This window comes from Nicotiana sylvestris, chromosome 5 (assembly GCF_000393655.2).
Source record: "Nicotiana sylvestris chromosome 5, ASM39365v2, whole genome shotgun sequence".
Taxonomy (NCBI): domain Eukaryota; kingdom Viridiplantae; phylum Streptophyta; class Magnoliopsida; order Solanales; family Solanaceae; genus Nicotiana; species Nicotiana sylvestris.
This window is the reverse complement of record NC_091061.1, coordinates 158,715,604-158,787,692: the sequence shown is the minus strand read 5'-3', so window position 1 is coordinate 158,787,692 and position 72,089 is coordinate 158,715,604. Positions and strand designations below refer to the sequence as shown.

Genomic DNA, 72,089 nt, shown 5'->3' with positions numbered 1-72,089 from the left:
TTTCACCTAAAAGTAATTCACAAACAAATTAGAAAATCAGAAGGAAAGAAAAACAAAACACATAAATACTCGGAGATATAGTTAAAACCGTTTAACTGCCCGGCAACGGTGACAAAAACTGATCGGGTCCAAGCCTGCACTACTATTGAGTAGCGAGGATGGTCGATGCAGTTTTACCCAACAAAGGCCGGGATCGAATCCACAGGGAGTTAATTAGTTTGGAGTTATGTTTATATCCGAGTAGAGATGCGGGTTTTGCCCTTAATTGCACTTCCACAAATAACCGGTTGGTTTTGTCTTCTACTTCTCCTTCTATACTATAGCATGCAATAGTTAAACTAAGTACAATACTTTTGTTGGTTGTTTTTAATGATTAGAAAGGACTAGGGTAGTGACTTCTCCCTAGGTGGATATCTAACGGGTATCGAGAATTCAGGGCAAGCTTGTTATGATTGGGTCGTGAGATAACCATCACACATAAGTTCTCACTCTATACCTCTCAGTAGTTTAAGTGACTTTGCCCAATTTGGCTTTCTCAAGTCCAAATGGGTGTTCATACATAACAAATGACATTGGCTCAAGTCGGGTATTACTATCTCTAGGTTTAACCCTTTAATTAGGGCTATCAATTTCTTTAATTCACCTAAATTCTTTATTAGCCTAATTTTTCTAGACTTAGTCCCTCTTTTTCAAGAATATTCTAAGTCATAAAGGCATGAATTAGTATTTGCAACCATCAATTCTACAATTAAAGCATGAATTAAGCTAAATATCACTAACTCATAAACAATTAAGCCCTAAAATTCAAGACTCATTAAATATCCACACTAGGGTTGGGTCACAACCCTAACTAATGAGTTTAGCTACTCATAATAACAATAGAAATCAAAGATGAAAATGAAATATAAGCCATAAGATTCAAATACAAGATGAAAATCTAAATATTGAAGGTAAATCTACTCTAAAATTACTTAAAAAGGTAAAAACCAGCCGTACACGTGTTCAGCAAAACACAACTTCACCTAAAAATGTGAAAACAACTATTTATACACAGCTAAAAATTCCTAACAAAAATGCCCCTGCGTAGAATTCGGGGAGGCGTAAAAGTGAGTGCGTCCGCGCTTGGACTTTCGCGACCGCGCAATAGCGAGCGCGGTCCGCGTTTCTTCAATTCTGGGATTGGGTTGGACTTGGTTTTGCGGATAGAGTATTTTCATCCATGTCCGCATGTGCTTTCATGGTGTCCGCATAATTTGGACGCGAACCTCATTCTTCTATTAAGCATGACTTGCAGGGTCTCTGAACTTTAATCACTGCTCTCAGCGAAAATGCCACCGCGGCCACGTCAGACATTCCGCGGCCGCGCGTTTCCATCGCAGTCAGTGGTAGGATTTGTGCTCAAATTTGCCTCTCTGAACTTTATTTTTGCGGGCCGTGTATTTGTGGATGCCTCGGCGGTGGTCCTCACGCGGCCGCATTTTTCCATTGCGGTCAGCGGTTTAGTCCCAGCCTTGGATTTGTACAAGATTGACTCTTTCATGAGTTGATTATGGCTTCTATGCCTCATTTTGACCAAACTCTACAAACAAGCACATTAAGTCAGTTTTCGAAAATCCTTTACGCATTTTCGACCCAAAACCTAAGCAAAAGAGAGCAAATAATAGGCTAAAATCACTAGTTATCAATGCACAATACTGGAATGTGAAAGCTCAAAGATGTAAACTGATTGTCCCATCAGGGGGAGTTAATACACGTTGTACTCTTTTTCCCTTGCAAGGTTTTGTCCCACTGGATTTCCTTGCAATATTTTTAACGAGGCAGCCAAAAGGCGTATTTCTAAACATGTGTACTCTTTTTCCTTCTCTAGAATTTTTTTCCACTGAATTTTATTTTAGTTAAGATTTCAATGAGGCACATTATCTTGTGAATAGCCATTCAAAGGGGATTGTTATAAATAGTATTTTATTTATGGTGAATGTTTATATTTTAGACAGATTTTAGGGTTTGTTACTTTGTGGCTAAGTCACTTTTCCCTATAAATAGAGGGGTTATATTCCATTGTAATTCATCCTAAATCAATAAGAATTCCCTCTCTCTACTTTTCTCTATAATACTCTTCTTCTTCTTTTATTGTTTTATAACCAAAGAAGAGTATTGCAGAGAAAAGTAGAGACAGAGACTTCTTATTGATTTTGGGATGATTTACAATGGAATAAAACATCTCTATTTATAGGGAAAATGTGACTTAGCCACCAATTAATAAATCCTAAAATCTCTTTAAAATATAGACATTCACCTTGAATATAATTATATTTATAACACTCCCCCTTGAATGTCTATTCAATAGATAATGTGTGTAATGACCCGGCCGGTTGTTTCGAGATTTATAGCCCCGTTTCCCTATTTCCTGCTTCTTTTGTGTTTATCAGCTATATTATGATATACCGGGTTAATTGGTTCGGGTCCAGAGTGGTTTTTGGAGTAAATTGAGACACATAGTCTCTTAATTGAAAGCTTAAGTTGGAAAAGTTGACCGGATATCGACTTATGTGTAAACGACCTTGAATTTGAATTTTGATGGTTCCGTTAGCTCCGTAGGGTGAGTTTTGACTTAGGAGCACGTCCGGAATGAGATTTAGAGGTCCGTAGTAGAATTAGGCTTGAATTGCCAAAAGTTGGAATATTAGCACTTTTGGCTGGCAGTGGAAATTTTGATATCGGGGTTAGATTTGATTTACGGAAGTTGGAGTAGGTTCGTAGTGTCATTTATGACTTGGGTGAAAAATTTGAGGTCAATGGGACGTGGTTTGGTAGGTTTCGGTGTCGTTTGTGGAATTAGAAGTCTAAAAATTCTTTAGGTTTGAATCGAGGTATAATTTGGTGTTTTGATGTTATTTTGAGTGATTCAAAGGTTTGGCTAAGTTTGCATGGGGTTATATGACTTGTTGGCATGTTTGGTTGAGGTCCGGGGGGCCTGAGGTGGAATTCGAGAGGTTTTAGACTTGGTTTTGGAATTGAATGAGCGGCTGCAGTGCTGTTGTTGCTGGTGTAATCGTACCTACAGAGTAGGAACCGCAAGTGAGAGTCCGCAGAAGCAAAAAAGTAGCCGCAGATGCAGCCAAGAAGGAGTTGGGCAGAAGTCGCAGGTGCGAAGATTTTCCCGCACCTGCGAGGGTCGCAAATGCGGGTAGCTGAGCGCAGGTGCATTGGAAGGCCACATGTGTGATGGATTCCCGCACCTGCGATAGACACAGATGCGTTCATGAAGCCACATGAGCGAAGTCAGGGATTTTAAGTGAAATCCGCACCTGTGATGGAATTTCCATAGGTGCAGCGTCGCAGAAGAGACAAAAGGTCCGCAGGTGCGGTATGTCTAGGCAGAAAAACATCAGCTCGAGGGTTGGACTTCATTTTCGATTTTTGAACTTGAGAAGCTCGGGAGAGAGGCGATGTTTTAAGGGATTTTCAAGGAAAACGTTGGGGTAAGTGATTCTAACCCGGGTTGGTCTAAATTTCGTGAGTCTATGGCTTTCTTCCTCATCTAATTAGGGATTTGAGTTGGAAATTTGGGAGATTAGGGCTTGAGTATTGGAGAGTGAATTTTGGGGATTTAGAGGGGAAAATGATGTCGCATTTTGATGAATTTAGTATGGTTAAACTCGTGAGTGAATGGGCTTTGGCGTTTGTGACTTTTGTCGGATTTCAAGACGTGGGCCCGAGGGCCGGGTGATTCGATTTCGGATTTTGGCTGTAATTTGGTAAATTTCTGGTGGAATTGATCCCTTTAGCATATATTGATTGTAATGTGTTACTTGTTGCTAGATTCGGGATGTTTGGAGGCCAATTTGAGAGGCAAGGGCATTGCGGAGTAGGATTTTGCTCGGTTCGAGGAAAATAATGCTTTCAAACTTGGTTATGAGGGTTCGAAACCCCAAATTATGTGTTATGTGATTGGTATTGAGGTAACACACATGACAAGTGATGGGCGTGCGGGTGTGCACCGTGAGAATTGTGACCTAGGTGATCCATGGCACCGTTTAGTGACTCTATCCTGTTGATATCTATGTTTTCATCATGTGATAAAGTATTGAGCTGTAAATCATACTAGATATCCTATTTAGTCTTTATGGTGGTATTGTTGGGGCCCTTAGTGGTCGTTTTATGCTGTCATCTCACTATTTTCATTGATATTCCATACTCAGTCATGTTCATGCATTTTTATATCATATCTTAGTCTCAGTTATTTATTGATTCATCATATCATTGTTCCGGGTTAGTTTCATGACATTGTGAGCCCGTAGTTGAGACTGGAGAGATTGAGGACTGAGTGAGGCGGAGAGCCTAATTATGAGTGACAGTTATGGGATCGGGCTGCATGCCGTCGCAGTTATATTGATTTATGATAGAGCTTGGGCTGTAGGACCCCCTCCGGTGTCTGTAACACACCCCCCAGTGAGCGCGGAAAATATTATTGAGGAATGGATCTTCCCTGGACATGGATCTTGCCTGAAGTACTTGATACCTGGAGATGGATCTTCTCTGCAGGGTTGGATTGCCCTTTTCCTCGGTACTGGATGACATTTAGTCACTGTTGTATATGGTCCGGGATGGATCTTTCCTGGGCCTAGATGGTCATATACAGTACCAAGTGGTTGAGCACTTGAGAGTGGGAGCACATGGTGCATTTCATACAGTATGTGCATTGGCATGTAGAGATAGTTGAGTTATATACCTTACACTGTTCAGATCTGTATTTACCTTGTTGCTTTGACCTGTCTATTTAACTTGAAAGCATGCCTACATTTTTGCACATTTATTTCTATTATATTTGCTGCGGTTAAGTTCGTCACTACCTTTCAGTCCAAAGTTTGGACTTGTTACTTACCGAGTTGGTATACTTACGTTACTCTATGCACCTCGTGTGCAGATCTATGAGACTTTATTCACAGCGGCAGTTGCTGATTGAGGCCCCAGAGTTTGGAGACTATCAAGGTAGCTACACAGCGTTCGCACGCCTTGACTCTCCCTCTTTATCATTTGATGTATTTTCAGTTATTTTCTTTAGACACTGTAGTGGATTATATTCCGAATAGATGCTCATGCAATTAGTGACACCCCTGTTTTGGGCTGGATTATATCGCAATTTGGGATTTATTATGTTTTCAAAAGGGGTTACATTAATGTTCATTGTTTCCATCATTGCTTTACATCTATTTTTATTGTGTTGGGTTGCCAAGTGGAGGATGGCTAGTTCCACGATAGGCACCATCACGATGGTTGATTTTGGGTCGTGATAAGTTGGTATCAGAGACTAGGTTATATGGGTCTCACGAGTCATGAGCGAGTTTAGTAGAGTCTCGCGGATCGGTACGGAGACGTCTAATCTTATCTTCGAGAGGTTGCAGAACTCTTAGGAAACTTTACATTCTTGAATTCTTATCGTGCGAATCTATTGATACTGGTAGCTAAACTTCTGTTATTCTATTCTCTCATAGATGGTGAGGACACGTGCTACTGGGCAGGACAGATAACCACCAATGCCACCATTCGGGGCCACGAGAGGTTGGGGTCGCGGTAGAGGCCGTGGTAGGGGCAGAGGTATAGCTCACCCACAACAGTTAGGGCATCACTTGCAGGTCCACCAGTTGCCCTAGTTCAGGATCAGATCACAATTGTAGATGTACCAGCGGGACCAGCTCAGGCACCAGATGTGCCCATCGTGATCCCAGGCCTTCAGGAGGCCTTAGCTCAGATTCTGACAGTGTACACCAGTCTTGCTCAGGCAGTCTCTATTTCTACTATAGTAACCACTTCCCAGGGAGGAGGTACTCAGACTCCCACCGCCCGCACACCAGAGCAGGTGGCGCAGGGACTCCAGACACCGGGGGCACCACCAACCTAGCCGGTTGGAGCTGCTCAGGATTATGTGGTCCCCGCCATGCCTGATGATGAGCAGTGTAGATTGGAGAGGTTTGGAAGACTCCAGCCCCCATCTTTCAGCGATGCAGAGGGAGAGGACGCATAGGGTTTCTTGGATAAGTGGGAGAGGATTCTCCGTACAGGAGGTATTCTAGAGACCAATAGGGTCTCGTTCACTACTTTTCAGTTTAGTTCTCAGCAGGGCCACTCATATCTCAGTGCCCTTCCATCTTAGAGTTTGTCTCAGGCACTATCAGCTCAGGGTTCATCTATGTCGGGGCCTTCTAGCGGGTATCTTGGGGGTTGGGGCACCCTTCAGTCCCCATCACCATTCGTTAGTAGAGGTTGATTTGAGTGTGGAGATTTGGGTCATATCAAGAGGTACTGTCCCTGCCTCATGGGAGGTTCATCTTAGCAGAGGAGTCAGCCTTTGACTTCAACACTAGTTACTTTATCACCCGCCCAACCAGCTTGGGGTGGAGCTCAGTCAGCTAGGGGTCGCCCTAGAGAGGGAGGCCAATTAGGTAGCGGTTTGGCCCATTTATATGCATTCCCTGCCAGACCAGATGTCATTGCTTTAGACATAGTGATCATAGGTATTATCTCTGTATATCATCAAGATGTTTCTGTATTATTTGACCCTAGTTCCTCCTATTCATATGTGTCATGATACATTGCTCATTATCTGGACATGCCCCGTAAGTCTCTAGTTTCATTTGTTCGAGTATCTACACCGGTTGGCGATACTATTATTGTGGACCGTGTATACCGGTCGTGTGTAGTAACTATTGAGGGATTAGAAACTAGAGTTGATCTGTTTCTGCTTAGTATGGTTGACTTTGATGTGATATTTGTCATGGATTGGTTATCTTTGTGTCATGCTATTCTGGACTGTCACGCTAAGACGATGACGTTGTCTATGCCGGGGTTGTCACGGATTAAGTGGCGAGGTTCATTAGATTATGTTCCTAGTAGAGTGATTTCATTCTTGAAGGCCCAACAAATGGTTGGGAAGGGTTGTCTTTTGTGAGGGATGTTAGTGCAGAGACTCCTACCATTGATTCTGTCCCGGTAGTGCGAGATTTTTCGGATGTGTTTCCTGCAGACCTACCGGGCATGCCGCCCGACAGGGATATTGACTTTGGTATTGATTTGGTGTCGGACACTCATCACATTTCTATTCCACCGTATCGTATGATACCGACAGAGTTAAAGGAATTGAAGGAGCTACTTCAGGATCTCCTTGATAAGGGGTTTATTTGGCCTAGTGTGTCACCTTGGGATGCACCAGTTCTATTTGTGAAGAAGAATGATGGCACTATGAGAATGTGCATTGATTATAAGCAGTTGAACAAAGTCACAATCAAGAACAAGTATCATTTGCCTCATATTGATGACTTATTTGACCAGTTTTAGGGAGCGAGGGTGTTCTCCAAGATTGATTTGAGGTCAGGGTATCACCAATTGAAGATTAGGGACTCGGACATTCTTAAGACATCTTTCTGGACCCGATATGGTCATTATGAGTTCCTGGTGATGTCTTTTGGGCTGACCAATGCCCCAGCAACGTTCATGCATTTGATGAACAACGTGTTTTGGCCTTATCTCGACTCGTTTGTTATTGTGTTCATTGATGATATTTTGGTGTACTCTCGTAGCCAGGAGGAGCACGCCCAGCATTTGAGGGTTGTACTGCAGCGGTTGAGGGAGGAGAGACTTTATGCTAAGTTCTCCAAATGTGAGTTTTGGCTCAATTCAATGGCGTTCTTGGGGCACGTGGTGTCCAGTGAGGGTATTCAGGTGGACCCAAAGAAGATAAAGGCAGTTTAGAGTTGGCCCAAACCATCCTCGGCTACAGAGATTCAGAGCTTTCTAGGTTTGGCTGGTTATTACCGTCGGTTCATGTAGGGTTTCTCGTCTATTGCATCGCCTTTGACCAAACTGACCCAAAAGGGTGCTCCTTTCAGGTGGTCAGATGAGTGTGAGGTGAGCTTTCAAAATCTCAAGACTGCCTTGACCACAACTCCCGTTCTAGTTCTACCATCAACTTCTGGTTCTTATACCATATATTGTGATGCTTCTCGGATAAGTATTGAGTGTGTTCTAATTTAGGAGGATAGAGTGATTGCTTATGCTTCACGTCAGTTGAAGCCCCATAAGAAGAACTACCCCGTTCATGATTTGGAATTGGCTGGCATTGTTCACGCACTGAAGATATGAAGGCACTATTTCTATGGTGTGTTTTGTGAGGTATTTACTGATCATGGCAGCCTCCAACACTTGTTCAAACAGAATGATCTCAATTTAAGGCAGCAGAGATGGTTGAAGCTGCTAAAGGACTATAATATTACTATTTTGTACCATCCAGGAAAGGCCAATGTAGTGGCCGATCTCTTGAGTAGAAAGCCAGTGAGTATGGGTAGTCTTGCATTCCTTTCTATTGGTAAGCGACTTCTTGCCGTCGACGTTCAAGCCTTGACCAACCGGTTCGTGAGGTTGGATATTTCGGAGCCCAGTCGGGTCCTAGCTTGTGTAGTTTCTCGATCTTCATTTTTTGATCGCATCAGAGAGTGCCAGTATTATTATCCTCATTTGCTTGTCCTCAAGGACAAAGTCCAGCACGGTGATGCCAGATATGTGACTATCGGAGATGATGGGGTATCGAGGATGCAGGGCCGAATATGTGTGCCCAATGTAGATGGGCTACGAGAGTTGACTCTTGAGGAGGCCCACAGTTCACGGTATTCCATCCATCCGGGTGCCGCAAAGATGTATCAGGATTTGAGACAACACTACTGGTGGAGAAGGATGAAGAAGGATATAGTTGGGTTTTTAGCTCGGTGTCTTAACTATCAGCAGGTAAAATATGAGTATCAGAGACTGGGTGGCTTGCTTCAGAGGTTAGATATCCTAGAGTGTAAGTGGGAGCGGATCACCATAGATTTCATAGTTGGGCCCCCACGGACTTCAAGGAAGTTCGATACTGTTTGGGTGATTGTGGATCAGCTGACCAAGTCCGTGCACTTCATTCCTGTGAGTACTACTTATTCTTCAGAGCGGTTGGCGGAGATTTACATTAGAGAGGTTGTTCAGTTTCAAGGGGTGCCCATTTCTATTATTTCAGAAAGAGGCATGTAGTTTACATCACAATTTTGGAGAGTCATGCAGCGAGAGTTGGGACTCAAGTTGAGTTGAGCATAACATTTTACCCTCATACGGACTGACAATCCGAGCATACTATTCAGATATTGGAGGACATGCTACGTGCCTATGTCATTGATTTTGGTGGTTCATGGGACCAATTTCTACCATTTGTGGAGTTTGCTTTCAACAACAGTTATCAGTCGAGTATTCAAACGGCTCCGTACAAGGCTATATATGGGAGGCGGTGTAGATCTATGGTGGGTTAGTTTGAGCATGGTGAGGATAGGCTTTTGGGTACAGACTTGGTTTAGGATGCACTGGACAAAGTGAAATTGATTCAGGAGCGGCTTCGCACGGTGCAGTCGAGACAGAAGAGTTATGCTGACAGGAAGGTCCATGATGTGTCTTACATGGTTAGGGAGAAGGTTTTGCTGAAGGTTTCACCTATGAAGGGTGTCATGAGATTTGGGAAGGGCAAGTGGAGCCCTCGGTTTATTAGGCCGTTTGAGGTGCTTCGAAGGATTGGGGAGGTGGCCTTTGAGCTTGCTTTTCCACCTAGCTTATCGAGTGTGCATCTAGTATTTCATGTTTCTATGATTCGGAAGTATATCGACGATCTATCTCATGTTCTGGATTTCAATGCGATTCAGTTGGATAGGGATTTGACTTATGATGTAGAGTCGGTAGCTATTCTGGGGTGTTAGTTCGAAAGATGAGGTCAAAGGATATAGCTTCAGTGAAAGTGCAGTGGAGAGATTAGCCCATAGAGGAGGTTACTTGGGAGAGTGAGCGGGAGATGCGAAGTAGATACTCACACCTATTCGAGGCTCCAAGTATGTTTCGAGACCCGTTCGAGGACGAACGTTTGTTTAAGAGGGGGAGGATGTAACGACCCAACCGGTCGCTTTGAGAGTTATAGCCTCGTTCCCCTATTTCCTGCTTCTTTTGTGTTCTTTAGCTATATTATGATATATTGGGTTAGTTGGTTTGGGTCTGAAGTGGTTTTTGGAGTGGATTGAGACATATAGTCTCTTAATTGAAAGATTAAGTTGGAAAAGTTGACCGGATGTCGATTTCTGTGTAAACGACCTTGGATTTGAATTTTGATGGTTTTGTTGGCTCCGTAGGGTGATTTTGGACTTAGGAGGTCCATAGTAGAATTAGGCTTGAATTGGTGAAAGTTGAAATATTAGCTTTGGCCGGGAGTAGAAATTTTGATACCGGGGTCGGATTTGATTTCTGGAAGTTGGAGTAGGTTCATGGTGTCATTTATGACTTGGGTGCAAAATTTGAGGTCAATGCGACATGGTTTGGTAGGTTTTGGTTTCGTTTGTGGAATTCAAAAGTTTAGAAGTTCTTTAGGTCTGAATCCGGGTGTAATTTCATGTTTTGATGTTGTTTTGAGTGATTCAAAGGTTCGACTAAGTTTGCATAGGGTTATATGACTTGTTGGTATGTTTGATTGAGGTCTTGGGGGCCTCAGGTGGAATTCAGGAGGTTTTGAACTTGGTTTTGGAATTGAACGAGCAGCTGAAGTGCTGCTGTTGCTGGTGGCACCTACAGAGTGGGAACCACAAGTGCGAGTCAGCAGAAGCAAAGAAAGAGCCGCAGATGCGGCCAAGAAGGAGCCGCAGATGTGGCCAAGAAGGAGTTGTACAGAAGAGTGTGAAGATTTTCCCACACCTGTGAGGGTCACAGATGCGGGCAGCTGGGCGTAGGTGCGTTGGAAAGCCGCAAGTGCGATGGATTCCCGCACCTGCGATAGAAGCAGATGCAATCATGAAGACGCAGGAGCGAAGTCAGGGATTTTAAGTGAAATTTGCACCTGCGATGGAACCATCGCAGGCGCGGCATTGCAGAAGAGACAAAAGGTCTACATGTACGGTATGTCTGGGCAGAAAAACATTAGCTCGAGGGTTGGACTTCCAGTTTCAATTTTTGGACTTGAGAAGCTCGGGAGAGAGGCAATTTTTCGAGGATTTTTCAAGGAAAATATTGGGGTAAGTGATTCTAACCCGGATTGGTCTAAATTTCGTGAATCTATGGCTTTCTTCCTCATATAATTAGGGATTTGAGTTGGAAATTTGGGAGATTAGGGTTTGAGTATTGGAGAGTGAATTTTGGGGATTTGGAGTGGCAAATGATGTCAGATTTTGATGAATTTAGTATGGTAAGACTCGTGAGTGAATAGACTTTCGGGTTTTGTGACTTTTGTCAGATTTCAAGACATGGGCCCGAGTGCCAGGTTTGAATCGATTTCAGATTTTGGCTCTAATTTGGTAATTTTCTTGTGAAATTGATCCCTTTAGCCTATATTGATTGTAATGTGTTACTTGTGGCTAGATTCGGGACGTTTGGAGGCAGATTTGAGAGGCAAGGGCATTACAGAGTAGGATTTTGCTCGGTTCGAGGTATGTAACGCTTTCAAACTTGATTCGGAGGGTTCGAAACCCCAAATTATGTGTTATGTGATTGGTATTGAGGTGACGTACATGCCAAGTGACGGGCGTACGGGCGTGAACCGTGAGAATTATGACCTCGGTGATTCCATGCCACCGTTTAATGACTCTATCCTATTGATATCCATGTTTTCATCATGTGATAAAGCAATTGAGTTGTAAATCATGCTAGATATCATATTTAGGCTTTATGCCGGTATTGTTGGGGCCCTTAGTGGTCGTTTCATCCTGTCATTTCATTGATATTCCGTACTCAGTCATGTTCATGCATTTTTATATCATATCTTAGTTTCAGTTATTTATTGATTCAGCATATCATTGTTCCGGGTTAGTTTCATGACATTGTGAGCCCGTGGGTGAGATTGGAGAGATTGATGACTAAGTGAGACCGAGAACCTGATTATGAGCGACAGTTATGGGATCGAGATGCACGCCGCCGCAGTTATATTGATTTGTGATAGTGCTTGGGCTGTAGGAGCCCCTCTGGAGTTTGTAACATACCCCCAGTGAGCACGGATGATATTATTTAGGGATGGATCTTCCCTGGACATGGGTCTTGTCCGAAGTACTTGATACCTGGAGATGGATGATGACGTCCAAATCTACTACTAAAAAGTAAATGGACACGGTCACATGCAATATAATATACCCAACTATGAGTCGGGGTCGAATTCCACAAAGAACAATATGTAGCCGATTAGGAATATAAGAGAATTATCACTTGTTATGCAATGCAAAACACTTAGAATTGATTTGAGAAAAGATTTATACCTAAATGCGTAAATGTAAACTAATCTAGAAAGCGAGTAAAATGATCAATGGCTACGAGTATGGATGCATCGGGAATTACACTCAAGTAACGATCCAATGTATTTCATGATTTTACAAATATGAGCGAGTTTATGTTAATTAGCCACGAATAATAATTCTTAATTAGCTTCTTCCAAAGACTAACAAGACTTCCTAATTGAATTATTCCTAACCCAATTAAGAGGATAAGTACACCCGAATATGGCTACAAGTAGTTCAATCCTATCCCTAGGTAGAATCTATAAAATGAGGGTTAACGCCTCAAGTTCTTGTTAATTAATCTTTCCCAACCCCAAATTATCTGTCACGACCCTAAATTCGGACCCGATCGTGATGGTGTCTCTCATGAAGAAAAGGCCAGCCGACACGTTCCCACTTTATTTTAAGCAATTAAAATAATAGGTATTAAGTCTTAAACATGATAAATCCCAAAATAAGCAGTGAACAGTACAATTTGTGGAAATAAAACCAACACAGCCTGATATCGGGGTGTCACCAATCATGAGCATCTATCAATCTACTACAAGTCTGAAGAGTCTACACAGCTATTACAGAAACACTAATTAGAGAAAAGAAATGACATAAGGGGGAGAAGCACGGGGCTACGAACGCCGAGCAGCTACCTCGTGAACTCCGGAATCTACTAAAAGCTCTCAACTCATGCAAGCAGGACCTGAAGCGCCAGAATCTGCACACGGAGTGCAGGGAGTAAAGTGAGTACTCCAACTCAGTGAGTAATAATCATAAATAAAGACTGAGAAATATGGAATCACGTAAGGCACATCACATGCTATAGGGAAGCAGTAAAAGCCAGTAAAAAGTAATGAAACAGTGAAAATATACAAAGTCACTTTAGTTTAGTTTAAGCTTCTTAAAATCCCCTTTTAAATAGTTAAGCAAGTAAAATACAGGGAACTAGAAAAGGTAAACATATAAGGAACCGCCCCTCGGGCACAATAACAACAGAATCAGCCCCTCGAGCAACACATGAAACAATACTAGCCCTTCAGGCTATATCTCATATCACAATGGATACCCGCGCTCACTAGGGGTATGCAGACTCCTAGAGGGGCCCCTTACGACCCAAGCGCAATATCAAGTCATCTCGTGGCATCATCACTTGGCTCTCGGCCTCATATCAATAAGCCACCTCGTGGCATACAAATCTCAGGCCCTCAGCCTCATAATCATAATCAGGTGTTTCCTCATAACATAGGCCCTCGGACTTACTCAGTCAAAATTCTCACAAGCCACTCAGGCAACCGTAAAACATGATGCTCAACCCAGAATATCATTTAAAATATCATTTTAAGTGTTAAGCAGAGTAGACATGACTGAGTTATGAAAAACAGTAGAATATAGCATGATTGAGTATAAGTATAAAGTCAAAACAGTGAGAAAATATCAGTAAAAATCCCCTAAGAGTTCAAATAGTTGGTACAGGGCCCAAATATGGCTTTCAGCCCAAAACATGATGAGAACAAACAGTTTTCAGTGAAATATGCAGTAAAATAGCCATTCGAGATGGATTAAGTCACAATCCTCAACGGTGAACGACCCTACGCTCGTCATCTAGCGTGTGCGTCACCTCAATATAGCACAACGATGTGCAATCCAGGGTTTCATACCCTCAGGACAACATTTACAATCATTACTTACCTCTACCCGGTCCAAATCTCTAGCTCGTGATGCCTTTGCCTCTCGAATCGACCTCCAGATGCTCCAAATCTAACCAAAGTCAGTGCAAAACCATCAAAATATGCTAAAGGAACAAAGCCCACTCGAAAGAAATCAAATTACAACACAAATCCCGAAATTGGCCAAACCCGACTCTCGGGCCCACGTCTCGGATTCCGATAAAAATTACACCAATAGACTCCTTATCACTCCCCAAGTTCATTCATACCAAAATCATCAAAATCCAACCATAAACGACCCATCAAATCCCAAATTCTAAGTCTCCAATTACAAGCCCTAGTTTTTCAATTTTAGGCTTAATTTCCATGATTAATTAGGTAGAATTCACATTAGAATCGAGTATTAGGTCCATAAATCTTACCTCCAAGTATTTACCCTTGAAGCCCTCTTCAAAAAGCTCCAAAATCGCTCAAAAATGGTGGAAGATAACCCCAAAATCGCGGACAAGATGACTATTTAAACATTCTGCCCAAGACCTCAATTCCTTCTTCGCGAACGCAGTCAACGCCTCGCGTTCGCGAAGCACAAATTATTTTTGACCAAAAATACTCTTACGCGAACGCAACCTGACCCTCGCGAACGCGATGGTTACTCAGCCTAACCCTTCGCGAACGCGCTCCCTCTCTCGCGAATGTGATGAACAAAACACCCTGAAACCCAGCTGCCCAACTTCCTCTACGCGAACGCGCTCCCCTTCTCGCGAAAGTGATGCATAATCTCCCAGTCCTTCACGAATGCGGAGCCTTCCTCGTGAACGCGAAGGCTAAAATCTCAGCCTCCTCAACTAACCCTTCGCGAACGCGAAGGCAATTTCTCTGCAATACTGAACATCAATTTTCTGCAACTCTCAACATCTAGAAATGATCCGACTGACCATCTGAAACTCGCCCGAGGCCCCCGAGACCTCAACCAAATATGCCAACATATCCTATAACATCATTCAAAAATTTTCCAATCTTCGGAACGCTCAAAACAACATCAAACACCAAATTCACATCGGATTCAAGCCTAAGAATTTCAAAATCTTCTAAATTACACTTTTGATAAAAAACCCCAATCAAACCACGTTCGAATTACCTAAAATTTTGCACACAAATTTCAAATGACCCAACAGAACTACTTTAACTCCCGGAATTCCATTCCGACCCCTATATCAAAATCTCACACATCAACCGGAAAACGCCAAAAATCTAATTTCGCCATTCAAGCCTAAATCTACTCCGGACCTCCAAAACACATTCTGATCATACTACTAAGTCCCAAATCACCTCTTGAATCTATCCGAACCATCAGAACTCACATCCGAGCCCTTTAACACATAAGTCAACATCCGGTTGACTTTTCCAACTTAAGCTTCCTTAAAAGAGACTAAGTGTTTCAAACCTTGCCAAATCCTTTCTGAACCCGAGCCAACCAACCCGATCACATATAGAAGCGATAGACAAAGCAATAAGAAGCAGAAATGGGGAAAATAGAGCGGTAACTCATGAGACGACTGGCCGGGACATCACATTGAACTATTTGGTTGATAATTTGCTAGATTTTGTTGGTTCAGAGGCTTGTTTGAAAGGCAAAGTTGTGGTTGATCTTTGAGTTGATCTTTGGAGCGAGGTAAGTATCGTGGTTAACCTTGACTTGAGGGATTAAGACTTGTTTGGCTATTTGCTACTAGTTTAAATGTTGGGTACAACGTATATGTGGGGTGACAAGTACTTATGCGTTGTTGTTGGGTTAAAACATGTGGGTGGGACTTGTTTCTTGTAACTTATTATATTCTTTGATCATGATATCCATGCTTAGACTATTTAATTACTGAATTGATCGCTCTTTCCGCATTTATGCTCTATCTGTGATAATTGAGTATTGTTTATGAAGTTGAGGTTGGTACTGCGGAACCATTATTAACGTAAGGTTTGTCCTTGTTTATTCTATCTCCCTATTGTTATATGTTCGTTGTTATATAGTAAGGGAGAGTGTTAATGCACGAAGGGTAATACCGTGCGGTATTTGAGTGTTAATGCACGAAGAGTGATGCCTAGCCGTATTTGAGAGTTAATGCACGAAGGGTGATGTTGTGTCATATCTATTGTTTCATGATAAAATTGAGAGTAAAACCACAAAGGATAATGTCGTGCCGTTGTTATTGTTTTATAGTGAGGCAGAGATAAAAGCATGAAGGGTGATGTCGTGCAGTTTTATTCATTATGTTTATTTGTTTTACCGGTTGAAGTCTTATTGACTGTTCCTTGTTATCATTCCCTGTTGTAGTTACCATATTTTTTGCACCCTTCGCATGTCCCCTCCCAATAGTACATGTTTAGCCTTATTTGTTGTTATGTTGTACGTATATTTTTATCTGCACATGTTTATTTACGTGGGTGTCCTGTCATAGTCTCGTCACTACCTCGTCGAGGTTAGGCTCGACACCTGTGTAATTAGTGAGAAAAGAAAAAAAGAATACTAGTGAGGCATTGTATCAAGAAAATAAAAGAGACATAGAGATTAAGCTATTGGTGTAAAGCTACATCATCCATTCTGTACTAAAGAAATATCGATCACTGAAAGAGAACACCCTTGCAACCCAAAGGGACTGGACTAGGATTCACATTGAATCTGAACCAGTATAAAAGTTTTGGTGTCATCATTTCTTGCATTTTATTTCTGCATTTACTATTATCCTGTTCTTATTTCTAGTTGACTAATTGGTAAACTAGTCAACTACTTATAAAAAAAATTTAATAAGCAATTCACCCCCTTGTACTTTCATGTTCTTGATTTTATAGATTTGTGACCTCCTCCTTTCTCCCTTATTAAACTGTAGAAATATTTGAGTTGGAATCTCCTTCCTCTGCCCCTATATATATATCACACATTTTTAAAGCCCATCGGCTGAAATATTATTTATCTCCGGTTTAGAGATTAAATAATGTATTGTCTCTTTCTACACAAACATAACAATATAATATCATTATGTAGCTATCATTATAATATGCAATTGCAAGCTTGTATTATCCTTCTCTGGTGGCTCAATTCAGGTGGCTGATCTCTCCATAACAAATTCTTAGCTTAGATTTCCAAGAGAAGCTCTTAAAATCACACATATCATCCCGTATGATTACCTTGATCTTTTCCAGCTTCATTTTTGGCAAAATTTGACTCTTTAAACACTTCATTTAGTCCAAATAGGTGCTTATACTCTCAGGGTACGTACCTTAATTATGTCATTAAGATTTAAATTAGACCAAAATAATATTCAAAACTTGCAGGGCTTTACATCTTGTTTGGCAGTTGTGCTCGTCAAATTAATATTTCAATATTGAATTCTTTTCCGGGGACAATGGGTAGAATATATTCAAGTTAATATGTGCAATAAAAAAAATGAAATAAAAAACAAAATGTACCGGAAGTATTATTTCTTACAAGGATATTAAGGAACCCGATGGAAAGTGCATCGCTCCATTACAAAAGGCAGTTTCTTAGCAACTTTATACAGCATGATAAAATTAAATAAATAGATTTAGTTCTTTCAACAAAGGAGAATGAAGTCCTGTAGCTCCACGACCAGCAACAAATGCGGTCTAAACTTCAATAGAATCCACAAGCAAGGCAATAATGTGAGGTTTTAAGACTTTCTCCGGATGAGTGTATCCATCTAGATTGTGTATATATGTAACCTCAACAATACGCGCAAGATTGAGAATACGAGATAAAAACTCCGTAGAGACAGGAGTGGGACTAAGAAGTCCTTCATTAAGATCCTTCCAAGCTACTTCAGCCATTTCTTGAAATTTAGTCATTGCCTCTTCTGTTGATATGCCATAATCTCTCATGCAGCACTCAATTCCTGTTGCAATTTGTCCCCTACTTTTCTCAACCTGGAAAGGTAGATATATAGATTAGGAGTTAGCTTTTATATTGTCCCAATACTTTATTTGTCCAAATTACATATAATTATATAAGTTTGTGAGATACAACTCATACTTCATATGTGGCTGTGTCATCAATGACTCGGCATATTATCACACTAGCTTCAAGAATTTTAGGATTCTTTGACAACCACTCGAAATCCTGCTCCGTAACAGACTTCATGCCCAAATACGATGTTGTCGCGAGGTAGTAATATGTAGTAGTTGCTAGTGCATTGCTTAGGTATTCGGAAACAGGTGGCTTATATCCTTCAATAAACCATGTTGACTCGACATTATAATTTCTTACTACTTCTTTCATCTGTAAATACAAAATATATATGTATAAGTGTTAGATAATTTTGATTGAATGTATCATGTTTAAGATCACCAAAAGACATACAGAAGGTAAAACAAAGCGAGAAATGAAATTAGGAAAAAAAATATTTCAATAGTTAAGTTGTTCAAACATACTCTTTCTATTGCATGGCAGACAATATGAGATCTTCCAGCACTAGATAATTCCTTTTCATAATCCTTGTAAAGATCTAGAATAGCTTTATAACTGATTTTCATGTAATCAGGAAGGCGATCAATTTCGTTGATATCCCATCTGCAGGATGAAAAATTAAGGTAAACTCATGCATTTTGAAAGAGCATGAGTAGAAGTTCATCTTAATCTTTCCACGATGACATTTACTATTAAGGAATATCTGAATAAGTGAATTGATGAAGTTAATACCTTTGTATGGCATCTGTGTATGCCTCAAGTTCTTTAACTGTACCATAAGCATCAAAGGTGTCATCCACAATCGAAATCATTGATATGGTCTTAACAAGCATGACGCGAGCTTGAGAGTATTGAGGCTCAAAATAAACTCCTAATGCCCAAAAGTAGCATTCAACTACTCGATCTCTAGCATATGGAAGTGTTGTTACGAAATCCAAATCTTTCCACCACCTGCAGCATAACAAATCAACATCAATACTTGATATATGGTCAATCAAAAAGGATTCATCGTTTTAATTTATCGCACCTTGATACTTCAGCAAGTTCTTGTTTGTGCAACATCTGGAGCAAATTGAAATCCAATTTGGCAAATCGAAGTAACACATCATTTTTTGATTGTTCCTTCTCATAGATTGATGAGATGAAGAATCGGGTCTCAACTCTAGGTACGCCCTTGTGTAAACATTGCTCAAGGGCATGTGTCACTTGCTCCCTTAGTGGAGATTTCAAATGAGGAGCTACAAATTCAAGATGGATAGTGGAGAAAGCAAGTGCGTTTTCTAAGATATCGTCAGCATGAGTCCTCACATGTGAAGCTTCATACAAGTTCAATAATCCTAAGACATCGTTAGAAAGACACTCTTTGAATTTGCCATTTTCATCTTGGAATTTGCTGAAAATTTCTGGTATTTCAAGAAAGAAAACTCAAGATTAACGTATATTTCCTATAAATTGATAATAATTTTAACAACATTAAGGTGTGCTTTTTGATGAACTTACCAGGAGAGATGTTGAAACCATGTTGCCTAAGCAATCGAAATTGAAGTGCAGAAGTGCTCAAATCATCGCAGTTTGAGGTTTGGTTGTAAATTTGCTCCAAAATCTCATCAATTTCTTTCTCAAAGTGGTATGATATGCCAAGGCGTTCAATAATGTCAATCAAATTCAACGTATCAGCCAACTTCCTTCCAGTTGCTAATAGCATACTCCTCGTTTGTTCCTTCAACGCTTCAATCTCTTTAGCGTACTTTTCTGCAGCCTATTTATAATGTGTTTTCACAAAAGAAAACTGAAATTAGCAAAACCAATGTTGTTTAAAAAACATAAAGAAGATACTATAAATAAAAAATACTGATAAATTACCTGATTTTCAATGGAGAATGAAAGGAACTGATCACCCCATAGACTGGGGGAGAAGTCGGCCACAGGGCGAACAATCTCTTCTTCATAGTTTCCAACTGCTGCTGAGGCCATTGCTATAGAATTTATACTCTTAGTACCTGCCACAAATGATCGGAGAATTTTTTGGTTCTTAATTCTCCGATTGAGGAAGAAAGAAAGTAGACTGATGAGTGAGATGACCCAAATGGAAGAGAAGGCATAAGTATTTATAGTGTTTTTTTATTTCTTCATTTCAGTTGCCTTGCTTGACTATATATCATTTAGTCTACTGATACAATATTTCTTCCTTGGCGTCTTTTCATTTCTTTCTTGGCGTCTCAATTGATCCACTATAATAGGAGCAGTATTTCTTCCATAAAAAAAATTGTGTTGTGGGACATCATACAAACTACTCTTTATTATAAATGTCTAGCCGCCTTAGTTAAGACTCTTTCTTAGGGATCCAACTAGAGCTGTTCATAATTTTGGTAAATATCGAATTACTGTATCGAAATCGAAAATTTTGATATTTGGTATTTGCTATTCGATATTTTGGTATTAGGTATGGTATTTTGTTTAATTTTTAAAAATAATTGGTATTTGGTATTTTAAAATGAAATACCGAAATACCGATACCGTATTGAAATAGATATTATATTGCACAATACACATATTATTAATTATAACATTAATATAAAAAAACTAAAATTTTACTTTTCTTTATACTCTTAGTTCATCAATTAACTCTAAGCAAGTAACAAGACATTTTTAATGTTCAAACTTATTCTTTTATGTACAGTTTTCTCTCTCTAGGTTGATATTTGCTGATTTTGGACAAAACTTTTATCAATAAACTTTTTTTGTTTTGTACTTTTGAGTACTTTAATTAAGAATATTGATTCTATGCACTAGTTAATATTCAAATCGAATAAACCGAAGTTACCGAACCGAAACCGAAAGGAGGAAAACTGAATCATACAGAATTTAATTAGGTATGGTATTGGTATAGCATTTTAAGAAACCGAATACCGAAAATACCGAATCGAAATATCTAATTATCGTACCGTACCGACCGACGAACACCCTTAGATCCAACTCCCCTCCATTTCCTAATCTCTCCCTTCTCTAAGTTCATACTTGGATTGGAGACACTTGTCGTGATTAAAAATTAATGGATGAGATTTAATTGATCACCAAAATAAAGCCCTAACCATGATTTACGAATTTAATCCCTTCTAGCTACACATTATCTAAGATTCTTTCTCTCTTTATTGTTGTAGTTTTCTTTCTGCGAGTCAATTTTTTCCTACTCCTACACAAAATCTTCTAACATTCACATTAAAAATGAGAAATATTAGAAGTAAATTCCAGCCTTTAAAAATAATAGTTAAAGAACGGCACAAAAGTCCTTGTGGTATTGTATAAAAGCTTATTTCTCTTATACATGATACGGATTGGTAGAGGAAATTCTTACCATGGTATTCTTCAGAATTGTCTCAGCTATTATCTCATGAAAGTCTATCTCCTAGAAGTAGTGATATTTTTTCTTTGACGATTTTTTGTCCTTAGTTTTATAAGTAATACTTCTCGTATGAATTATTTTACTTGCAAGATACTTCATTTCATGATTTAAACAAGTACTCTCACGTTTGATCGCCAATATTATGAAAGAACGAAGGTCGCATAGTAGCATAACTTTGTCACCACAAAGATGATTTCAGAACTTTCCCAATTCTATGAGATAATAGCTGTATAACTTTATTAATTCCATGAGATGATAGCTGAGATAATTTTGTAACTTTTTTTAACTTTTATTATCAAAGGGTGGAATTTACTTCTAATATTTCTCATTTTTTTTTAATAAGAATGTAAGAAGATTTTGTGGAAGTAGCAAAAAAATTAACTAACGGAAGAAAGAAAAAAAAACCCTCTACAAGAAAGAGAAAGGAATCTAAGATAACGTATAGCTACAATATTGGGATTGCAAAAAATATGAGGAATGGATAAAGAAGGATTTAAATACTTTAATCATGGTTAGAGCTTTATTTTAGCCAATTAAATTCCATCTATTGATTTTTAACCATGACAAGTATCTCCAATTCAAGTAGAAACTTGGAGAAATGGAGAGGCTAAAAAAAGGAGGGGAGTTGGATCACTTTCTTGGCCATGTCTCGGAGTAGGAGTGACAAACAGGCGGGTCAGGTCGGATATGGACGGGTCAAAGACAGATAATGCAAAAGTGGATAAAAATCCAATCCAACCCATATTTAAGAGTACAGATAGAAAATGGGTTAACCGACAAATTATATAGATATCCATATTATCCATGACTTCCTGAAATATGATCACTTTTAAGAGGATTACTAGTCCCCCAAATTTTGAAAAACCCCGAATTTGAATCTTTTGCAATTATAAAAGTTAAACACATTGGTTATCCATTGGTTACGTATTTTTTAAGTGGATAATATGAATTTTATCCATATTTGACCCATTCTTAAAAAATTTATTCTCCAACCCATTTAATGAATATTATGGAGAGATAATTATTTTTTTAATCTATTTTGCAACTATTACTCCGGAGATTACCAGAGATTTTTCCGGGCATAGTGACAAAAATATTCATATTTTGGCTTCACAATAATTGGTACACAAAACTAATTTGTTTACATCATTATGGTTCTTTGAGTCAGCTGAATTGTTTTGACTTAGAAAAATAATTGGTAAAAATAGTCTGCTTTGACCAGATATTGACAAACAATAGTGGCAGAAAAATACTACTCTGTTATAAAATAAAGACTGTAAAGTAAAGACAAGTAGAGAGAGAAACTGATATATTATTCGAATTCAAACTGATGTACATAATGAACTGAAATCTCTTCTATTTATAGAAGAAAGGAAGCTGTTGTGTAAGCGGCTACGCAAGCTGCTACTACAAGCTGCTGTGTAAGATGCTATTACAAGCTGCTGTGTAAGCTGCTACTATATCATATATGGATAATCTTCTACTGAGAGCAATGTTTATCCATAACGGAGTACTGAATGGATAAGCTTATTATACCCGGTATGGATAATCTTCTACCTAGGATAATGTTTATCCATAACCGGGTATCGAAGTAATAAGCTTCTTCAGGAAGCTTATTTCCAATAGAGTACTAAATGGATAAACATATTTACGGTGGAGTCCCATATGGATAAGCTTCTTCATGAAGATTATTTACAACGGAGTACTAAATGAACATCCATAATATAATATATTTATAACACTCCCCCTTGGATGTTCATTAATAGATAATGTGTCTCATTAAAACCTCACTAGGAAAAACTACGTGGGAAAAAATCTTAGTGAAGGAAAAAGAGTACACATATTTAGTAATACGCATTGCTAGGTGCCTCATTAAAAACCTTATAAGGAAAACCCCATGGGAAAAAACCTTAGTAAGGGAAAACGAGTGCATCGCGTATTTTACTCCCCCTAATGAAAACCTTGTTTCAAATATTTGAGTCTCCGCATTCCAATCTTGTATATCATCTTCTCAAAAGTTGAAGTTGGCAAAGATTTAGTGAATAAATCTGCTGGATTATCACTTGAACGGATTTGTTGCACATCAATGTCACCACTTTTCTGAAGATCGTGTGTGTAGAATAATTTTGGTGAAATGTGCTTCGTTCTATCTCCTTTTATAAATCCTCCCTTCAATTGGGCTATGCATGCAACATTGTCTTCGTATAAAATTGTGGGTCTTTTCTCACATTCCAAATCACATTTTTCTCGAATAAAATAAATTATTGATCTCAACCATGCACATTCCCTACTTGCTTCATGAATAGCTATTATCTCAGCGTGATTTGAAGAAGTAGCAACAATAGATTGCTTTGTGGAGCGCCATGATATGATAGTACCTCCATATGTAAATACGTAGCCGGTTTGAGATCGAGCTTTATGGGGATCAGATAAATAACCTGCATCTGCATAACCAACAAGGTCTGCACTATCTTTGTTAGCATAAAACAAACCCATATCAAGAGTTCCCTTTAAATATCGCAATATATGCTTAATCCCGTTCCAATGTCTCCGTGTAGGAGAAGAACTATATCTTGCTAGTAAATTAACAGAAAATGCTATGTCAGGCCTTGTAGCATTAGCAAGATACATTAGTGCACCAATTGCACTGAGATAGGGTACTTCGGGACCAAGGAGTTCCTCGTCCTCTTCTGGAGGTCGGAACAAATCCTTATTCACTTCAAGTGATCGAACAACCATTGGTGTACTCAATGGGTGCGCTTTGTCCATGTAAAAGCGTTTTAAGACCCTTTCTGTATAGGCAGATTGATGGATAAAGATCCCGTCTGCTAAATGTTCAATTTGCAGACCAAGACAAAGTTTTGTCTTTCCAAGATCTTTCATCTCAAATTCTTTCTTAAGATATTCAATTGCCTTTTGGAGCTCTTCTGGAGTTCCAACAAGATTTATGTCATCAACATAAACAGCAAGTATAACAAATTCTGATGCCATTTTCTTTATAAAAATACATGGACAAATAACATCATTTATGTAACCTTCTTTCAGCAAATATTCACTAAGGCGATTATACCACATGCGCCCAGATTGCTTTAAACCGTACAAAGATCTTTGTAATCTGATTGAATACATTTCCTGAGATTTTGCTTCAGGCATTTTAAATCCTTCAGGAATTTTCATATAAATTTCATTATCAAGTGAACCGTACAGATAAGCTGTAACTACATCCATTAGATGTATTTCAAGCTTTTCATGTAGTGCTAAACTGATGAGATATCGAAATGTTATGGCATCCATAACAGGTGAATATGTTTCATCAAAATCGACTTCCAGGTCGTTGTGAGAATCCTTGTGCAACAAGGCGAGCTTTGTATCTTTCAACTTCATTTTTATCATTCCTTTTTCGCACAAAAACCCATTTATGACCAACTGGTTTTATACCAGCAGGTGTTTGGACTACTGGTCCAAAGACCTCTCTTTTAGCAAGTGACTTCAATTCCGATTGAATTGCCTCTTGCCATTTTGGCCAATCAGATCTTTGTCGACATTCTTCGACAGATCGAGGTTCAAGATCCTCACTATCTTGCATAATATTAAGTGCAACATTATATGCAAAAATATTATCCACCACTATTTCAGATCGATTTAAATTAATCCCATCACCGATCAAACTTATTAAAAGTTCCTCACTCACATGAGCTTCGGGTTCAATAATTTCTTCAGGAATCTCAGAACTAATCAGATTTTGGGTCTCTTTAGGAGATCCCTTCATAGTATCGTTTTGATCATTTGTCGATTTTCTTTTTCGAGGATTTCGATCCTTAGAACCCAAAGGCCTACCACGCTTCAGGCGTGCTTTAGGTTCACTATCTCTCATGCTAGTAGATGGTCCTACTGGGACATCAATTCGGATAGGCACATTCTCTGCTGGGATATGTGACTTAGTTATCCTTTTCAAATCAGTAAATGCATCTGACATTTGATTTGCTATATTCTGTAAATGGATGATCGAGAGAAAAAGGAAATCAAAAGAGAAATTGTGTGGAAAATTTCATCATTATCTCACTTTGATCCCCGTAACCCTATATGTAAATGGATGATCTTCTGGACCTCCTGATTACATATAGGGGTACGGGGATCAAAGTGAGATAATGATAAAATTTTCCACACAATTTCTCTTTTGATTTCCTTTTTCTCTTCCCCTAATTGTGGAAAATTTGTTTCATCATACCGACAATCTACAAATCGAGCAGTAAATAAATCTCCTGTTAATGGTTCAAGATAGCGAATAATAGAGGGTGATTCAAACCCAACATATATTCCTATCATTCTTTGTGGTCCCATCTTACTACGTTGTGGTGGTTCTACTGGCACATATACAGCACATCCGAAAATTCGTAGATGAGCAATATTTGGTTCATGACCAAAAACTAATTGTGACGGAGAATATTTATTATAATGTATCGGTCTGAGACGGATAAGCGATGCTGCGTGCAAGATAGCATGGCCCCAAGTAGTAGTGGGCAATTTTATTTTCATAAGTAGTGGTCTTGCTATCAATTGCAAGCGTTTAATAAATGACTCTGCAAGGCCATTTTGAGTATGAACATAAGCTACAGGATGTTCAACTTTTATCCCAACGGATAAACAATAATCATCAAAAGCTTGAGATGAGAATTCTCCAGCATTATCAAGGCGAATAGCCTTTATAGGATAATCTGGGAATTGTGCCCTTAATCGAATTATTTGGGCTAATAGCTTTGCAAACGCCAGGTTGCGAGATGATAGTAGGCACACATGAGACCATCTTGAAGATGCATCTATTAGGACCATAAAATATCTAAACAACCCACTTGGTGGGTGAATAGGTCCACATATATCCCCATGTATACGCTCTAAAAAGGCAGGGGATTCAATACCAACCTTCATTGGTGATGGTCTAGTGATCATTTTTCCTTGATAACAAGCATCACAAGAAAATTCGTCATTTGTAAGAATCTTCAAGTTCTTTAATGGATGCCCACTCGAATTTTCAGTAATTCGTCTCATCATTATTGATCCGGGATGGCCCAAACGGCCATGCCAAAGCACAAAAGTATTTGAATCCGTAAACTTCTGGTTTACGATAGAGTGTGCTTCAATTGTACTAATTTTTGAATAGTATAAGCCAGAAGATAAAGTTGGTAACTTTTCTACAATGCATTTCTGGCCAGAAATATTCTTTGTAATACAAAGATATTCCCTGTTCATTTCATCTATTGTCTCAACATGATACCCATTTCGGCGGATATCTATAAAACTCAACAAGTTTCTTCGGGACTTGGAGGAGAACAATGCATTGTCTATAATAAGTTTTGTTCCCTTAGACAGAAATATTATGGCTCTTCCGGAGCCTTCAATCAAACTTATATTACCAGAAATTGTTGAAACATTTGCTTTTTCCTTATGCAAATAAGAAAAGTATTTCTGATCGTTGAATATGGCATGAGTTGTTCCACTATCAATAACACAAATATCTTCATGATTTGTCTTTGATCCAAACATAATTTGAGGGTTATCCATATTCTTCAAAATAACATAAATAAAATATATTATAGTAAACATCATTATCAAAGCATAACTTTTATTTATGTACAACAATTACATAACCATACTATCTATTACAAACAACAAAAATTAAAATATTTACATTTCTACAGATTCACTACCGATTACATGACTTGTTTCTCCTTCTGGGAGTGCAAAGTAATCAGCTACATCCAAATGCATGAAGTCTAAATTATCTTCAGAAATAAAATTTGCTTCAGCATTTTTCTCTGTCTTCTTCAGGGAGGCTTGATAAAGCTCAACCAGGTGCTTTGGCGTACGACAAGTACGTGACCAGTGCCCTTTTCCTCCACATCTATAGCATGCATTTTCTGCATTTGGCGCTTGCACCGCTTCATGCTTTTGTTCCTTCCTTTTCCACTGCTGGTGGTGAGGAGGCTTCTTTGGTGCATTATTATTACCATGATTGGGGTTTCTTCCCCGACCACGGCCATGACCATGACTGGGGCCACGACCTCTTCCACGTTTAGCTTGGTGAAAGTTCGTCTCATTCACTTCAGAGAATGGACAAGAACCAATAGGCCGGCTTTCATGATTTTTCATTAATAGCCCATTATGTTGCTCTGCTATAAGAAGATGTGAGATAAATTCAGAATACTTTTTAAATCCCATCTCTCGATATTGCTGCTGCAGGAGCATATTCGAGGCATGAAAAGTGGTGAAAGTTTTCTCCAACATATCATGATCAGTAATATTATCACCACATAATTTTAATTGGGAAATAATTCTGAACATAGCAGAATTATACTCACTGATAGATTTAAAATCTTGTAGCCTTAGATGAGTCCAATCATAACGTGCCTGTGGAAGAACGACCATCTTCAGGTGGTCATATCTATCTTTCAAATTATTCCACAGTATGACTGGATCTTTAATAGTGAGATATTCCATTTTCAGGCCCTCATCAAGGTGATGGCGTAGGAATATCATTGTTTTGGCATGGTCTTGGTTTGATGCTTGATTTTTATCCTTGATGGTGTCTACCAGACCCATCGCATCAAGATGAATTTCAGCATCAAGCACCCAAGACATGTAGCTTTTGCCTGATATATCTAGGGCTACAAATTCAAGTTTAGAAAGATTTGACATTATTTAGGAAAAGAAAGTTCTTACCTCTAATACTTTCAAAGTATTTGCTCGAGATGTCAGAGTTTCGTGCTGATAACGTGTTATAAAATAAAGACTGTAAAGTAATGACAAGTATAGAGAGAAACTGATATATTATTCGAATTCAAACTGATGTACATAATGAACTAAAATCTCTTCTATTTATAGAAGAAAGGAAGCTGCTGTGTAAGCTGCTGTGTAAGCTGCTACTACAAGCTGCTATGTAAGCTGCTATTACAAGCTGCTGTGTAAGCTGCTACTATACCAGATATGGATAATCTTCTACTGAGAGCAATGTTTATCCATAACGGAGTACTGAACGGATAGGCTTATTATACCCGGTATGGATAATCTTCTACCTAGGGTAATGTTTATCCATAACCGGGTACCGAAGTAATAACCTTCTTCAGGAAGCTTACTTCCAATAGAGTACTAAATGGATAAACATATTTACGGTGGAGTCCCATATGGATAAGCTTCTTCAGGAAGATTATTTACAATGGAGTACTAAATGAACATCCATAATATAATATATTTATAACATACTCCATTATATTTGTCTTTACATATCCCTTTTCTGGCAAAAACAAAAGCCTATAAAAGACCACACACAACTGACCTATGAATTATATCATCGAACCAAATAATCCTCCATTTATCTCGCAAAATGGAATTCTTCAGCTTGGTTTCCATTTTCCTATTTCTATCTTTCCTCTTTTTGTTAAGGAAATGGAAGAACTCCAATAGCCAAACCAAAAAATTGCCACCAGGTCCATGGAAAATACCAATACTAGGAAGTATGCTTCATATGCTTGGTGGAGAACCACACCATATCCTTAGAGATTTAGCCAAAAAATATGGACCACTTATGCACCTTCAATTTGGTGAAATTTCTGCAGTTGTGGTCACTTCTAGGGAGATGGCAAAAGAAGTACTAAAAACTCATGACATCGTTTTTGCATCTAGGCCTAAAATTTTAGCCATGGACATTATATGTTATAACCAGTCTGACATCCCATTTAGCCCTTATGGGGATCACTGGAGACAAATGCGTAAAATTTGTGTCATGGAACTGCTCAATGCAAAGAATGTTCGGTCATTGACGTGATGAAGTCGTTCGTCTCATTGACTCTATCCGGTCAGATTCTTCTTCAGGTGAGCTAGTTAATTTTACGCAAAGGATCATTTGGTTCGCGAGCTCTATGACGTGTAGATCAGCATTTGGGCAAGGGTCAAGACATATTTGCCAAAAAGATCAGAGAAGTAATTGGGTTAGCAGAAGGCTTTGATGTGGCCGATATCTTCCCTTCATACAAGTTTCTTCATGTTCTCAGTGGAATGAAGCGTAAACTGCTGAATGCCCACCTTAAGGTAGATGCTATTGTTGAGAATGTCATCAACGAGCACAAGAAAAATCTTGCAACTGGAAAAACTAACGGAGCATTAGGAGGTGAAGATTTAATTGATGTCCTACTAAGACTTATGAATGATACAAGTCTTCAATTTCCCATAACCAATGACAAAATCAAAGTTGCTATTGTTGTAAGTACTATTAAATACTACAATCCTATGCTTTTCTTACTCTCCCATATCCATTGCCATAGCTAAAATATTTTTAATTTTTACCATGAAAAAGAATTTCTTGTTAGAAAAATAATTTAATGTTGTAATTTGATCATTATTAATCTGCAGGACATGTTTGCTGCTGGAACAAAAACTTCATCAACAACAACTGTATGGGTTATGGCTGAAATGATGAAGAATCCTAGTGTATTCACCAAAGCTCAGGCAGAAGTGAGAGAAGCCTTTAAAAACAAAGTAACATTTGATGAAAATGATGTGGAGGAGCTGAAATACTTAAAGTTAGTTATTAAAGAAACTTTGAGACTTAATCCACCATCTCCACTTTTGGTTCCAAGGGAATGCGGGGAAGATACAGATATAAACGGCTACTCTTTTCCAGCGAAGACCAAAGTTATGGTTAATGTTTGGGCATTGGGAAGAGATCCAAAATATTGGGATGACGCAGAAAGTTTTAAGCCAGAGAAATTTGAGCAATGCGCTGTGGATTTTTTTGGTAATAATTTTAAATTTCTTCCCTTTGGTGGTGGACGGAGAATTTGTCCTGGAATGTCATTCGGTTTGGCTAATCTTTACTTGCCATTGGCTCAACAGTTATATCACTTCGACTGGAAACTCTCAAACGGAATGAAGCCAAGTGACTTGGACTTGACGGAATTAGCTGGAATAACTATTGCTAGAAAGGGTGACCTTTACCTAAGAGCTACTCCTTATCAACCTTCTCGTGAGTAATTTAATGGCATCGGGTTTTTTAATTTCATTGTCAACCTCACTATTGTACAATCTTTCTGACGTTTCAGTTTCTACCTATTTCTAATAAATGTAGTTTTTATATACTATTAAATACTGATATGTGTCACATTCAATGTACAAGGAGGACGGGTGACCTGTACCGTGATGATCAGAACTTCTTAGGAAGAAGATGTTATTATGTGGTGTTTTGGACAATCTTTTTGAAAAGTTTAAATAAGAAGCTTAATTGTATTACTTTTCGTATTATTCTGTACGAGTCAAGAATCGCTTGAGTAGTGCAACTGAAAATTCAGGCAGTTTGAATCTTATATATGGATGCAGGACAGAAGACTGTATATACAGTATTATTCAGTTTTTACCTTCCTTTTTTTGGTAATTAAAGTAAATATGTCATGTGGGAGAGGCCTCTTTTAGGAGATATCAAAATGAATACTTATACGTCGGAGTTTCTTGAAGCATTATAATAGCAAATCTGGTATTGGTGGCATAGCGCCAGGGATGAAAATGGAGAGTTATTATTGCTGCTTTTTTTTCCATCCATGTACTAGACACAAAATATTTTATTTTTTAATTTTTTTTTACGAGACCGACCAACTTTGATCGCTTTTGTTTTTGCGCAAAAATGTGAGAAACTATTTTGGCGACCCGTGAAATTTATTTTTTAAGAAACCGACCAACTTTGGTCGGTTTTTTATGTAAAATAAATTAAAGTTAATATTCAAAAACTGACCAATTTCGGTCGGTCATTTTAAAAAACCCACCGACTTCGGTCGGTATATTTTCACGCGAAAATGCAATTAAAGTGTACAAATAAAATAAAAAAAAAGTCTAAAACCAAAGTATACCAATGATCTAGTAGTAGAATAATATCATGCCATAATACAAACCCACTTCGATCGGTTTTTTCGATAGATTTTTTCTTTTTTTGGTTGTTTGTGAAATTTAATTGACCGATCGAAATCTGTCGGAAATTGCGATCGACTACGGTCGCTATTTATTACCGACTAGCCTAATTTCGACGGATTAAAGTTGGTCTGAAATCGATCAGTTTTTTTAGTTTTTTGATCGATTTCGGTCGGTATTTTTGAACAATTTTTCGCAATTTTCTAGTAGTGACTACACTACTTAAACCACAACATTGCTGAATCTATGGCAATCCAGTTTGGTTTCAGGTCAGTAAGAAGAACTAGAAGATTTCACCTCTGTAAAGCACCTACACCTAATGGTGTAATTCGCTATTCCCATTTCCTTGGAGACCCATCATGCACAAGGTATGTTGTTAATTTAAAGAGTAGTTACTTCCTATAGCAAAGATTGATATCTTATTTATTTTAAATAAATACCCTTTTAAAAAATTATATTCTATAGTTACCTTTTGACTTTTTATAGTCAAATATCTATTTATGGTCACCTCCTACCCTTAAGCCATAAAATAAGCTTTGTATTATTTTTCTATCTCATATCCCCTCAATTTCTAATATCCCCTTTCCCATATCTCTCTCTATTTGCATCGACTTTCTATTACACGCCCTAAAAAGCAGATGCATAAAATGTATTCATTTGTATATCTCCATAGGATGGTTTTTTTGGGATTGCACTGCATATTAGGCATGACTGCATTACTGGTTCTTAAGAGCTGAAGGAATGAAAAAGCATTGTTGAAGCCAACACCATATTCTTTATGGTCAAGATGTGAGATTAGTTTTTTGCTGGGACTTAGTGTGATATGTAAACAATTGGGTGCTATTATATTCATATGTTTTTTAATGGTTGAAAATAACGTAGCTAATATTATTTTTGTATTGAACAAAGACGACAGAGTTGGGGGCTGAACAACTTGAATTTCTGTTAATATATTCAATGTATCTCGTTGTATTTCATTGTATTCATTGTCTTTTTTATCATTGTATTTCAATGTATCTCACTGTATTCTATGTATTTCATTGTATTCATTGTCTTTTTTTTTCATTGTATTTTAATATATCTCGCTGTATTCTATGTGTTTCATTGTATTCACTGTCTCGCCATATTCCACGAATGTATTCATAAATTTATTTTTAATTAATATAATTTATGTATTCAGATGTATTATATAATTTCTCTGAAGATTGTTATGTTATTGGGGTATTCTTTTGGTTGAGAATCTTTTTTATAACTGGAAATACAAAATTTGTGTGTTATAATTGAGTTTGTTGAGTTATATTAGGAGTCTATTATGTTAATTGATTCACTTTTCGTTTAAAAACAGTGTAATCCTCTATTTCACGCCGTGAATACCGTCGAGTACAATAATTTGTCCAGCTGTAATCCCATATTTCACGCTATGAATACAGTCGAATACACTCGAATATAAAAATCTATCTAACTGTAATCCCCTGATTCACGCCTAGAAATGCTACTGTATTTATGAATACAGTAGCTTAAATACATCGAATACACTCTAAAAAATCTGAAAAATAGCTATAGGAAGTAATATAGTAAATGGTAGCTACAACTAGCTAATAACCACTAAAACATAGTGATTTCTAAAAGTTTCTATTAATTTAAGCCTTGGCCCACAAGTTTCTTTTCAATATAGGAGTTACATCATACATGATAAAAAAAGCTCTCGATCGGCTAACTTTAGTTAGTTAAAAAGACCAGAAAAGTCGTACTGAAAAATATATTGAGTCAGATGTAGCGGCGAAGGAAAATGGTGCATCCATAACGGGTACGAAATATCATATATGCACTATATTTGCGGATGGACTCATTACTAGTGGCCAATATGCTGATAAATATAACTCTCTAAAGAATCATTGATAGCACTATCTACACTTATTTTGGACCAAGCAACATTCAAGATCTCACACTGCTAAATTGGCTACTGCAATTGATAAAAATACTCTGTTGTCCATTTCAAATGTATACGTTACAGCTCTCTCAGTATACTCTTGTCTAATACAGCAGTACAACATGCTCCTAATAATAAGATTAAATCGTGATTTCTAACATGTCAACACATAGTGAACTGTTAAAAATTGCAGGATATTAGCTCTGATATGGCTAAGAGCCAAACAGAGAAGGAGAGGTTAAGGGAGAGCGATAATAATACATGCAGATGCAACAGGATATATTAGAGAGACCCTCGTTCATATCATCTAGCTCAATGATTTCAAGAAGGGATTGTTTCAGAGTGAGAATAAAAGTGCTCATAACGTGTTCTAAAATAATATAAATAGAGAATAAAAACAAGAGAATTAGAAAGGAAACTTAAAAGAGATCATATTATATCTTCTTCTTCGTCGTGTGTTACAAATAGGTCACAAGAGACTCTAATTACAGAAAAAGAAAAATTCCCATAACAAACTTCAAAACTTAAACTTATTGATATATAACAAGATTACTCCATAAATCTGTAATTGCGGGACATCTGATATGCAAGTAACGTTGTTTCTTACAAGGATCTTAAAAAGGTCCTAGATAGGAAGTGCACTGCACAACCACAAAAGTCGCTCCCTGACCCTAACAACTTTATACATCAACAAATCCATGAAGAACGAATTTTGGGAAGATGAACAAGAATTGGCAGCTCATATTTCGATGGACTCCACAAGTAGGGCATTGATGTGAGGTTTCAAGACTTTCTCCGGATGAGTGTACCATCTAGATTGTGTATATAAGTAACCTCAACAATAAGGGCAAGATTGAGAATATGAGATAAAAACTCCGTAGCGACAGGAGTGGGCCTAAGAAGTCCTTCATTAAGATCCTTCCATGCTGCCTCAGCCATTTCTTGAAATTTAGTCATTGCCTCTTTTGTTGATATGCCATAATCTCTTATGCAGTACTCAATTCCTGTTGCAGTTTGCCCCTACTTTTCTCAACCTGGAAAGGTAGATAGATTAGGCGTTAGCTTTTATATTGCCGCAATACTTTATTTTTCCAAATCACATATAATTATAAAAGTTTGTGAGATATAACTCATATCTCGTATGTGGCTGTGTCATCAATAACTCGGCATATTATCACACTAGCTTCAAGAATTTTAGGATTCTTTGACAACCACTCAAAATCATGCTCCGTCTTCATGCCCAAATATGATGTTGTCGCAAGGTAGTAATATGTAGTAGTTGCCAGTGCATTGCTTAGATATTCAGAAATAGGTGGCATATATCCTTCAATAAACCATATTGACTCGACATTATAATTTCTTACTACTTCTTTCATCTGTGAATATAAAATATACATGTTCACATGTTAGATAATATTGATCGAATTGTATCAAGTTTCTGATCACTAAAAAACGTACAGAAGGTAACATAAAGAGAGAAATGGATTAAGGAAAAATATATTTCGATAGTTAAGTTGCTCAAACATACTCTTTCTATTGCATGGCGGACAATATATGATCTTCCAGCACTAGACAATTCCTTTTCATAATCCTTGTAAAGATCTAGAATAGCTTTATAACTGATTTTCATGCAATCAGAAAGCCAATCAATTTTGTTAATATCCCATCTGCAGGATGACAAAATTAAGGTGAACTCATGCATTTTGAAAGAACACAACTATAATGAGTAAAAGTTCGTCTTAATCTTTTCACGACGACATTCACTATCGAGGTATATCTGAATAAGTGAATTGATGACGTGCATACCTTTGTATGGCATCTGTGTGTGCCTCAAGTTCTTTAACTGTACCGTAAGCATCAAAGGTGTCATCCACAATCGAAATCACTGATATTATCTTAATGAGCATGACACGAGCTTGAGAGTATTGAGGCTCAAAATAAACTCCTAATGCCCAAAAGTAGCATTCAACTACTCGATTTATAGCATATGGAAGCGTTGTTACGAAATACAAATCTTTCCACCATATGCATCATAACAAATTTACATTAGTTCTTGAGATATGATCAATCAAAAAGGGTCCATCGTTTTTATATATCCCACCTTGATACTTTAGCAAGTTCTTGTTTGTGCAACAATTGGAGCAAGTTGAAATCCAATTTGGCAAATTGAAGTAACACATCATTTTTTGATTGTTCCTTCTCATAGATTGATGAGATGAAGAGTCGGGTCTCGACTCTAGGTACGCCCTTGTGCAAACATTGCTCAAGGGCATGTGTCACTTGCTCCCTTAGTGGAGATTTCAAATGTGGAGCTGCAGATTCAAGATGGATAGTGGAGAAAGCAAGTCCATATTCTAAGATATCATCAGCATGAGTCCTTTCATATGAAGCTTCATACAAATTCAATAACCCTAAGACATCACTAGCGAGAGACTATTTGAATTTGCCATTTTCATCTTGGAATTTGCTGAAAATGTAATGACCCGACCGGTCGTTTTGAGAATTAATACCTTGTTCCCCTATTAATTGCTTTTCCCATATTTGTTTCTGCTATTGTAAGTTGTTGCAAAGATTCGTTTTGAGTGTCGGAATCTTTTGGGACATTTAGTCCCTAAATGAGAGCTGAAGCTTTAGAATTTGGACCGTAGTTGGAATGGTATAAAGACGGACTCGGAATGGAATTCTGTCAATTCCGTTAGCTCCGTTGGATGATTTTGGGCTTAGGGGCATATTCAGATTGTGTTTTGGAGGTCATTAGCTTATTTAGGCTTGAAATGCCGAAAGTTGAATTTTTGAAGTTTCCGGATCGATAGTGAGATTTTGATATCGGGGTCGGAATCCGATTCTGAAAGTTGGAATAGTTTCTTAGTGTTGAATGTGACTTGTGTACAAAATTTGAGGTTAATCGGATATGGTTTGGTTGGTTTCGACATCGGTTGTAGAATTCTTGAGATTTCAAGTTCATTAAGCTTGGATTGGAGGATGATTCGTGGTTTTAGCATTGTTTGATATGATTTGAGGGTTCGATTGAGTCTGTATGATGTTTTAGGATTGGTTGGTATGTTTGGTTGAGGTCTCGGGGGCCCCGGGTGAGTTTCGGATACTTAACGGATTGGAATTTGGACTTAGGTAATTTCTGAACTTGCTGAACCTGATGGTTTCGCACATGCAGAGTTTGGACCGCAGGTGCGGCACCGCAGAAGAGTGTTGGTGACCCAGATATGGTCTGAGGCTTGGGGATCAGAGGTCGCAAATGCGGCTCAAGGACCGCAGAAGCGGAACCGCATCTACGAGTAAAGGGACCGCAGGTGCAGTGGACCCCTCGCAGAAGCGGAAATCACTGGGCAAAAAGAGAGAAAACGAGGGTTTGAAATTTATAACTTCTAAAATCGAATTGGAGCTTGGTGGAGGGTAATTTCTGGGGAGATTTTGAAGGAGAAATATTGGGTAATAAATTCTAATTCTAATTTGGTTCTTATACACTAATCTATTTTTATTTTCCTCATTTAATCTAAGAATTTGAGTGGAAGAATGGGTATTTGGGGGAAAATTTCCCCAACCAAGTTTTTGGGTTCTGATCGGGTTTTAGTTGTCAGAATTGAGTGATTTTTGGATGAGTGGTCTCATGAGTGAATGGGTGTTCTAAATTGGTAACTTTTACCCGATTCCGAGATGTGGGCCAGGGGAGGATTTTTGGGTGTTTTTCTATTTTCTTGCCTTAGCTCCGATTTCATTAGCTAAATTAGTTGTTTGTAGTTTTATTTACGTTATGTAATTGATTTGATTAGATTTGGGCCACTTGGAGTTGGACACTCGTGGCAAGAGCGTGATATCTGATTGATTTTTGAGTTGGTTCGAGGTTAGTGGCTTGCCTAACCTTGTGCGGGGGAACTCCCCTTAGGATTTGGTATTGTTATTATATGAATGCTGTGTACGTGAGGTGACGAGTGTGTACATGTGCTAATTGTTAAAAAAAACTCTATTTTCATTAAGTAAATATCTATGTTTTTCTTTTAACTGAGCAACATTAGTATATGAAGCCTCCTGTTTAGCTTAGGAAAGCATGCTTATGTGACTTAACCGTCTTATCTGCTTTAACTTCTTACTTGGATTTTTGTGTAACATGTTTAGAGTAGATATTTCCTATTTTCCTATACGAACTTGAATAGAATTGTAAGATTCTTTCTTGAGACTATTGTGTGTTTACTTTGGGACTACGGATCAGTATTCCAGGAGACCCCCCTGCATGTTTGCTTTGGGACTATAAATCAGTATTCTGGGAGATCCCCCTACACATTTATAATTGGGATTATGGGACGATATCCCGGGAGATCCCCCTGTATTGGATATTTAGTTTGGGACTACGGATTGGTATTCTGGGAGATTCCCCTACATATTTACGATTTGGACTACGGGATGATATCTCGGCAGATCCTCTGCACACTTACATTTGGGACTACGGGATGATATCCTGGGAGATTCCCTATTACTATCTCTGTGTACTGAGTTATATTCTTTATGTGATTTTATTCTTTATTGACTGTGAATATTTTAATTATACTGTCATATTTCATACTGTTTTTACCTAGTTTTGTATATATAAATATAAAATCAGTAGGACCCTGACCTTCCTCGTCACTACTCGACCAAGCTTAGGTTTGGCACTTACTGGGTACCGTTGTGGTGTACTCATGCCCTTTCCTGCACATGTTTTTCGTGTGCAGATCCAGGCTCTACCTCTCGGTCATACTTCCAATGAGGCGAGGCGATCCAGAGACTTCGAGGTATATCTGCCGCGTCCGCAGACCTAGAAGTCCCTTTCTGTTCCTCCTTTAGTTATAGACTTTCTATATTTTTCTTCGTTGTTAGACTTTCTGGAGATTAGATACACTATGTACTTTTGTAGCTTGTGATTTCATGAGATTTCGGGTTTTGGGAGTGTTTTGTGTTCAATTTGAGAGAGTGTTATTGTATATGTCGAGCGACATTTTAAACTCCTTTACAATATTTTCCTATAAATTGTTAGTTTTGCATTTTTATTTCATTTTCGAGGTTTTATTAGGCTTATCTAGTCGTAGAGACTAGGTGCCGTCACGACAGTTCACAGAGGGAGAACTTGGGTCGTGACAAGTTGGTATCAGAGCTCTAAGTTCATAGGAGTCATTAATCACAAGCCGATTTATTTTAGTCTCGTAGATCGGTACAGAGATGTCTGTACTTATCTACGAGAAGCTATGTAACTGTTAGTAAAATTCCACTTCATTTGATCTTCTTGTCCTGCGAGATTTTGATATCAAAACTCTAAACCTCTGTCTTCTATTCTCTCACAGATGGTGAGGACACGTGCTACCAGAGATGACCAGACACCTACGCCCCCTACTAGAGCCGCCAGAGGTCGGTGTCGAGGTAGAGGCCGAGGACGCACATGTGGTGTAGCCGGAGCACCTGCGTGAGCTACCGCAGAGGAGCCACCAGCAGCTCCAGCCAGAGCCAGGCACCTGATACGCCTACTGCTACTACTACTCCAGCTCTCCAGGAGACCCTTGCACAGTTCATGAGCATGTACACCACTCTAACTCAGGCAGGGTTGATTCCCCTTGCTGCAGCCACATCCCAGGCTGGGGTAGGAGCATAGACTTCTGCCGCCCGCACCCCAGAGTAGCGGGTCCAGGTTGATCAGATCCCAGAGGTTATATCGGTACCTTTTGTTGCCCCAGTTCAGCCCGAGGATAGGGCAGTAGCTTCGGAGGATGAGCAGTAGAGGCTTGAGAGGTTCAAGAAGTACAAGCCTCCTACATTCAGTGGTCTAGCATCAGAGGATGCTTTGGGATTTCTGGAAGAGTGCTACCGTTTCCTCTACACTATGGGTATATCAGGATCGAGTGGGGTTTCTTTCACTGCCTTCCAACTTTAAGGAGAAGCCTATCAGTGGTGGCGTACTTTTGAGTTGGACAGTCTAGCGGCAGCTTCCCTTACATGGACCAAGTTTTTAGATATGTTTTTGAGGGAGTATGTTCCTCGGAGCCTCAAAGACACATGGCGTGCTGAGTTTGAGCATTTGCGCCAGGGTACTATGACTGTTTCAGAGTATGTTATCCGTTTCACTGACTTGGCTAGGCATGCACCAACCTTGATTTCTATAGTTTGTAAGAGAGTTTGCCGGTTTATTGAGGGGATCATTTCCAGCATCACGTCTAGCATGGCCCAGAAGTTGGAGATGGATATTTCTTATCAGCAGGTAGTGAGAATTGATAGGAGAGTAGAGGGCATGCTTGCTCGGGATAGAGAGAAGAGGGAGGCCAAGAGGTCTCGAGAGTCGGGCCATTATTCTAGTGCTCGTGCTCCAGCTGCAGTTCATCATGGTAAGGGTTATATGCATCGCCCCATTCATTCAGCTCTTCCAGCAGCCAGTGATATTCTAGCTCATCCTAGACCTCAGGAGCCTTATTATGCACCTCCAGTATCTAGTGCACCTCCTGCATTGGGTGCTTTTAGTGGTCAGTCCTGGCCCGAGCCATTCACAGTCGCTACGTCCTCCTAGAGCTTGTTTTGAATGTGGTAACACATGCCACATGGTGAGGGATTGCCCCAAACTTATGAGGGGTGCACCTCTACAACATTCTCAGCCACAGCGTGCTCCACCAAGTCCTCAGGCTATGATTACAGCACTAGTTGCTACCCCACCTGCTCAGCCAGCTAGAGGTGGAGGTCGGGGAGGTAGAGGTCGCCCTAGAGGGGGAGGCCAGGCCAGATACTATGCCCTTCCTGCCCGTACTGAGGTTGTCGTCTCTGATTCTGTCATCACAGGTATTGTCCTGGTTTGTCATAGAGATACATCAGTTCTATTCGATCCAGGCTCCACTTATTCTTATGTGTCCTCTTATTTTTCCCAGCATTTGGGCCTATCTCGGGACTCTTTGAGTTCCCCTATTTATGTTTCTACTCCTATGGGAGATTCTCTTATTGTGGACCATATTTATTGGTTGTGTTTGATTGCTCTTAGTGGTTTTGAGAGCAAAATCGATTTATTATTGCTCAGCAAGGTAGATTTTGATGTTATCTTGGGCATGGACTGGTTGTCGCCCCATTATGCTATTCTTTATTATCACACCAAAATCGTGACGCTGGCTATGCCAGGTGTACCGTGAGTAGAGTGGAGGGTTACTTTAGATCACACTCCCAGTAGAGTTATTTCATTCCTTAAGGCTCAGCGAATGTTTGAGAAGTGGTGTGACATGTATCTAGCTTATGTGAGAGATGTCAGTATCGATACCCCTACAGTTGATTCAGTCCTAGTAGTACGGGATTTCCCTAATGTGTTTATAGCTGACCTTCCAGGTATGCCACCCGACAGAGATATTGATTTCGGCATTGATTTGTTACCAGACACTTAGCCCATTTCTATTCCTCCTTATCGTATGGCTCCTCCTAAGTTGAAGGAGTTGAAGGAGCAGTTGCAGGAATTACTTGATAAGGATTTTATTCGGCCCAGTGTATCACCTTGGGGTGTTCTTGTCTTGTTTGTGAAGAAAAAGTATGGTTATATGCGTATGTGCATTGATTATTGCCAGTTGAACAAAGTTACAGTGAAGAACCAGTATCCCTTGCCTCGTATTGATGATCTTTTAATCAGTTGCAGGGTGCTCGAGTGTTTTCTAAGATTGAATTGCGTTCAGGTTAGCACCAGTTGAAGATTCGGGAGTCAGATATCCCGAAGACTGCTTTCAGGACTCGGTATGGTCATTACGAATTCCTTGTTATGTCATTTGGGCTGACCAATGCCCCATCAGCATTTATGCATTTGATGCACAGTGTGTTCCAGCCATATCTTGACTCGTTCGTCATTATCTTTGTTGATGACATCCTGGTATACTCCCGGAGTTGGGAGGATCATGAGCAGCACCTGAGGACAATGCTTCATACTTTGAGAGAAAAGAAATTATATGCAAAGTTCTTGAAATGTGAGTTCTGGTTGGATTCCATGGCATTTTTGGGTCACGTGGTATCGAGTGAAGGGATCAAGGTGGATCTGAAGAAAGTAGAAGCAGTGCAGGGTTATCCCAGACTATCCTCAACTACAGAGATCTGTAGTTTCCTTGGCATGACAGGTTACTACAGTCGATTTGTTGAGGGATTTCCATCAATTGCATCACCTATGACCAGGATGACCCAGAAGGGTACTCCCTTCAGGTGGACCCTCATTTTCTTGTCCTCAAGGACAAAGTGTTGCATGGTGATGCTAGAGATGTGACCATTGGTGGTGACGGGTTATTGAGTATGCAGGGTCGGGTATGTGTACCAATTGTTGATAGGCTTCGGGAGTTGATTCTAGAGGAGGCCCAGAGTTCGCGGTATTCCATCCATTCGGGTGCCGCAAGATGTACCAGGATTTAGACAGCACTATTGGTGGAGGTGGATGAAGAAAGAAATAGTTAGGTTCGTAGCTCGGTGCCTCAATTGTTAGCAGGTAAATATGAGCACCAGAGACCGGGAGGCTTGCTTCAACAAATAGAGATTCCGGAGTGAAAGTGGGAGCGGATCACCATGGACTTCGTAGTTGGACTCCCACAGACTTTGAGAAAGTTCGATGCCATTTGGGTGATTGTGGATCGGCTGACCAAGTCCGCACACTTCATTCCTGTGTGTACTACCTATTTTTCAGAGCGGTTGACTGAGATTTATATCCGGGAGATTGTTCGTCTGCATGGTATTCCATTTTCTATCATTTCAGATAGAGGTACTCAGTTCACATCACGGTTCTGGAGGGTCGTACAACATGAGTTGGGTACCCGGGTAGAGTTGAGCACTTCATTTCATCCCCAGACGGATGGACAGTCCGAGCTCACTATTCAGATTCTTGAAGATATGCTCTGCACGTGTGTGATGGAGTTTGGAGGTTCTTGGGATCAATTCTTGCCACTGGCGGAGTTTGCCTACAACAACAGTTATCTGTCCAGCATTCAGATGGCACCGTATGAGGCTTTGTATGGTAGGCGGTGTAGATCCTCGGTGGGTTGGTTCGAGCCGGGCGAGGCTAGATTATTGGGCACAGACTTGGTTTAGGACTATTTGGAGAAGATTAAGGTGATTCAGGATAGACTCCGCATAGCCCAGTCCAGACAGAAGAGTTATGCGGACCAAAAGGTTCGCGATGTTTTATTTATGGTTGGAGAGCGTGTTTTTCTTCGGGTTTCGCCTATGAAGGGCGTTATGTGATTTGTAAAGAAGGGCAAGTTGAGCCTTTGAGGTGTTGCAGTATGTCAGAGAGGTTGCTTATTAGCTGGCCTTACCTCCCAGCTTGGCAGGAGTTCATCCGGTATTTCATGTTTCGATGCTACGGAGATATTACGGTGATCCGTCGCACGTGTTGGATTTTAGTTCAGTCTAGTTGGACATGGATATATCTTATGTTGAGGAGCCAGTGGTGATATTGGACATGCAGGTTCAAAAGCTGAGGTCAAAGAACATTATATCAGTGAAGGTTCAGTGGTGGGGCCAGCCGATCTAGGAGGCGACTTGGGAGACCAAGCAGGATATGTGCAGCCGTTACCCTCATCTTTTCACCACTTCAGGTATGTCTCTATACTCGTTCGAGGATGAATGAATGTTTTAAGAGGGGGAGGATGTAACGATCCGACCGGTCGTTTTGAGAATTAACGCTCTATTCCCCTATTAACTAATTTTCCCGTATTTATTTCTGCTATTGTGAGTTGCCAGGAAGATTCGTTTTGAGTTTCAGAGTGTTTTGGGACATTTAGTCCCTAAATGAGAGCTTAAGATTTAGAATTTGGATCGTAGTTGGAACGGTATAAAGACAGCCTCAGAATGAAATTCCGTCGATTCTGTTAGCTCTGTTGGATGATTTTGGGCTTAGTGGCGTGTTCGGATTGTGTTTTGGAGGTGCATAGCTTATTTAGGCTTGAAATGCCGAAAGTTAATTTTTTTAAATTTCCGGATCGATAGTGAGATTTTGATATCGGGGTCGGAATCCGATTCCGAAAATTGGAATAGTTCTGTAGTGTTGAATGTGACTTGTGTACGAAAATTGAGGTCAATCGGACATGTTTTGGTTGGTTTTGGCGTCGGTTGTAGAATTCTTGAGATTTCAAGTTCATTAGGCTTGGATTGGAGGATGCGGCGCCGTAGAAGCGTGAGTAAACAACAGAATCTTGAGATTGGCGTACTCACGTTACTCCCTGAGGCTTGGGGATTAGAGGTCACAGATGCAGCTCAAGGATCGCAGAAGCGGAACCGCATCTGCGAGTAAAAGGGTGCAGGTGCAGAATCTGGTCGTTTAATGAAATTTCACAGGTGCGGGGTAGGAGCCGCAGAAGCGGGACCACAGGTGCAGTGGACCCCTAGCATAAGCGAAAATCGATGGGCAGAAAGAGAGAAATCGAGGGTTTGAAATTCATAACTTCTGAAATCGAATTGGAGCTCGATGGAGGGCGATTTATGGGGAGATTTTGTCACGGCCCCAAATGCCCGGTCGTGATGGCGCCTATCATATTACTAGGTAAGCCAACCCAAACCATTAACCACAATAAATTTCTTTTACGAAACCATTTTCTAGCACTGATTAAATATAAAAATTCTCATATGAAATGTATAAAACAACTGAAATGTGCGGAAACATTAAAGAAAATAGACCAACACAGCCCAACTATCTAGTGTCACGAGTCTAGAGCCTCTTAATAAACAAAATTCGACTGTCTAATACATGACAAGTCTAAAATGTAGAAAAGAACAAGATAGGAAGGAGGAAAGCAGGGCTGCGGACGCCGTGCAACTACCTTGCAATCTCCGATAAGCTCTGAAAATGCTGGGAACCCTCACTCTGTCGCTCGGGTACCTGGATTTACACACAAGGTGCATGGAGTAACGTGAGTACGCCAACTCAGTAAGTAACTAAAGTAAATAAGGTCTGAAAGCAGTGACGAGCAGTTAAAAATTCATATAAAAGAGTAAATAACAGAATATCAAGTCAAACTCCACAGTTTCAAAACCAGTTTCTTCATAAAGCTTCAGTTTCAATTGAAATACTTGAAATCGTTTATTTGGCAGTTTTCAAGATAGGCTTATTATAAAAGAAGAGTGAAATCAGCAAAAATGTAATAAATGGGCCCCTCGGGCAAGGTATCACTCATAATTATAGCCTTTCGGGAAAGCCTCCCAGTCACTCGTGACTCATCTCTCGTCACACAGTACTCACACTCAGCACTCATGCTCAATATTATCTCAAAATAGTAATAATCATAATAACCGCTGCAGCGTGCAGCCCGATCCACAGTTTATAGTCGACTATGCTCACTGGAGGTGTACAGAATCTGGAGGGGCTCCTACAGCCCAAGCGTCATATCGCTGCGACACGCATCCCGATCCAATATATATATCGCTGCGGCGTGCAGCCCGATCCATAATATATACATATAATATTGCTGCAGCGTGCAACCCAATCCATAATATTTATAATCCTCACCATTAGGTCCTCAACCCTTCTTAGTTATTAACCTCACAGCCACTCGGGCATAATATTAGGATTCAGGGAACTCAGTCCAAACAGTTCTCACATTTACAATGGTTACTTACCTCAAACCGGATGAACTACTACTTCGCAACACCTTTGCCTCTCGCCTCGGCCTCAACTCGCACCGAATCTACCCAAAATCAGAATCATAACATTAGAATATGCTAAGGGATCGAAGCCCAAGCAAATATAATCAAATTATACCAAAAATTCTGAAATTGGTCCAACCCGACCCCGGTCTCAAGTCTCGAAATTCGATAAAAATCACAACAACGGAATCCTTACCCCCCCCCCCCACGAGTTCATACATACCAAGAATATCAAAATCGGAGTCCAAATGACCCCTCAAATTTCCATTTTAAGGTCTCTAAATCTCAAGCCCTAATTACCCATTATTGCACTGATCTCTCCAAATTCTCACCACTAATTAGACCTTTAATCACATATAAATGAGTTATGAAGTCAAGAATATTACCTCCAAATGATTCCCCTTTGGTTTTCTCAAAAATCTCTCTCAAAAGCTTCAATCCCGTTCAAGAATGGTGAAAAAATGGAGAAGGGTCGCGGATTGGGCTATTAAAACACTGCCCAGCCTTTTAATTTACTCAATCGCGATTGTGGAAAACCTATCATGATCACGGAGCACAAAATCGGAGTTCAAATGACCCCTCAAATTTTTATTTTAAGGTCTCTAAATCTCAAGCTCCAAATTCTCACCACTAATTAGACCTTTAATCACATATAAACGAGTTATGAAGTCAAGAATATTACCTCCAAATGATTCCCCTTTGGTTTCCTCAAAAATCTCTCTAAAAAGCTTCAATCCCGTTCAAGAATGGTGGAAAAATGGAGAAGAGTCGCGGATTGGGCTATTAAAACACTGCCCAGCTTTTTAATTTACTCAATCACGATCACGGATAACCCATCGCGATCGTGAAGCACAAACTCCACTGGTCCAAAATTTCACTCTACGCGATCGCGTATATACCCACGCGAATGCGATGCTCAGAGTCTTACACCTACGCGATCGTGAATGAGCTCACGCAATCGCGATACACAGAAACCTACACTCATGCAATCGCAGCCCTATCTACGCGAACGCAAAGAATAACTTGGATGCCCCCTGAGACAGCTCTACGCGATCGCGAACCTCCTCACGCGATCGCGATGAAGAAAAACCTGCAACAGAACTGAAGCTAAAATCTGCAACTTTTTAAAATGCAATTTGATCCGTTTAACTACCCAAAACTCACCTGAGGCCCTCAGGACCTCAACCAAACATGCCAACATACCTCATAACATTATTCAAACTTATTCCAACCTTCGGAACGCTCACAACAACATCAAAACACCAAAATCACATCGGATTCAAGCATAAGAATTCCAAACACTTCAAAATTCCCCTTTCAATCAAAACGTCTATTAAACCTCGTTCGAATAACTTGAAATTTTTCACACACGTCACAAATGACACAAAGGACCTATTCCAACTTCTGGAATTCCATTCCGACCCCCATATCAAAATCTCACCTATCAACCGGAAAACGCCAAAAATTCCAATTTCACCAATTCAAGCCTAAATCTACTCTGAACCCCCAAAACACATTCCGATCACTCTCCTAAGTCCCAAATCACCTCCCAAAGCTATCCGAACCATTGGAACTCACATCCGAGTCCTTTAACACATACGTCAACATTCGATTGACTTTTCCAACTTAAGCTTACTCAAAAGAGACTAAGTGTCTCAAACCTTACCAAAATCTCTCCGAACCCGAACCAATAAACCCAATAACATATAATACAACTGAACAAAGCAATAAGAAGCAGAAATGGGTAAAACAGAGCGGTAACTCATGAAACGACCGGCTGGGTCGTTATAGATTTTGAAGGAGAAAGATTGTGTAATGAATTCTAACTCTAATTTGGTTCTTATACACTAATCTATTGTTATTTTCCTCATTTAATCTAAGAATTTGAGTGGAAGAATGAGATTTGGGGGAAAAGTTCTCCAACCAAGATTTTGGGTTTTGATCGAATTTTAGTTGTCGGAATTAAGTGATTTTTGGACAAGTGGTCTCGTAAATGAATGGGTGTTCTAAATTGATAACTTTTACCCAATTCTGAGACGTGGGCTCGGGGAGGATTTTTGGGTGTTTTTCTATTTTCTTGCCTTAGCTCCGATTTCATTAGCTAAATTAGTTGTTTGTAGTTTTATTTACGTTATGTAATTGATTTGATTAGATTTGGGCCACTCGGAGTTGGATACTCGTGGCAAGAGCGTGATAGAAAAAGGATTGATTTTTGAGCTGGTTCGAGGTAAGTGGCCTGCCTAACCTTGTGTGGGGGAACTCCCCTTAGGATTTGGTACTGTTGTTATATGAATGTTGTGTACGTGAGGTGACGAGTGCATACATGTGCTAATTGTTGAAAAAATCCCGTTTTCATTAAATAAATATCTATGTTTTTCTTTTAAATGAGCAACACTAGTATATGAAGCCTTTTGTTTAGCTTAAGAAAGCATGCTTATGTGACTTAACTGTCTTACCTGCTTTAACTGCTTACTTGGATTTTTGTGTAGCATGTTTAGAGTAGAGAATTCTTGTTTTCCTGATACGAACTTGAATAGAATTGTTTCTTGAGACTATTGTGTGTTTACTTTTGGACTACGATCGGTATTCCGGGAGATCCCTCTGCATGTTTACTTTGGGACTACGGATCGGTCTTCCGGGAGATCCCCCTGCACATTTATAATTGGGACTACAGGACAATATCCCGGGAGATCTCCCTGTACTGGATATTTACTTTGGGACTACGGATCGGTATTCCAGGAGATTCCCTACATATTTACAATTTGGACTATGGGACAATATCCCGGGATATCCTCTGCACACTTACGTTTGGGACGGGACGATATCCTAGGAGATCCCTTGTTACTATCTCTGTGTAATGAGTTATATTCTTTATGTGATTTTATTCTTTATCGACTATGAGTATTTTAATTATACTGTCACATTTCATATTGTTTTTACCTATATATATATATAAAAACTAGTAGCGCCCTAACATTCATCATCACTACTCGACCGAGGTTAGGCTTGACACTTAGTGGGTACCGTTGTAGTGTACTCATGCCCTTTCCTGCACATGTTTTTCGTGTGCAGATCCAGGTTCTATCTCTCAGCCATACTTCCAGTGAGGGGCGATCCAGAGACTTTGAGGTATATCTGTCGCGTCCGCATACCTAGAAGTCCCTCTCTGTTCCTTCTTTAGTTATAGACTTCCTATATTTTTCTTTGTTGTTAGACTTTCTGGAGATTAGATACACTATGTACTTCTGTAGCTTGTAATTTCATGAGATTTCGGGTTTTGGGAGTGTTTTTTCAGTTTGAGAGAGTGTTATTGTATATGCCGAGCGACATTTTAAACTCCTTTACAATATTTTCCTGTAAATTGTTAGTTTCGCATTTTTATTTTATTTTCGAGGTTTTATTAGGCTTACCTAGTCGTAGAGACTAGGTGCCATCATGATAGTTCATGGAGAGAAAACTTGGGTCGTGACAGAAAATTTCAGGTATTTCAAGAAAGAAAGCTCAAGATTAATTAACGTTCTTGCAATAAATGGATAATAATTTTAACAACAATTTTAAAGGTGTGCTTCATGATGAACTTATACCAGGAGAGATGTTGAAACCATGTTGCCTGAGCAATCGAAATTGAAGTGGAAAAGTGCACAAATCGTCGCAGTTTGAGTTTTGGTTATAAATTTGATCCAAAATCTCATCAATTTCTTTTTCAAAGTGGTAGGAGATGCCAAGATGTTCTATAATGTCAATCAAATTCAATGTATCAGCCAATTTCATTCCAGTTGCTAACAGCATATTCCTCGTTTGTTCATTCAATGCTTCAATCTCTTTAGCATACTTTTCTGCAACCTATATATAATGTATTTTAAAGAACAGAAAAATAAACGTTCAAAATACATTATCCAATAAGCACAAAGACGACAATGGCTCTGTATGTAAGAAGAAAAGATAATTAGTAAGTACCTGATTATCAATGGAGAAAGAAAGGAACTGATGGCCCCAAAGACTAGGAGAGAAGTCGGCGACGGGGCGAACAATCTCTTCTTCTTCCTCAATCTTCACAAGGTTATTGCCAACTGCAGCCGAAGCCATTGCTAATTAATTTATAAGAGAATTTTCGGTGCTTCAGAAGAAATAAACTCTAGGATATATGAAAGAGTGATGAGTGAGAGACGATGACTCAAATGGAAGAGAAGGCATAAGTATTTATAATTATTTCTTCAGTTGTCTTACTTGACCAAATACCAGATAGTACCCAGCAGTAGTACTCAGCAGCCTTTTGATTTCTTCCTTGGCGTCTCAGTAATGTAAGTTTAAAACAACAATTAATAGCCAGTTTGGCCAAACTTTTTCAAACTAGAAAGTAAAGAAAAAAGTATTTTTTTTTTCAAAGTTGATGTATTTGACCAAGATTTAGGAAAAAATTGCTTTTGAATAAAATAAAGCATTTTTGAGAAAAAAAATATACTTAGAAATACTTTTTAAAGCATGATCAAACACTAATACAGCTGCTCAAAAGTACTTTTCAAATTAATTAGCCAAATACACACTGTTTCTCACCAAAAGTACTTCTAAAAAAAGTACGTTTGAAAAAAAAAATTTCTCAAAATAAATTAATTTTAGAAGTTTGGTCAAACAGTCTGGCTTATTGTCACACTTCGATAATGGGTTGGTAACACTTCCATTTTGTTGGAATTAATATTCTTTTGTAGTGAATCGATGGTGGATAGACCTTTTTGGTAGGTGTAATTGGCTAATAATGGAATATACGGGTATAATATAAAACATAAGTTTAGTTCATAATATATTAAACTTGGAGAAACTTTTATTTATAATTTTAACACTTTCTTAAAGGACTTTGGATGAAGAGATATTGGAGAACACCATTGTGATATCATTTTTTTTTTTGGATTAGTTATTTCGGGATTATTATCGCACATTAAATGTCATATAACTAGTGTAATTGATATTGCTTATATCGGAACCGAAAATTTCAAATATGAAATTTAAATAATCCCACATTTTTGTCACGAGATTATTATCTTTTATCCCACAAACCAAGGTGGTGAATAGAAGCATAAGGTCAAAGTTCTCAATTCGACCTACTTAGGTATAAAAATGGTAAGGAAAATTACAGCAAAATATCTTATTTTCTGACTTATTATCTGTATCTCAAAATTTCAATATCGTGTATTTTCCTGCAAGTTTTTCCTTTTGTTTAACTGTCCCACAAGCTTTTCTCCTTCTGTTATTAGAGAATTTTCTCAGTTTTTTTCTATGGAAGAGAAGATAGATGAATTTAAGCATTTTAATACTTTATTAGTTGGGGCCAAATTATCAGTGAACCATATTCTTTGGTAAAAATAGCACGGTATAACCAGTTTTCGGACTGGTCATTCAAAAATAGCCAGCGTTTACGAAGTCAATGAAAAATAGCCACTATTTTGCTGCAACAGAGACCGGTCCAGCATAATATACTGGAGTTCGGTGCACCTGTGTATGAACTCCAGCATATTATGCTGGACCGGTATACTTTGCTGACTCCAGTATAATATACTGGAGACTGGAGCACCGGTGCTCCAAACTCCAGTATATTATGCTGGACTGGTATACTTGCTGGAACTCCAGTATATTATGCTGGAGTTCTAGTGCACTTATGCTGAAACTCCATCATATTATGCTGGAGTTCCAGCATACTTATTTTGGAACTCCAGTATAATATGCTGGATTTCAAGTATACTTATACTGGAACTCCAGCATCATATACTGACGTATTTTCCTTGTTTTAAACGGTGTTTCCGCTAAGATTTATCTTTACATGAAAAATGGCTAAATTTCGATTACTTTTGAAACTGGGCTATTTTTGAACGACCAGTTGTAAATCTGGCTATTTTTAAATTTCTCCCTATTATTTGTGACGATTACTATGAACAAACCACTTTATATACATTTCTTTTTATAACCACAAAGGCGGCTAGATTATATTAAGCTAATAAAATTTAATACTGAATTTATAAAATGAAATCTTATTAATTTAGTCACGATAAAAGAGATAAAATTTTCATGTATAGGTATATAAAATTGTAGATTGAGTGCTACATGAGATATTATTGTGTATCAACAAAAGAGGCAATGACTAACTCCAGCATACTTATACTGCAAACCATTAAACTCGGAAAAAATACTGCAAATATATATTTATATATAGACTGAGAACCCCTTGAATAATTTATGAATAATTTATCTGGCCACCTCAGTAAACAAAACCAAGGCAAACGTATTGGTTTTGTAGCTTGCTCAAGCACTTCAGTTACTTGAAGGATCCAGGTTTGAAACGTGCCTCCTACGCTTCCTTTTAAAAATTACTAGTATTACTACCCGCACATCGCGCGGACTTTATTAAAGAATATTAATCATATCAAACATTTATGATCTGATTTGTTTGTATACGTTTTAACAAAATTGTAGTTATCGTCTTATCTCAATGTTAGTACCCTTATAATAAAAATATATATAACTAAATTATATAAATCATATAATCATCGAATAACTCTTGGATGATACTAAAATATCATACTCCTTTCTTTTCAATTTATCTGGCAGTATTCGAGTTAGTAAAAAATAAGGAAGACTTTTAAAACTTGTGGTCTAAAATAAACCATAAATATTTATATGCCTACAAATCAATTCATTAAGGGGTAAAGTATACATTCTACTAACAAAATTATTTCTAAGTAAGGAAAGGTGACATTCTTTTTTAGACTGACTAAAAAGGAAAAAAGTGCCGCATAATTGAAACGGGTGAAATAATTATATAGTTTGTGCTCCACAATCTAAAAATATAACACGATTCTACACAGATTAGAATATATTATAATTTAATGAATCTAAAAAATGCTTGATTTTCTATTTTTATAACTTTATTTGTTATTTGATCATCATAATCATCGTTAGAACCTTTAATTTTGTCCTCGTAATGAAGATCATAAAGTTTTTCTTTTGTAAAGAGATGTATATTTAGAGCCATGGGGTTTGCTCCCTTTCAAGGTCTCAAGTTCGAAACCCACTGGGTGCAAATAATTTCTGAGGGCCATCGGACTGGGTAAAACCTGAATTAACCGTGGTGCACTTGCGGGAAACTCCTTGCCGAGGGCCTGCACCCCCGGGATTAGTCGGGGCTCGAAGAGACTCGGACACCCGGTGCAAATAAAAAAAAAATAGTCTCATATGAGAAAAATAATGTTATGTCTTTTAATAATTAAAAAATAATGTGAAAATTATCTTTGACTGAATTAGAAGGTATTTTCAACTTATTTTTTGATAGATTCTTAATTCAGTAACTCGATTTATTGGTCTTACTTATTTAGTTATTTTATGAAATCTTATAGTTCTCAATTAGCTATGTGGATTGTAAATAGTGATGTTATATTCTTACTTTTATGTGTGTGTATATATATATAGATTCAAAAATTTATCTTTGAATACAATTTTAATTTATTACATAGTCTAACATATATTATCTTAAAATTATCAAGTGGCTTTTTATTAGCTTGCCACTTGGCATAATCTCAAACTACTCAATTCAAAATATCTATTAAAAATTCTTAGTAAATTTTGTGCTAATTTCTATTATATTTTATTCTAAATATTATTAGACTTTATCCTAAATCTTATTAGATTTTGTCCTAAAAGTCCCACATGGCTTAATATCGTTGTCAACTACTCTATTTATTGATATATCAACAATATTTTTAAGTATTATTTGTTTACTTAATTTTATCAAATAAATTTAAATTGTGAATATAATCATATTATATCTATTCTCCTCTTTATAAATTAGTTTATGTTCATCAAAATTTTAATTTTTTTCGCATTTAGTGTTTATGTATAATACAAATATTATTGTATTGTTTTTCTAAATTGATGGGCTTGAATTAATTCAAAGAGTAAGCATAGAAGTTATTTTTATTATTTATTGTATATTATAAATCTACTAATAATCATCATAGTTATTATTTTGTATTATTTTTTATGAGCAATTAAATTAAATTCTCCTTCCCCTTTGTATTCTTATCCTTTTATTATATATCTACACTAAATTTAGAGGGAAAGAATGTCATCTATTTATCAGTTTTATCAATGTTATTAGGAAATGACATAAGTTTTCACCGTTGAATTGAAATAGACTCTTCCTAATGAAGGTCCAATTGGATGAAAATTTTGAGATTGTATTTTCTTTTAATTTGTTCCGCAAGTAGAAGTAGTTTCTTAGCAATTAGCGCAATGGTGAAAATAGCAGTGTAGAGGATTTCTGCCAAAGGTCTTGAATGAATTAGCCCAAAGAAGAAAAAGAAGAAGATCCAAAAAAGTTGCTACTATTAAACTCAATAGAATGAGAAGAATAATACCCAAATTGGATTAATAAAGGAAAAATAGGCAAAATAAAACTTACCTTACTACTGAATATATACTCCCTTCATTGATCACATTAGAAGAATTCTCTCACAGATTCTCGTTGTGAAAATACTGCAAAAATACAAAACAAACAAAACCTACTTAGAAGTAAATTAATTAAAATTGAAATGCAGAACCTGCACTTTTTGAATAAAAAAAGAGCACCATTTAGAGTCGCGCAAATTACAAATTTTAATCCATGTAGTTTAATCATTCCTAATACATTATGAGTTTTAATGAGAATATTCTCAAGATCTTCTTCTACCTTGACTCTTCTATCCCCATCGGAGTTATCAACTTCTGTTACTTGAATGTTTCCTGCCTTGCTGGACTTTAATGCTTCATGTACATATCCACGGAAATTGTTTTTCGAAGGTTCTATCCTCGAGCAGAATACTTCAAGAAAGTTGTTCGTGCACCCCCGGTCATACACATTGATCCTGTTATCTCCTCTTAGTCCTCTACGACGAAAGTTCTCATATGTGGTATATACGAAAACAAACAAAATCACGAATGGCGAAAAAACAAAGAAAAAGAGCACATTGATATGAATTTAATTTTCTGATCTGCAGTTGACAGCCTCAAAAAATTTAATCTTATGAAAAGTTAATTCTTGTTGTAAACTGAAGCTAATCCGAATTAAATTATACATTGACATACGAGGTGTAAAAGACTAACCTGATTTCGACATATGAGATACAAATGGAAGAGGATTGTCAATTCAATTCAACTATACGTTTTTTCTAATTCAATATATGCAAGAGGAGAAATTCAGTCACTTTTTAAAAGGAAGGGGAGTGGAGGGAAGTGAGAGTAGTTGGTGATTTTTATTGGTAGTTTCTATTGCTTGAATTTTGAAAAAAAAAATGTAATTCAGTTAGTTTTTAAAAGGAAGGGGAGTGGAAGAAGTGGGAGTAGTTGGTGATTTTTATTGGTAGTTTCAATTGCTTGAATTTTGAAAAAAAAAACGTGTCTTTCACATCTATTTTTAAATAAAGTTGAATGGAATTTTGAAACTCCAAGAAAGTTGGAGGATTGTCCAAATTTTTTACATGTGTCATTATATTGTTCGGACATTTGGCTTCATGAGGTGCTTTTGTCTTCTGCTTTTAATTATAGATAGATTTTAGTCAACTGGTTTTTTTATTTTATTTTTTCTTTTTGAATTCTTTAATACAAGTCTTAACTTTTATTCTTTTCCAAACCAAGCCCACCTCTTTTTCTCCTTGAATTCTTTAATACTTGTATCTTAACTTTTATCCTATTCCAAACTAAAAAATAAAACCAACCCCACCTCTCTTCTCCAAACAGGCACGCCTAAGCCATTCAGCTAAAAAACAAAACCCCTTTTTCAATTAACCTATTTCTACTTCTGCTCGAGCTCAAATCCGGCGATCGGTAGTTTGAATCGGCGCCGGCTACTAAATTGAAGCTCTTCTTCAACTGAAATAGTAAGTTTCTTAGAGTAAAATTTTGATTTTATTTGAGTAAGCTTTTTCTTTTTTTTTTTGATAATATTAACTTAGCAAAGTAATTTGGTATCAAAATTTTGCTTTCCTTAGAGCCAAAAAGTAATTGCCAAATTAATTTTGTATGCATTTGAATATTATGTGCTAATGTTATATATTTTGAAATATTCTTTCAGTGAAGTGTTTTTATTAAACAAAAACTTCAAATTAGGGAATTTTTTACAGACTAGAGTAAAATTTCGAACTTGTTTAATTTAATTAATACTTGTTCTCATAGTAGCTACACTAAGCAGTAAGCCTTAAAATTGTATTATAACTTGAATATCAGAGCTTTTTTATTTACAAGACAAATTGTAGTATTGATACAAGACAAAATATAGTATGGACTCTTAAATTGAAATGAATCATTGTTTCGTAGGAAGTTCTTGTTCTTATAACTTGAGATGGACGTATTTTTGACGAGGTTTAATTCTTCTCAACCAAGTTCTAGTTTTAGAGAGAATTCCTCCCGTCTAGTCGATGAATTTGATGTGAAATCACTAAATCCCGACCACGGAGAGAATACCCATTGATAAATATAGCCTTAGAATATGAGATGAAGGGAGAAAATACTATATTCAATAAGGGCCTTGCCAACCGGTTGATTACAAATTCCCTAAAACTTTATTCGGTAAAAAAATGCGTCAAGTTATCATAGAGTTGCGCCTAACTTTATCCTTGGAGCCAAAAACTAAATGTGTAAAGTTTACAATTACCTAAAACTTTATACAGCATTCCCTAAAACTATATTTTGCTCATAAGTTATCATATTCATTATATTCTTGTAGAGTTGCACCGAACGTTATCACTAGTAATTGGGATGTTTAAGAAAATGGTGCCCTCATCATACTCAAATCCTAGGTTCGTCTATGATGATTAAGCTCCAGTTTCGCATAGATTTTGGCTATTTTTATTCAATTTTTTTTTAAAACAGTGTTTCTTCATTGAATATAATCAGTTTTTGAAAGAAAAAAAATTCAAGTTCCCAAAAACTGGTTTAGGACAGTTTTTGGGTGAAAATATCTTTTTTACACTCACAAAACTTCAACTTTTTTCTCAAATAAAATGCATGTCCAAACACAACTTCAACTTCCAAAAATTATTATTCAACACAACTTCAAAAACTATTTTTTCAAGTTTCAACCAAATCTATATCCAAACGCTAGCTAAATTTCAAGAAATGGTTGATGCGGCATGGAAGGATATTAGCGAAGGAATTCTTAGGCCCACTCCCGTCTCTATGAAGCTTTTATATCGTATTTTAGATTTTGCTCGTATTGTTGACTTTACATATAGAAACAATCAAGATGCATGTACTAACCCTAGTCTTAAAACCTTACATTATTACTCTACTTGTGGAATCCATCAAAATTTGAGGTGCCAAATGTTGCTCATCTTAAGGGAACTTCATTCTTCTTTATTTAGAAAGTAGATATATACTCCACAAAGAAAGTAGATATATACTCCATCCATCCGTTCATTTTTAGTTGTCTACTTTGAATTTTAATGCTCTTTACGAAATAATAAATGAAATATGCATTTTATAGTTTTACCTATAATAATAATAGCATTTTCAAAAGTCTTGAAATTTTTTTGAAGGAATGAGTAATTAATAATAAGGGTAAAACAGAAAAAAAAATTATCTATCTTTTAATTTAATATAATAGATAAGTAAAATTGAAAAATATATTTTTAGTACAATAGATAAGTAAAACTGAATGGAGGGAGTATGTGTTGTATTTTTATCCTGTTGAATAAAGTTGTTAGAGAATTGCTTTTGCGATTGTGCAGTGCACTTCCTAACTAGGGCTGTCTTTAAATCCTTGTAACAATAATGCTACACGTGTTATGAATCCACTTGCACCCTATTTATAATACATTAAGAAAATGAATAAAAATTGAAGTTCCTTTTCTAGTTCTCTTGTTTTACCTTCAATTTATATTATCTTAACATCAAGCTCTCTTTTTTTTCTTTTTATCATTTTCCGTTTATACATCTTGTGACGTTCGAAATTTTCAGCGTCGGGATCATGTTGACGCCTAACATTGTACCTATTAGGCAAGTCAATGTTTTGGAATATCCTACCTTTTTCCTTTATCTTTCAAATATTTAAGACTTAACAAAATAAACCGGCGGAAATAAATACGGAAGAAAACAGTTTAAAAGCTTAATTTTATGCAATAACGAAAATTGAAATAACATCCACCCAGAACCGGTATCACAACTCATGAACCGTCTAAGATTACTACAAATAAAGGTCTGAACAAAAAGTTTACATCTGTCTTGAAAGTAGATAAAACAGAAAATGAAATGGGATAGAAGGGGACGTCAGGGCCTGCGGACGCCTGCAGGACTACCTTGGGTCTCCGGTACGCAGTGATAGCAACCAACCTCACGATCAACCACTAGCTCCAAAATCTGCACAGAAAGTGCAGAGTGCAGTATTAGTACAACCGACCCAATGTACTGGTAAGTGCCGAGCATAACCTCGACGAAGTAGTGACGAGGTTATGGCGGGGCATACAACATATACAACCTGCAACAGTTTATTCTAAATAGAAAAGAAATACAAAATATGATAAAGCAATAACTGGCATTAAATAAATCCGGAGCCCAACTATTCTACTAGTTTTCAGCTATAACCAATCCTTAAGGGTGTTTCAACATCACAATAACGAACCTCAACAGATATGAACATATAATAATAACTGATGCGGCGCGCATCCCGATCCCATCATATAAACAACAACAATATCAATATTCACCCTTATTCTTCCTTGTTGCGGCGTGCAACCCAATCCCACTTGTCCGCTCTTATTACTCCTCAACATAATCACCATTTTTCCTCCTGTTGCGGTGCGCAAAAACCCACATGTCCACCCTTATTACTCCTTGTTGCGGCGTGCAACCCGATCCCACCTGACAATCACATCTTTCCTTATTCCTCCTATTGCAGCGTGCAATCCGATCCCAATATATAAATCAATACTAATCACGAAAATAAAGACAAGTGATTCATAGATTAATTCAAATTCTTCAATATACTTATAACTCAACTCACACAACGGAATATCACTACGATTGTGAAACTTCACCAGTGTATACTACTCAGTGAGACCAACCAATGTGTACCATAATACACCAATAAACCAATAAGGACCAACAGAGTAATAAAACGAAACCAGGAAACAATTGAATACTTCAATAAAGATAACAACAGTTAATATGAAGCGATTAGACATGAAAATAATTATGAAAAAGTAGTAGTTAAGACATGTAAACAATTATGAACAAGTAGCAACTACGACATGGAATAGTTTAGTAGGAAACGGGGAAGGGAACAAGCTAAAAATGGTAATTTGGTGGCGCATAGATACTCGTCACCACACCTATATGCCACACACATGGGGATTTCACACAGCAAATAAGTCGGGGATTCCTACTCTCTCAAGTCAAGGTTAGACCAAACACTTACCTCAAGCCAACGGGTAATTCAACATTCAATCACCACTTTACCTCTTGATTCCACCACCAATTCACTCGTATCTAGTCATAATTAGTTTAACAACATCAATAAAGGCTAAATAATTCAACTCCAATACATAATTAAAGGTTTTCTACCATTTTTCCCAAAAAGTCACAAATCGACCCCGGGCCAGCTTGGTTAAAACTCGAAGTTCGGACCAAAACCCGATTATCCATTCACCCACGAATTCAAACATACAATTAGTTTTGAAATCCGATCTCAAATTGAGGTCCAAATCCCCAAAATTTGAAAATACTAATTTCTACCCAAAAACACCCAATTTCTCATGAAAAACCCTAAATTTTGAAGTGAAATCATGTAAAAAGTTGAATTAGATTGAAGAAGATGAGTTAGAAATCACTTACCTATGATTTGGAGAAATTTGGGTCTTTGAAAAATTGCCTAGGGATGTTTAGGGTTTGAGAAAATTGAAAAATGATGAAAATCTCATCTAAGTTATGATTTACACAGTCACAGACATCGCATTTGCGATAACAGGTTCGCAAATGCGACCAAAGCATGGCAAATGTGAAGCTTGGCCTGAGCTGCTGACTTCGCAAATGCGAATTATTGTTCGCAAAAGCGGTGACTGTTGGAGTCGCAATTGCGATATTGAACTTCGCAAATGCGAAGGTCCCCCTCCCTGCCCTCTGATCGCAATTGCGATGAAACTTCGCAAATGCGAGCATTGCATTTGCAAACTAGACTTCCAAATTGTGAAGTCTGTAGATCTGCAACACAACAGCTAATTCTTTAAGTCTCAAAACACTCTGTGGCCTATCCAAAACTCCCCTGAGCCCTCGGGGCTCTAAATCAACATGCACACAAGTCTAAAAATATCATACGGACTTGCTCGTGCGATCAAATCGCCAAAATAACATCTCAAACAACGAATTTAGCTCCAAAACTCATGAAATTTTCAATATAGTTTAAACATCTTATTTTCTCAACCAATGGTCCAAATCACGTCAAATTACCTCCGTTTTCCACCAAATTTCACAGATAGGGTCTAAATACTATAACGAACTTGTATCGAGTTGTGGAACCAAAATACGGGCTCGATACCAACAAGATCAAATCTATTTAGGTTTCCAAAAACCATTACATTTTCAGTTAAACAAGTTTCTTCAAAAATTCATTTCTCGGGCTAGGGACCTCGAAATTCGATTCCGGGTATACGTCCAAATCCCATATTTTATTACAGACCCTCCGGGACCGTCAGAGGGTCTGGGTCCGTTTACCCAAAATGTTGACGAAGTCAACTATAATCATCTTTTTTACCCAAAAATCATTATTTCTCAAATTTTTCATACAAAAGCTTTCCGGTATCGCGCCCGGACTGCGCACACAAATTGAGGAGAGATAAAAGGAGGTTTTCAAGGCCTCAGAACACGCAAACGGATTCTAAAACAAAAGATGACCTTTTGGGTCATCACATTCTCCACCTCTAAAACAATCGTTCGCCCTCGAACGGACAAAGAAAAGTACCTGAGTCGGTGAAAAGATGGGGATATCGGCTCCGCATATCGAACTCGGACTCTCAAGTAGCTGCATCAATAGGCTGACCTCTTCACTGCACACGAACCGAAGGATAACTCTTTGTTCTCAACTAACGAACCTGGCATTCTAGAATAGCTACCGGCTCCTCCTCATAGGTCAAATCTCTGTCCAACTGGACAGTGCTAGTCTAACACGTGGGATGGATCGTCGTGATACTTCCGAAGCATGGACATATGAAATACTGGATGCACAACAAATAAACCCCACGGCAATGCAAGTCTGTATGACACCTCTCCCACTCGATCAAGAATCTCAAAAGGACTGATGAACCTAGGGCTTAGCTTGCCCCTCTTCCCAAATCTCATCACGTCCTTTATGGGCGACACTCGAAGCAACACTTGCTCTCCAACCATGAATGCCACATCACGAACCTTACGGTCGGTATAACTCTTTTGCCTGGACTGAGCTGTACGAAGCCTATCCTGAATGATCTTAACCTTGTCTAAGGCATCCTGTACTAGATCTATACCCAACAACCGTGCCTCTCCCGGCTCAAACCACCCAACTGGCGATCGACACCGTCTACCATATAATGCCTCATATGGAGCCATCCGGATGCTCGACTGATAGCTGTTGTTGTAGGCAAACTCCGCTAATGGCAAGAACTGATCCTACGAACCTCCAAAGTCAATAACACATGCTCGGAGCATATCCTCCAAAATCTGAATAGTGCGCTCGGACTGCTTGTCTATTTGAGGATGAAATGTTGTGCTTAACTCGACCCATGTACCTAACTCACACTAAACTGCCCTCCAGAAATGCGAGGTAAACTACGTACCTCAGTCAGAAATAATAGACACGGGCACGCCATGAAGACGAACAATCTCCCAAATATAGATCTCAGCTAACCTCTCAAAAGAATAGGAGACTGCCATATGAATGAAATACGCTGACTTGGTAAACCTATAAACAATAACCCATACCGTATCAAACTTTATTTGAGTCTGTGGGAGTCCAATAACGAAGTCCATAGTGATACGTTCCCACTTCCACTCAGGGATCTCAATCTTCTGAAGCAAACCACTAGGTCTCTGATGCTCGTACTTTACCTACTGACAATTCAAACACCGAGCTACATATGCAACAATATCCTTCTTCATCATCCTCCACCAATTATGCTGCCGCAAATACTGATACATTTTAGCGGTGCCGGATGAATAAAATACCGGGAACTATGGGCCTCCTCTAGAATCAACTCACAAAGTCCATCAACATTAGGCATAGAAACACGACCCTGCATCCTCAAAACTCCATCATCTCCGATTGTAACCTGCTTGGCACCATTGTTCCACAATGTGTCCCTAAGGACAAGCAAATGAGGGTCGTCATACTATAGATCTTTGATACGCTGAAATAATGAAGACCGAGCAATTGTGCAAGCTAAAACACGACTGGGTTCAAAAACATCCAACCTCACGAACTGATTGGCTAAAGCCTGAACATCCAAAGCAAGCGGTCTCTCACCGACCGGAATATACGCAAGGCTGCCCATACTGGCTGACTTCCTAGTCAAAGCATCGGCCACAACTTTGGCCTTCCTGGGATGATACAAGATAGTGATATCATAGTCTTTCAATAGCTCCAACCACCTTCTCTGCCTCAAATTGAGCTCCTTTTGCTTGAACAAATACTGCAAACTCTTATGATCCGTGAATACTTCACATGACACGCCATATAAATAATGCCTCCAAATCTTCAGCGCGTGAACAATGGTTGCTAGCTCCAAATCATGAAATGGATAATTCTTCTCGTGAATCTTTAACTGTCGCGAAGCATATGCAATAACCTTGCCATTCTGCATCAACACCGCACCAAGTTCAATACGAGATGCGTCACAATATACCGTATATAGCCCTGAACTTGTGGGCAACACCAACATCGATGCTGTAGTCAAAGCTGACTTGAGCTTCTGAAAGCTCGCTTCACACTCATCCGACCACCTGAACTGGCACCCTTCTGGGTCAACCTGGTCATCGGAGCTGCAATAAATGAAACCCCTCCACAAACTGATGGTAATAACCTGCCAAACCCAAGAAACTCCAGATCTCTATAGCTGATGTGGGTCTAGGCCAGTCCTTGATTGCCTCTATCTTCTTCGGATCCACCTGAATACCCTCTGCTGATACAACATGACCTAAGAAGGCAACTGAACTCAACCAAACCTCACACTTCGAAAACTTAGCATACAACTGACTGTCTATCAAAGTCCGAAGAACAACTCAAAGATGCTGCTCACACTCCTCTCGGCTGTGGGAGTAGATCAAAATGTCATCAATGAAGACAATCACAAAGGAATCCAAATAAGGCTTGAACACTCGGTTCATCAAATCCATGAATGTTGCTGGGGCATTTGTCAACCCAAATGACATTACTAAGAATTCATAATGCCCATATAGAGTCCGAAAAGGTTTCTTAGGGACATCGGATGCCCTAATCCTCAACTTATGGTAGCCAGATCTCAAATCAATCTTCGAAAATGCCTTGGCACCCTGAAGCTGATCAAACAAATCATCAATTCTCGGCAATGGATACTTATTCTTGATGGTGAGTTTGTTCAACTGCCGATAATCTATACACATCCTCATTGACCCATCCTTCTTCTTAGCAAACAACACCGCGGCACCCCAAGGAAAGACACTAGGTCTAATAAAGCCCTTATCAAGCAAATCATGCATGTCCTCCTTCAATTATTTCAACTCTTGCGGGGCCATACGATACGACAGAATAGAAATGGGCTGAGTGCTCAGAGCCAAATCAATGCAAAAGTCAATATCCCTGTCGGGTGGCATTCCAGACAAGTCTGTAGGAAATACCTCTAGAAACTCCTGAACAACTGATATAGAATCCATAGAAGGAACCTCAACACTGGAATTGCGAACATAAGTCAAATAAGCCAAACACCTCTTCTCGACCATACGTCGAGCCTTCATATAAGAGATAACACTGCTGGTAAAATGACCAGGAGTCCCTCTCCACTCCAATCGAGGCAACCCTGGTAAAGCTAAGGTCAGGATCTTGGCGTGACAATCCAATATGGCATGATAAGGCAAAAACCATTCCATCCCCAAAATAACATCGAAATCAACCATATCGAGTAGTAGAAGGTCTACAATAGTCTCAAGGCCCCCAATAACAATCACACACGAATGATAGATATGATCTACTATAATAGAATCACCCACCGGTGTGGACACATATACGGGAGCACTCAAAGAATCACGTGACACAACCAAATATGAAGGAAAATAAGAAGACACATAAGAGTATGGACCCTGGATCAAACAGAACTGAAGCATCTCTACTACAAACCGAAACAGTACCTGTGATAACAACATCAGAGGACTCAGCCTCAGGCCTGTCTAGGAAAGCATAACATTGGGACCAAGCCCCACCACCATGAACTATATCCCTAGGATGGCCTCCTGCTGGCTGGCCTCCACCTCTAGCAGCCTGGCCTCCACCTCTAATGGCCTGATCTCCACCTCTAGTGGGCTGACCCCTACCTCTAGCTGGCTGGGCAGGCGGTGCTGGAATCATGGCACGAGAACTCTACTACTACGACTGAACACCCACTAATCTCGAACAAGCCCTCCAGATATGACCATACTTACCGCACTCAAAACATCCACCTGAATACTATAGTTGAGGAAATTGAGACTGGCCCTAGTGGGCCAGCTGACCATGATAATAACTCTGAAGAGGAGGTGCTTTGATAGGAGCTGGCGGTGTGAGCTGGCTGTCCTGAAGGAGGTACATAAGGACCACGATCCCCTGAAGCTCCATAAGATGCCTGAAGTGATGAGTGGAATGGCCTGGGATGGTGGACCCTACGAAAAAAATCCCTTCCACTAGACGAGGCACCACTGAACCTACCTAAATAATGAGGCCTCTTGTCAGACCCCTGGCCACTCCCCTGAGATAGAACTGCCTCTACTCGCCGGGCTACATTTGTCGCATCTTGGAAAGAAATCTCGCTCCCTATCTCCTTAGCCATCTACAATCTGATGGGCTGAGCGAGTCCCTCAATAAACCTCCTCACCCTCTCTCTCTCGGTGGGAAGTATAAGAAGAGCATGACGGGCCAAGTCGACAAATCTGGTCTCGTACTAAGTAACGGTCATAGAACCCTACTGAAGGCGCTCAAACTATCTCCAATAGTCCTCTCTCTGAGTGATAGGGAGAAACTTCTCCAGAAATAGCTGAGAAAACTAATCCCAAGTCAAAGCAGGCGACCCAACTGGTCGAGACAAACAAAAATCCCTTCACCATTTCTTGGCGGAACCTGATAAGCGAAAAGCAGCGAAGTCGACCCCATTGGTCTCCACTATCCCCATGTTCCGTAGAACCTCATGGCAACTGTCCAAATAGTCCTGGGGATCCTCTGAAGATGTACCGCCATAGGTAGTAGTGAAAAGCTTGGTGAACCTGTCTAACCTCCACAAAGCATCTGAAGACATAGCTAATCCATCACCGGTCTGTGCTACAACACCCGACAAAACTACCCCAACTGGCTGAGCCGTTGGAGTCTGAAACTGGGGAGCCATCTGCTCTGGAGTGTGAGTAGCGGGAGTCTGTGCTCCTCCCCCAACCTGAGAGATGGCTGGTGCTACTAGAAGTATGCATGCCTGAGTAACACTCTCCATAAGGCCCACTAGACGGACCAGAGCATCCTGGAGTTCCGGGTGGCGATGAACCCCTTTGGGACCTGAGCTGGCCCTGCTGGAAATGTCTGGGCCAGAACCTCATCCCTAAACTCTACCTGAGGTTCCACCGCTGGTGCTACTGCTCGAGCTCTAGGCTGAGCCCTGCCTCGGCCTCGGCCTCGGCTTCTGCCCCTCGTAGGAGCTGCTACTAGGGGCTCGGGCTGCTGACCAACTGATGATGCAGTACACATTCTCACCATATGCGAAAGAATAGAGTAGAGTGTTAAATTAGCATCGAGAGATCAAACCGCACGACAGAGATGAATAGAAGTGAAACTGTTCCTGACTCTGTAGCCTCTGGGGATAAGCACATACGTCTTCGTACCGATCCCTCAGACTCTACCAAGTTTGTCCGTGAATTGTGAGACCTAAGCAACCTAGAGCTCTAATACCAACTTGTCACGACCCGAATTTCCCACCGTCGGGACTGTGATAGCGCCTAACATTGTACCCTCTAGGCAAGCCAATGTTTCGGAATATCCTACCTTTTTCCTTTATCTTTCAAATATTAAGACTTAACAAAATAAAACGACGGAAATAAATGCGGAAAAAAACAGTTTAAAAGCTTAAATTTATGCAATAACGAAAATCGAAATAACATCCACCCAAAACTGGTGTCACAACTCATGAATCGTCTAAGATTACTACAAATAAAGGACTGAACAAAAAGTTTACATCTGTCTTGAAAGTAGATAAAACAGAAAATGAAATGGGATATAAGGGGACGCCAGGACCTGCGGACGCCTGCAGGACTACCTTGGGTCTCCGGTACGCAGTGATAGCAACCAACCTCACTGTAAGCACGTGATTTTTGCCCTATATGAGAATTACTCCCAAAAAATTCAAAATAAAATGATTTTCCTTGGTGTGAAATTTTGTGAGATTTTGTGAGATTTTGGATAATTATTTGTATTTGTATGTGTTTGTTTATTTGTTAAGTTAATAAAAAAAATACAAAAATATGTCGCATTTTGCATATAGGATTTAATTCTATAATTGTTACTAATTAAATTTGTTTACAAAAAAATGAAAATTACAAAAATAGGCATCTTTTGCATTTTTAGCATTTAATGTCCAAATATACAATTTTATGCTTAATTATTACTTAATTGTGCGTTAATTGTTATTTGGAGTTAATTTGCACTTTTATAACTTAATTTAGTTCTTAATAATAGTTTAAGTATTTTTATAATTTAGTTTTAGAAAAATAAAAGAAGAAAAGAGAGCGAAAATATAAAGAAAGTCGGAATTGGGCCTCTTCTTCAATTTCAAGCTATAGGCCCAAAAAATGGCCCAATCTTCCCTACGACCCAGTCCATTTCGAACTGGGTCGACCCAGTCCATAACCCAAAAGACCCAAACCCCTTTGTCTTACATTTTACAACACAAAACAAAAGAAAAAAGAAGAAAAAACCCTAAAAACTAAGGAAAGCCATCTGCCCCCCTCCCCTTGTCTTCTTCTTCTCCATCTCCAAAATAGTGAGCTTCCATGGCTACCTAGCAGCCACCCCCCTTCGTCGAACACCACCCAAGCACCGTCCAAACACCACCAAATGACACAACCTCTTTCGCGACCCCAACCTTATCCGCCATTTATGAAGCTCGTCGAGCTCAAGCTCGTTGAGCTCGACGTCTATGTCGTTGTTGCTTCTGTCTCAACCAAACAACCAAACGAACATAGCCTCGATGAGTCAGCTGTTGTTCGAAGCTCCCATCGCCGCTGCTCGTCACGACCAAGCTCGCACGCTGCCATCGGGAGCAGTCCATTCCGCCATGGACGTCGTCGACAGTTGCTGCTGCTCGCTGCTTCGGACTGCTGCTGCTTCTTGGCGTCGTGTTGCTGCTCGCCGCTTCGTACTGTTGTTGACGACACAAGGCAGTCCGGTTAAAGTCCGGCAAAGGTCGAGGGTTTTTCATCAAGTGAAGATCCTGTACGTCGTGAGTTCATCGTCAAGTTCGTTGTTTGTTTGGTCGTTGTTCGTCTTTCGATCCGGTTAGTAGTTTTTGAGTTTTATTTTGTCCATATTTTGTTTTGATATTTTCGAATCTAAAATCAACAAATGTTTGTTTTGTTTATCGTTTGAATTAATTTTTAGTTCATGTTCATGTGTTATTTGTTAAATCAATTTTCAGATTTTAAAATGGAAGTTTAATTAGTTGTTTTCATGTTTATTTCATGTTTGTTGTATTGTTTAAGTAAGAATTTGTTAGTTTGATGTTTGTTAGATTCAAATTGAAATTTAATTAATTGTTTCTTCAATTTGTTTCATGTGTTTATGTATTGTTAGAAATTGTTAATATTGTTAAGTTCAAGTTTAAGTTCATAATTGTTTCTTCGTCGATCTTGTTATTTGTTTAAAGAATTTAGTTGTGTTAGAGAAATATGTTGGTTTAATCGTTTAAATCCATCATGCTTGTGTTAAAATAGATTCATTCATGTTCATACTTTGTTTGGATGATCTTGAATCCGAATTTTGTATAGTTTGATTTCTTGTTTACCATTTATGATTATTGCTTGAATTGTTCTCATAATCTTGTTTAAAGTTTAATATAAGAATTGTTTGTTGTAATGTTGTTAGAGTTGATTTTAAGTTCAATATGATTGAATTTAGAAATCTTCATACTTTGTTTGTTGTTGTTGTTGAATCCGAAAATAGGATTGTTTGTTGCTAAAATATTGTTCAATCAAATTTTAGTTGTTCTTTGTTGTTCAATTCGTGTTCATGTGATTTGTTGTTGAAATGTTGTTAAAATCGTGTTCATGTGATATTGTTGTTATGATGTTCATCCATGTTCATATTGTTGTTTGAACATTGTTAGAAATTGATCATATTGTCTATATTTTGGTTAAGTTTGATTAATTGATGTGTTATAGCTGATGGGTAGTTTGGTAAATTTGTAGTACGTTCAGGGGTAGTTTGGTAATTTCAGTAAGGTCGGAGGGGGTAGTTTAGGAATTGTACATTTTGAAATTGTTTATTTGAAGCATGGGGGACAAAATGAAATGGGGTGGGTTGTGATATGATTATTTAATATAAAGGGGGGACAAGATTTAATTTAAAGGGGAATCTTGCATTATTTTAAATAAAGCATGGGGGACAAAATATAATGGGGTGGTGTGATATGTTTATTTAATGTAATGGGGATGAGTGGAAAGATAATGGGTTGGGTAGAGAAAAAGTATTGATTTTAATTAATTAAAAGGTTTATGGGATGAGTTATATATGTGAAGTCTTGAACACAAGACAAAGGGAGAGAAACAAGAAATAGAAAGAGATACGAGAGAAAAAAAATAGAAACACAGATAGAGAGAAAAAACGGACAGAGAATAGAAGAGAGAAAAATTCCGAAAAAATATTTAAGCTTTCAAAATAAAAATAAAAGCTAAAAAATCTACTGCTTTCTTTCTTTGTTTGAAATTAGTATTAATGGTTGTTGTTTCATTTAAAGCTTAAAGCTTTTGTTTTTGGGATTACTACTCCACCGGTCTGTTACTGGGTTGTTACTGCTGCTGGACTGTTGTTGCTGTATTGTTATTACTGTCGCTGATTCTCATCATCATTTTCTTTTGCTTCCGATATCAGGTACACAACTGAAAGCTGGTTATTGTAATCCGAATATGAAGCATGAATACGAAAAAATAAATAGTTGAAATTTTGAATTAGTTTTAATTATATTCTGAATTTTATTTGTATGTATAATTTATTTAGTTTGCAAAAAAATCAGAATCGTGTAGCTATTTAATACATATAGTGGAATATCCGACGATAGCTTAACGATTGAACTACCTATATATTGCCAAAAATAAATAAATGGTGTAGTAACTTCGTCAAGTAAAAATCAAACGAATAGGCCATCTAGTAAGAATTTGGTAGAAATATTGTTTAGTTAAATAATATTGGTTAAGTTCAGCATGTAAATGGTCTAGGATTAAAATTGGATTGCTATTTTTTAATTTGACAAATTGAGAACATGCCTAGTATAATGTAACTAGGTAATAACATGTAAATAAATTAAGACATTTTCTCTTTATTTTGTAAAGAAAAATTTCAACAGAAAATGTAGGCATTTTAGGACTATTTTTTTTTAATAAAATGATATGAGCCTCGCCCAATAAAACACACTAATTGCGGGGCCCTCAATAACTGTTTAATTGATTACTTAGACTTCGGATGGGCCGTTTAACAAATTTCACGGCCTTCCCCAAAGTAAATAAAACGCTAATTGCTTTAGGCGCGGTATAATAATAATTCCATTCTTAAACATGGGTACGCATTTATGCGACCCAAACTAATTTGCATAATTAGGGATGCGTTCGCGTGACTTGATTATACTTCTAAAGGCATTTCGGATTATGCGTTCGCGCAACTTCGAGCAAATTTTTATTAAAAAGGGGTTCTTCGGAGAATATCAAATTAATTTCATATAACCTGAGATGTGCAGTTCACTATTTAATCATACAAGAGCGACAGACGTTCTTAATTTTATTTTAAGCACAATTTCGAACTTAAGTCTATTTTTATAAATAAATAAAAATTTCGAAAATAAATAAATAAATTATATTATCAATATCATTGTGTATACGTACGCGTAACACGATTTTTCACGTTAAAAAATATATAATATATAAAACGGATACACGTATGCGTGATTCGATTCGAAGAAGGGTCCTTAATTACAAGCAGTCTAAATAGAAGCGGTAACAATAAAATTGGGCAATAAATATGCATTTAATAAATCAAAGTCAAATATAATAACAGTTAAGCGACCGTGCTAGAACCACGGAATTCGGAAATGCCTAACACCTTCTTCCGGATTAACAGAATTCCTTATTCAGGATTTCTGGTTCGCAGAATAACAAACAGAGTCATATTCTCCTCGATTCAGGGATTAAAAATTGGTGACTTGGGACGCCTTAAAATTCCCAGGTGGCGACTCTGAAACAAAACAAATAAATCCCGTTTTGACTGTCCTTTAATTGGAAAAACTCCCTTGCACTCTCGTGGGGGCGGAAAAAGGAGGTGCGACAACTCTGGCGTCTCTGCTGGGGAAAAAAAGCCAGAACCACTGGTTCAGGGTTCAAGAATTCGAGCTTAAAATAATTGTTATAGTTGGCTTTATTTATTATCTGATTTTTTTTACATGATATATGCCCAATGTGCTAAATGACACTTTTACCGCTTTAATATTATTTGAATTATGAATATATACAACTGCTACGAAACCCCCTTCTTTCTGAGTCTTCTAAATTTATGGTGCACACGTGCGCGTGGCCCACCTTTCTGTTAAAGTCATACCAAATAAGACGAAGTTGGGACAAGTAACTAGGCCGGGTAGACTTTCGTGCTCCCGGTACGTTGCCCCCGCTTCGGCTCAAACTGTCCGTTTGGGTAAGCCAGGGCTAGATCAATATGCCTCAGGTTTTTTTCACTTAGAATAACTCAGCTTCATGCCGGATCCCTAGTAGGAGCGATTGTTTGCATCACGTGCATTTGACTTTGGAGACTCAACACAGGGGTTGGGTCTGTCTAGGACAGGTGTACCAAAAAAATGACCATCCTGATGCATCTTACTTGCTGCTACTTGCGCATTTATTTGATCCAGATTTGTGTGTTGACTGACTTTTGAATATCATGAATAATATTTTAAAATTGAAAAAAAAATAGCGGTTAGGGAATTGACTGTTTATTTTTGAAAAAAAAACCAATGCCCAAATAACTGCCAAAACTCTGCCGAAATTTTGAGAAAATGAAAAAAAAATGTTTTATTAGTTTGTTTTATTAAAAGCAAAGGAAAAATAGAAAATGAAAAAAAAAGAGTCTTATTTTTAAAATGGTTTTTTTATTTTATTTGCTTATGAAAATGCAAAAAATAATAAAAAAAAAAGGTCTTTCATTATTTGTCGCAAATATACAAATATATATATATATATATATATATATATAAATCCGAAAAGTTTTTTTTATTTCCAAAAGATATATATATCTTTATTTGTTGCAAAGAGTATTTTTCTTGCCAAGAAAATTCAAAATAAAATTCCAAAAAATATGTCTTGCAAAAAATAATATAAATATCTTTATTTTCCATTGTTGATAAAACAAAAATAATAAAAATGTTTTCTTTTAAGAAAAAAAATCCGAAAATATTTTGATTCCTCTTTCAAAATTGAAAAGAAAATTCAAAATTCAAAAAATATTTTTTAGAAGCATTTCTTTTATCAAAAGTAAAATTCCAAAAATATTTTTTTAGAATAAAAGAAAGACAAATGGAAATTCGAAAAAAAAAAACTTTCTTTTACTTTTGAAATTCTCAAAGTTCAAATCAAAAGAAAAGGAATTTTTACGAGTTTTTCTTTCAAAAAGAAATCAATCAAAAAAATATATATATACTTCCTTTGAGCAGTTCTTTCACAGTTCCAATAAAAAAAAATATTAGTTCATTTACTTATTCACGATGCCCGAACTACGCAGGTTTGATTCTCACCGGATGTGAGATACGTAGGCAACCCTCATCGGGTCCAACCCCCTTTTTGCTAAAATAGCCAAAAACCAAAAAAAAAAAAAAACGTGTCAAAATTTTAATTTTGTCATAAATAAGTCGGGCGGTGTCCAACTTCCCCTTTTGCTAAAAAATAATAGCCAAAAAAATATATTATGTCAAATTTTAATTTTGACATAAAGAAGTCGGGTGACACTGTTTTGTCAAGACACAGCCGAATGTTCCCGAAAGGGACGCCGGAAGGCTGACTTTGCATAAACAGCCACCTTTGGGTCGTTTTTTAAGATTTGGTCCAGTTGACCCACACAGCCTTAAAAATCTTCGTCCCCGAGGCGCTGAAGGGCCGTGTTGCAACACCTGGTTTTTATTGTAATTTGAAAAAAAAACAAAGAGTCAACGGTCAGGTGAATACCGTTTAGATTTTTGGTCAAAATAAGCCGAGCCAGCTTCGGCCGCGTCTTAAACCGTTCTTGCCGAAATAGCCTCAGAGTATCTTTCAGTTGTCGCAAGGTTATTTTCGTAAAAGAATGGACAAGTTCGTAAAGTGTCAAAATAATCCTCCCCAGCCTCAAAATTCATGTGAGATTTGGAAGGGGCCACATTTGCAAAAATAACCGTTTGGTTGCATTTGTCAAACGGAGAAAGGAAGCTGGCCATTTGTTTTTGGAGTTTGTAAATCTTTTGATTAAAATATGTGGGTTGTTTGATATTCGAGTTTGTAGGTCTTCTTCAAACCTTTGAAACCCAATTTATTTTAATATGAAAATTGAAAAAAAATGATTAGTATTGTTTATCTTTTATTGGTCCGAACTACGCAAGGTCTGATTCATGCGGGGTCATGATACGTAGGCAATCTCCATAAGATTCGACCACAACAAAAAAAAACAAAAAAAAGAGAATGAAAAAGAAAAAAAATGGAAAAAAAAGAATGAAAAAGAAAATGAAAAAAAAATGAAAAAAGAGATGTTGTTAATAATGAGGACCGACTGAGTCCATTCTAACCT

General features: G+C 38.3%; 1 protein-coding gene and 2 pseudogenes across 1 annotated transcript; 1 reads left to right on the top strand and 2 right to left on the bottom strand.

The window, feature by feature from the left end:
* Positions 1-17,414: 17,414 nt before the first annotated feature.
* On the bottom strand, positions 17,415-20,039 carry LOC104214818 (5-epi-aristolochene synthase-like). Its single transcript, XM_009764538.2, has 7 exons — positions 19,809-20,039; positions 19,446-19,704; positions 18,973-19,348; positions 18,678-18,896; positions 18,410-18,548; positions 18,012-18,257; positions 17,415-17,905 (listed from the first exon to the last, which is right to left on the bottom strand). Exons 1-7 carry the CDS (start codon positions 19,917-19,919, stop codon positions 17,609-17,611), a joined length of 1,647 nt encoding a protein of 548 aa, XP_009762840.1. The 5' UTR covers positions 19,920-20,039; the 3' UTR covers positions 17,415-17,608.
* An 8,687-nt stretch (positions 20,040-28,726) lies between these two features.
* LOC104214817 (5-epiaristolochene 1,3-dihydroxylase-like) lies at positions 28,727-30,466 on the top strand (annotated as a pseudogene).
* Positions 30,467-33,735: 3,269 nt separating this feature from the next.
* On the bottom strand, positions 33,736-48,996 carry LOC104214820 (5-epi-aristolochene synthase-like; annotated as a pseudogene).
* Between the last annotated feature and the right edge of the window lie 23,093 nt (positions 48,997-72,089).

What these genes read in the sequence shown, in the direction of transcription:
- LOC104214818 (XM_009764538.2), bottom strand. Translation starts at nt 19,919, where the DNA reads ATGGCCTCAGCAGCAGTTGGAAACTATGAAGAAGAGATTGTTCGCCCT. An exon ending in TGGTTTCAACATCTCTCCTG is followed by an intron (nt 19,349 to 19,445) that starts GTAAGTTCATCA and finishes TTGAAATACCAG; the next exon opens with AAATTTTCAGCAAATTCCAA. An exon ending in GAACTTGCTGAAGTATCAAG is followed by an intron (nt 18,897 to 18,972) that starts GTGCGATAAATT and finishes GTTATGCTGCAG; the next exon opens with GTGGTGGAAAGATTTGGATT.